The sequence below is a fragment of the Mesoplodon mirus genome (genome assembly GCF_964341445.2).
Source record: "Mesoplodon mirus genome assembly, chromosome: 14".
NCBI classification, from domain to species: Eukaryota; Metazoa; Chordata; class Mammalia; order Artiodactyla; family Ziphiidae; genus Mesoplodon; species Mesoplodon mirus.
This window is the reverse complement of record NC_138990.1, coordinates 3754041-3826129: the sequence shown is the minus strand read 5'-3', so window position 1 is coordinate 3826129 and position 72089 is coordinate 3754041.

Below are 72089 nucleotides of genomic sequence, written 5' to 3'. Positions count from 1 at the left end.
ACAATGAACAGAAAAAGGATAAACATGAAGATGTAAAGTAGAACATCAAAGTCATAAAATGTGGGGGAGGAGAGTAAGAAAATATAGATTTTTTTCAGAATGTGTTTGAGTGTATTGGCTACCTGTCTAAAGCAAGTAAATATAATAAATGTTTAATACACTTGAAAAACAGGGAAACCACAAATCAAAACCTTATGATATATTCATAAAACCCAAAAATAAGATAATTCAAACATAATAAAAAAGCAAACCATCAAACAACAGAAAGAAAATTAAAAAGAAAGGAACAGAAAAGAAATAAAAAATCAACTGGAAAACAAGTTTTAAAATGGTAGTAAATACATACCTATCAATAATTACCTTAAATGTCAATGGACTAAATGTTCTGGTCAAAGGACATAGAGTGGTAGATTGGATAATAAAGCAAGAAGGTATAGTATGCTGCCTACAAGATACCCACTTTAAGACGAAGGATAAACATAGATTGAAAGTAAGGGGATGTAAAAGATATATCATGCAAATGGAAATGACAAGAAAGCTTGGGTACCACTACTCATATCAGACGAAATAGAATTTGAAACAAAGGCCATAAAGAATCATGAAGAAAGACACTGTATAATGATAAAGGGATCAATAAAGGGAGAGAATATTACACTTGCTGACATATATGCACCCAATATAGGAACACTTAAATATATAAAACAAATACTACCAGACACAGAGGGAGAAATGGATGAAAATACAAAAATAGGAGACTTTAACACTCAACTGACATCAATGGACAGATTTTCCAGATAGAAAATCATTAAGGCAACAGAGACCCTAAAGGACACTATAGAACATGTAGACTTAATTGACTTCTTCAGGTCATTACCACCAAGAAAAGAAGAATAAACATTCTTTTCAAGTGCATGTAGAACATTCTCTAGGATAGACCACATACTAGGACACAAAACAAAACCCCCAAAATTCAAGACAATAGAAATTATTTCAAGTATCTTTTCTGACCAAACAGCATGAAAGTAAGAAACAATCACAGAAATAGAAATTAGAAAAAAAAAAAATACATGGAGTGTAGAAAATGAGTCATTGATGAAATCAAAGAGGAAATTTAAAAATACGTCAAGACAAATGACAATGAAAACTCAACCATACAAAATCTATGGGATGCAGCAGAAGCAGTACTAAGAGTGATGTTCATAGAGATACAGGACTTTCTCAAAAAAATAAGAAAACTCTCAAACAACTTAACCTACCACCTAAAAGAATTAGAAAACAAAGAACAAACAAACAAAAACCCCTAAAGTCAGCCAAAGAATGGAAATAATAAAGATCAGAGAGAAATAAATAAAATAAAGATAAAAAAATAAATCAAGAGCTTTTTTTTTAAAGGATAAAGAAAATAGACAATTCTGGACAGGCTTACAAACAAAAAAGGAGAGAGGACCCAAGTAAATAAAATAAGAAATGAAAGAGGAGAAAATAATACCGACACCATAGAAATACCAAAACAAACAAATGAAAAACAAACAAAAAAAATCATGAGGATATTATCAACAATTATATGTCAATGAATTGGAGAAACTATAATAAGTGGACAAGTTTATAGAAATATATCTCCCCAAAAAACTGAATCAAGAAATCGATAAATTGAAAAGACTGATGACTAGACATGAAATAGAATCTGTAGTTAAAAAAAAAAAAAAAAAAAAAAACTTCTTGTAAATAAAAATCTAAGACCAGATTGCTTCACTGGGGAATTCCACCAAATATACAAAGAGGAACTTATACCAATACTTCTCAAACTCTTTCAAAAGATTGAAGAGGAGGGAACACTAAAAGACATTCTATGAAGCCACCATCACCCTGATACCAAAACCAGACAAAGACACACAAAAAAATAAAAGAGTATAGGCCAATACATTTGATATGTATAGATACAAAGATCTTCAACAAAATATTAACAAATCAAATCCAGCAAAATATAAAAAGGATCATACACCATGATCAATTTGGATTCATTACAGGGTCACAAGGATGGTTCAACATATGCAAATCAATCAATATGATACACCACATCAACAGCAACAAAAAAGGTAAAAATCTCATGATCATCTCAATAAATGCAGAAAAAAAAACATTTGATAAATTTTGACATCCATTCATTATAAAAACTCTCACAAAAGTGGATACATAAACCAAAGTTGAGGGAACATATCTTGGCATAACAAAAGCCTTTTATGACAAACCCAGAGCCAACATAATACTCAATGTTGAAAAGCTGAAATCCTTCCCACTAAAATCTGGAACAAGATAAGGATGCCCACTCTCACCACTTATACTCAACCTAGTATTGGAAGTCTTAGCCACAGCAATCAGATAAGAAAAATAGATACAAGTTTTCTATGGAAGGAAATAGGTAAAATTGTCATTACATGCAGATGACAATACAATATATGGAAAATCCTAAAGACTCCACACAAAAACTACTAGAACTGATAAATGAATTCAGCAATGTAGCAGGATATAAGATTAACATACAGAAATCTGTTGCATTTCTTTACACTAATAATGAAATATCAGAAAGAGAAAATTTAAAAAAAAATAATAATCCCTTTTAAAATCCACATCATAAAAATAAAATAAAATACTTAGGAATAAGCCTAACCAAGGAGGTGAAAGAAGAAAACCTGATGTCTGTTTTCTTCTCCAGATTTGAGAAATTTTCAGCCATGATGTCATCAAATACAGTTTTGACACCCTTCTCTCTCTCTTTGTCTTCTGGGACCCCTAAAGTGTTAATGCTGGTATGATTGATGTTGTACCAGAGATCCCTTAAGCTGTTCTCATTTTTTAAAAAAATTCTTCTTTTTGCTATTCTGATTGGTTTATTTCCATTATTCTGTCTTCCCGATCATTTATGCATTATTTGGTATCACCTAGTATGCTATTAATTCCTTCTAATATGTTTTTCATTTTAGTTATTTTGTTCCTCAGTTCTTACTATTTATTTTTATATTTTCTAGCTCCTTGTTAAAATTATTATTGTGTTCTATTATTTTCCCTAATCCAGCTAGCATTCTTATTTCTAATGCTTTAAATTATTTATCTGGTAAATTATTTATTTCTGTTTTAATATTTGCTTTTTTCAGATGTTTTCTCTTGCTCTTTCAATTAAGACAAATTCCTCTGTCTTCTCATTTTTCTTAACTTTTTCTGTCTCTGAAATTAGGTAAAACAGACACCTGATGTGGTCTTGAAGGGGTCACCTTATGCAGGAATATTTCTATACAGTCAATGTGTGCACAGTTGCTTTTGGTGGGAGAGTTGGATTTGGAATGAACACAAGTTAACTCTTTCCTCAGGGTAGGCTGGCAGCTATCACTTTGATAAGAAGTGGGGCTGGAGGTTGAGGGCTTATGGCCAGAGCCAGTTGTGAGCTGAGGAACCCCTCATTCAGTGGCTGTCACTGCCCTATTGGGGGTGGAGTTGAGTCCCAGGTTGCTAAAGCAGAAGTCTTTAGGGTGAAGCTTGAGTTGGTTCCATTCCCTTTAAGTGTGTTCCCTTCTCCTTCCTAGCACTGTCACCCTCACCCTAGAAGGGACCAGAGCTGGAGCAAGAGGGGTGGGTGTGGGAACTCAGCATGGATCTGGTCTCAGGGTGTTGTGGTTCAGCCAGGGTCAAAGACTCAAACTGCTTCTGAGGTACTACCTGTGTAAGCACCAGTAATGGCAACCCTTGTCTTGCTCAGATGCTGCAGGTCTGACACTCCTTTGTCTCTTACATCTCAGCTCTCACCTCAGCCTCTGCCACCCTCTCTGTGGTGTGGAGCTGTGCCACAGGGCAGACTGTGTGGGTTCTTGGTGTGTGTTGGGGCACAAGCTGTTGTAGTCCAGTCACAGACAGATGTCAGGGCTGCTTCTTATGTGATGCCTGTTAAGTGCCAGTAATAGCTGTCCTCTCCCTGCTCAGATAGCACTTTAGGTCTGACCCATCTCTGTGTCTAACAGCCAAGTCCTCATCCCACTGTTGAGCTGTATCATGAAGCAAGTGGGGCTGGAGTATTCATTTGGGTCAAGCTGGGTGGTCACAGAAAATTGGCCAGCCACTTCCTTGGTTTTCAAACCATCCTCTCTGTTCTGCTTCAGGAGCAAGAATGTGTTGTAGGAGCCCAGGCTTCCCCAAGTATCAGTGGTTCTCTAACCAGCCAAGGATCCTCATCTTCCTGTGTCAGACCCCAGGGCTGAGGTACCAAATATGTGGCCTGAACCACTCAGTGCCCAGGAAGGATCTCCACCCATGTAATCTCCCTTTCTTCTGAGTCCCTTCCCACAAGCACAGGTCCCAACTTGATTGCTTCTGTTCCTTCCTACTGGATTCCATGTGTATCTTTCTTTCAGCCTTGGTTGTAGAAGAGTCTTTCTGCCAGTTTCCAGTTAGTTTTCAGTGAAAACTTTTCCACATGTAGATGTTCATTTTATGTGTTCTTGGAGGGAAGTGAGTTCCATATCCTCCTACTCTGCCTTCTTGATCTCCTCCCCAATGCCCAAGTCGTTTTGATATTTAATTCCATATCTAGGAAAAGATAATTCTTTTCTATTTATTATTTTAACTTCAGTTTTTAATTATTATTATTATTATCATTAATTTTATGATTATGAGTATTAACTTTTGACATCATGGAAGATGAGATTTTCACTTTTCGTCCTTTCCCATCCTGTTCCTCCCTCTAATTTTTTATATCTGCAATTATGTATTACTACAGATATATACTAATGCTTCACTTAATACAAAGGTTTCCATAATAATGACTATACATGATATATCAGAGTTAAACACCCTAAGAGTCTGTAATTACTTTTACCTTATCTGTACATTTTAATTTTATATGGGGCTCAAAATTACCTAAGCTTTTTTTTTTTAGTTTTTAGCATTTTTACTTACTTTTGTAGGTACTTATTAGTAATTTTATAAATTGTTGCAATCTGAAGTGGTTTTAGTTTATGAATAGCTTATGAACAACTGTCTGGGAATTCTCTTAATTTCTCTTTTGTTTGGCACTTTCTATTTTCTTCCTGATTTACTCCTTCATTTGACTGAACAACATTTTTAATTGTCTCCTAAGAAAAGGAGTAAGGTAAGTACATTTATTGAATCATTCAATGTCTGAAAATATATTTATTCTGCATTCTCCTTTGATAGTTTTGTTGTACCAAGAGTTATAGTTTGAATATTTTTACTTCTGAATTATAAAGATTTTTTCATTGTTTTGAGTATTCGTTATTCAATTAGGAATCTAAATGAATTGTAACTCCCCATTGTTTGTATGAAAATGGTTTCATCTGATTTATAATATTTCACAAGTGCCTTGAGTGAGTGCTAGATATTATTTGTGAACATTTTATTTGTGTCCTTTCTGGAAATTTTCCTTTAATTATTATTTTTAAATGATTTTCTCTGTTTTTTAGTCTTTACTAGTTCTGAATGTCCAGTTACATTTTGAGGACCTCTTGGACTGGTGATCTAATATTCTGTTTTTCAAGCCTATCCTCTGTTGTCTTTATCTTTCCATAATTTCTCAAAAAAAAAGTCTCCATTTTGTCTTCTAAAGCTTCTATTGAATTTTTCCCATCTGTTATCATACATATAAGTTCCAAGAGTTTCTTTTGTTCTCTAAAATTTTATTTTTAAGAATGGTTTTCTATTTTTGATTATTTGATACAAAATTATCTCTTTGAGGACAATAATAGTTTTTATTTCATTTTTGCTTTCTTCTCCCTGCACATTTTCTTGTATCTCCATTTTCTCAATATTTCTTTTTTGTTTGACGTTGTTCTTTATCTTTCATGTTAGATAGTTTTTATACCTGAATGATGAATTTTGCTGTTCATATTAGTTAACTATTTCCACAACATTGTTCAATAGCAAAGAACTACAAAACTTCAGTGACCTTTATAATTAAAGTACATTTGTCAAATATCTAAGGAGTTAATATAATCTGGACTGACTTCACCAGAATTATTCTGTTCAGCTGAGTTCATACACGAATCTGTGTGTTACCTGCCTTACTCATGAATCTGTGGGTCAGGCAGGGCTAGAACGTGGAGAGATATTGTGTTCTAGGGCTCTGGAGTGAATCAGCTCTCTCTATGTAGCCTTCATTTTCCAGCAGGCTAGCTTGAGCAATTCTCATGATGATAGTAGAGGTACAAGAGCAATGAATAAGCCCATTTTAAGTCTGCTTTTTTCTTATTAGTTAATATCTCAAATCAAGGCACAAAACTCAGTTCAGTGTTACTTGCTGAGCAGGAAACTACAAAGAGTGTTTGATACAGTGAGACATAAATATTGGGGTCATCCTCACAATTTTCTATAACATTTAGGGTTAGTTGATCAAGGAGCTGATTATACCATCTGAGTAAATAAATGGGCATATCATTTTTGATCTTCCCTTGATGATGATTTTGCCTGGCCATTTGTTGAAGATTGCATTATGTCAGCAGCTTTTGATCTCTCATCTAAAGCTGGTTTTCACATTTCCCAGATAAATATGTTTTAATCTCTTACTAAGAGGTTAAATGCCTAGGTTTTAGTATTTTCTGAGGTAAGATAGGGAGAGATTAGATTTTAAGGAGTATTGACAGAGAGTGCACATAAATTATCTTCCATATTTTCAGTAAAGTGCTGTAACCCTCAAATTTGTGTGGTGTACCCCAATGGGCAATACCACTCTGGATAATAAACTGCAATGTGCCTGGAAAGGCAGAGTGAATATTTTTCTGGAGACTATGAAGTGGGGAGAGACTTAAGGATCTAATTAATTCTGAACAGCTTACAATCAGCCCATATTACTTTAGGGCATCTTCCCACTTTAACCCTAATTTCAACATATGTGGCACTGCCATAATTTGAGATTATGAGAATTTTATGAAATAAATTGATTTGTTTCTTGGGTTTTCATCTCTTAGAATAGGATTTGCATTTCTCTCTTCTGTTGTGTATTACTACTTACCCATCTGAATTTTATCATCTGTTACTGTCTCTTTTTCCATTCTCATCAGCCTCATGTGTTTATGTTTTTTAAGAGATTGTTACTTTAATATAGTTTAGAGGGTTTTTGTGAGTGGTCAATATTAGATCACTGAATTAAAGCCACCATATTTACCCAGAATTCACCTAGTTTTTTGTTCATAAAAAAAATTAAGACTTTATTTTTAGAGCAGTTTTAGGTTTACAACAAAATTGAGAGGAAGGTACAGAGATTTCCCATACATATGCATAGTCTCATATATATCAACATCACTCAGTGGAATGGTACATCATTTTTACCAAGAATTAACCTATATTATATAACACATCCTAATCACCCAGAGTCCATGCTTACATTAGGGTTCATTCTTGGTGCTGTACATTTTGTGTGTTTGGACAAATGTACGATGACATGTATTCAACTTTATAATATCTTATAGAGTACTCTCACTGCTTTAAAAATCCTCTGTGCACTGCTTATTTATGTCTTCCACCCTATACCTAGCAAACATTTTGAATCTTGGAGAGAATCTTTTTATTCTCTCCATAGTTTTGCCTTTCACATTGGCTTATTTCACTTAGTAATGTGAATGTAAGATTACTCCATATCTTTTCATGGCTTGATGCTCATTTATTTTTAGTGCTGAAGAATATTTTATTGTCTGGGTGTACCACAGATTACTTATCCATTCACCTACTTACCAAAAGGCACCTTAGTTTCTTCCAAATTGTGTAAATTATGCATACAATTGCTAAATCTGTGTAGCAGGCATACATCTGTGTGCAAATTTTTGTGTGTACATAAGTTTTCAACTCTTCTGGGTACATATCAAGAAGTGCAGGTACTGGATGGTATGCTAAGAATATGTTTAGTTTTATGAGAAACTGCCAAATTATGTTACAAGATGGCTGTACCATTTTATATTTCCACTAGCAATAAATGAGAGTTCCTATTGTTCCACATCCTCAGCAGATTTGATGTTGTCATTGTGTGGATCAGATTGTTTTTCACCTTATGAGATTTTATTTTTCTTTCTAAAAATTTGTGTTTGCTTCTAATATATTTGAAGGTTTTACTCAATCCCCCCATTTGCCAATGTGCGATTATTCCTCAGATTCCCAGGTACTCTTCTTTTTCCTTTGTTCTACAATATTTTCTTTCCAGTGGCTCAATAGTACTATTTTCTTTGCTTCTCTACTTAATTTATTCATCTTTGAATAAAATGGTATTTGTCTAGAACAACTGTTTTCATTTTGTAAGGTCAGTATACATACAATAGTATTTTACTGACTTAAAGTAAAAATCCATGAAGCACAAAGGGACAGATACTCAGTCTCCTGGGTGTTAATATTCTGAAGTCCCTAAGTCAGGAGATAGATGGTGAAGTGGATTTTTGGCACTGCCTCATTAATAAAGGTCACTTGCAGTATTGAAACCTTGGAAAGTTTTATTCTTAATTTGACTTCATCTATGTTAAAATTATTATTAATTCTCCCCAGATTTTTAATTTTTCCTAGTTTTGGGGATTCCTGTGAGATGTTTGTTATGTTTCTGTATTCATGAATATTTTCCTGTGAGCTTCTGAAGGACAGCTTTGAAGGCTGCTAATTCCATAGAGTTTTGTTGTGCATTTTTACATTTTACAGACATATTACTATATGTCTGGCACAGGCTGAGAACTTTTTGACACATTTTCTATCTTATTTCTTCCCTAAGATAATCCTAAACCCAAAAACTCTCAACAAAACTCTTTGAAGACTGTGATCATTTTATGACATTATCAGCAGCCTTTCAAATGAATAGGAAAATGACAATATTTATTTTCTTTCTGTTCATAATAATAGACAAAGCAATGTGACTAAATTTTTATCTTACATTCTGCATTTTCTGTAATTATATTGGCAAAGTTCTGCTAATTTTTAAAAATCAAACACATATCTACTTTCAATAACAAGTATATGTAATTTTATATAACACTATTCAGTCTTCTTTTGCTTTATCTGAGTTTTAAACTGTTGCTTTATAAAATGATACATTTGTATATGACATATGGAATTTAAACTAAGGTTACATTTGAACTCATTTTTACTTAATCATGAGAACACACAATGTTCATAATTCTCTGAATTACATTTTTGAGGACTTATAAACTCTGATTATTTTACCTCAAAAATATTTGATTTATTGACTCACTTAAATCTTAGATGATTCGGGTTGTTTGACACAACATAAAATATCTGGTTGAAAATACATACTCACTGTAATCGCAATCTCATTTCCTAAATTCATTCTGCTTTAAATAGTAAAGAGATCTATGAAAACTCAGAATATAATAATATGTGAACATAGGTAAAATTTTCCATGATAGGCATAAAAAACATGAGTTATTCCAGAATTTTTGAATTTTAACATATTTTGAATGACATTGCAAAAGTATATTAATATTTTATCAAAAAAGTTATACAAAACTACACATACACATAATTTAGCTTTTTATAAAAGGGTTAGATACAACACATGGAATGGAATCATGCAGCTTATGTATAGACATGTTTTAGCAAAGGATCCCCTCTTATGAGAATGAGCAGATGTTTTAGCAAATTTTTAGAACCTGTGTGCTATAAAATAAATTTGTGATGTTCCTACCATATAATTAATGATAGCATATACAATCATATAATTTTATCACTCTACCTTTTTAAATATCAATGATCTGATATTTAAATGCTTATAACTCTTCCAGTAGCCCGTGAATTTTTATTTTCAGGTAAATTGTCTCCACCAAAAATATAAATGTGGTCAATCTTCCAGCTATTTGTTGATAGCTAGAGTTGTCAACGGTTCTGCAGATTAATTTTAGAGAACCTATATCCAAACTATTTAAAGTTATTTTAAATGGACTTTAACATATATGGTTGTTTAATCATTATTTCTTTCTTTGTGGAAAAACTACTCTCTTTACTAGGCTAAGGTGTTTTAAGTCAGTATTGGTGCTTAGAGGGAAGAAGGCATCAGCCTACCTGATAACTGTTGCCTAATCAAGGCAGAAATAATGGTCACAAGATGGTCACAACCATATAACCCTCATATCTTTCTGACATAAGTTCATATCTTTAATTTACCAAACAAATAATTAGCTCTGTAAGTATATATTGATTGATGGAATCTTCTTTATATAGATAGTATTAGGTTTAGTAAAGTACCAAATGGTTTTCCAATATTTAGTAGAAGCGTCAAGTGGAACGTACAATGTTAACATTTTACTATTTCCTCATTTATTTTAAATGTACAAAATATCACATATTTAATATAATTATAATTCTCAGTTTATAGGTTATCATGTGTGTTTGGAATACAGTCCTTTTTGTGTTCTATTTTTAGTTGTTAAATCATTAAAATTCAGTGAGATATATCACATTAAACACTGCATTTTTTTCTCTTTTGATATCTGTAGATTAATCTAATTTCCTTGAGATTTCTGCATATTCCCATTTGAGAAAAAATGACTCAGCCTATTTGATTTTGTTGTCTCTGTTTACAGAATCAAAGTCAACAATTTATTGGTCTAGAAGATAAATAGAACAGCAGGCTCACAATATCCAAACAGAGGTAAAATTGTCCATTAAGAAACCTCCAAAATTTTTTCAAGTGATTGTTCTCCAGGAGAAAAAAAAATAGTTACATTAGTTTTTCTTATCAAATTGTGATGAGAAGCAGTTTTAAATGGCAGACAAACATTTTAAAAGTTTAAATAGATCTTTATTTTCTTTCTTAGAGAATAAGTTTTGATTCAGGCTCTTACACATTTTAAAAGCATAAAATCGGTATGTTGGGCCCTGATTTTTAGGAATAAATAGTAGGGCAAGCAATGAGTTACATACAATTATAATTATCTGTACTTAATAAAGGGGATGAAAATTTTTAAATGTAATGCACCATCTTCAGTAAAAACCTTAACTTAATTTGTAGATAAAACATTTGTTTTCCTAATATTTGGGATATGACAGCAAAATAAGTTGAAAATAGAATGCCTGAAGTCAGAAATGAATCTGACTTCTTCAATTTTGCAGCTGGTAATTGGGCCCTGGGAGATTTAGTTCATAGATTATTCTAGTCACCTGTGGTACTTGTCGCTTCCATCTTCTCTTAGCAGTCTCACAGTCAGAGTTTTTGACAAAAGCCCTGAGGACAAACATCTAAAAAAAGAAAATAAAGCTGGCTTTGGGGGTCAAATTAAAATGATCTGGGATTTATTCAGTTAAGCTATTCTCTTGGGAATTGAATCATAATGTGAAATAAACTTCCATTTTGGTTTGAAGGAGAGAAGTTCAAATTGAACTGTGGTCACTCATCCTTATAACTACCATTTTGTTTCTCTCTAGAGAATATTTTAATACTTTCTCTCAATTTGCTGTGGAAGTTCTACCATGCCTTGTAACCTGACTGTGATCTTCATGACTTTATTGTGGTTTAAAATATGTTTACTGAAATCAGAGTGTTTCTGAGCATCATATATAAGGTTATAGAGCCCTGTGGCTAACAGCTGTATCTCTGACATGATTACTCCCTCACACTCCTGAGAATGGCTAAAATTTAAAAAGATTGAAACCCCCAAAGTTTGAGGAAGGTATAGAGCAATCAAAACTTTTATATTGTTATATATCAAATATTTCTTATATATCAAATTGTAAAATGGTGTAACCACTTTGTAGAACTGCTTGGCAGTTTTTTTGAAAATTAACATCTGCCTTCTGATTCAGCAATTCAACTCCAAGTTATTTATCTCAGAGAAAGGAAAACATAGGTCCACTAAAATTTCTGTACAAGAATATTCAGAGCATCTTTATTTATAAAAGTGCCCCTCTACTCCCCCCAACAGGGAAAAGCACTCATAAGTCTATCAATGCAAGAATGGATGAATAATCTGTGGTTTATTATACAATGGACTACTCATTGGAAATTTTATAAAGAATGGACAATTAAAAAGACAGTAATATGGATAAAACTTAAATACTTTATGTTGAGTGAAAGAAGTAAAGACAAAAATAAATACTCTCTTTCCTTTGATATGAAAAAACCAAGCTAAGTAAGAACAATGGTTACTTCCTTGAGAATTGGGTTTGACTGTAGAAAGAGGCAAGAGAGCACTTTCTGAGATGTCAAATGTTCTGTTATATGGTTGAGAGATTACATTAGTGTATATTAGTGTATACAACTGTCAAAACCTACAGAATTGAACATGTAAGTTTTGTCTATTTTAATGTATGTAAATTATACCTCAATTTTAAAAGATTAGGTTAAGAAAAGCTAGAACTCTAAAGTCCACCCTTCTGAATTAAAATACATGTGCCACATTCTACTAACTGTATACCTGTGGTAAGATTATTTAACTTATGTGTGCCTCTATAAAGGAAGTGTAAGGGTAATTTTACCTATCTTAGAGGGCTATTGGGAAGAAGTTTGGGCCAGAAATATGATAAACTCAACAAGTTTTTAGCTATTGTCATGTTTTCATGGCCTATAATTGGTGTTTATTTTCAACTATAACAATTTTAACAATCACAGTAACTGTAAAATTCTTATTAGCTATACTTCAGTGTATGCTTAGTTTTAATACATCATTTTGGTTTTTTGTAACAGTTTTTTTGTGTGTATGATAGACAGATATAGAGAATTTAGTATATTCAGAATTAAATATACATACCTATGGATAAAGAAACTACATTGAGTGAGCTTAAATTACTTGCCAATGGTCACAAAGCAAGATTTACTAAAGTTATTAACCTAACTCAGATCTGTGTGCCTTTTCAATCTAAGATCTTTCACAGACATCCTGGAGAGAAAAAAAAGGACATGGTGCATAAGACAGGATTCAAAGCTGAATGACTGAATACATGGTTGATAGTTTTATTTTAAACCTTTATACAATTTGTGTGTTCTGAGCATGTGTGTATGTGTGTGTGTGTGCACACATGCTACATAGCTTATTATTATTCTTTACCAAGAAGTTAAGATAATTTATTCTACCCACTCTGATTACACTAATTCTGCTGAACAGTTGTTTATTTTCCATCATCCAAGGTTTGAAAATGTCCTCACTCTGTGCTTAAATTTGCTCTCTTTACCTTGAGGTAATCTTGTTTTTTTAAACTTAACATAATCATAACTTGTTAGGAAGTATTTGATAAATATGTCTAATTTTTAAATTATTTTATCATTATTATTTGGTCATTGTATTAAAAGTTATGTCATATTATTTAAAAATTAATTGGGCACAACTTGTTTATAGTCTCTATCTCTGCTCTTGTTTCAATATTGTGTCATACATTGAGTATTAGGGTCTATGCATAAGTGTTGACCTTTCCTTGGAACCCATATCTCAGGTACTCTTTTGATAATAAGGTATAATTATGAATAATGGTGACTAAAATTCATAACACAAGATTATACTCCTTTTGCATAATTTAGAAATGAGCAGGATACTTAGATAAAATAAGAGTGAGAAAAATTCCCTTTGCAGAATGATTTCTGTGTATCTTTTGCAATTTTAAATTGCATACTTTAATTATTTTTAGCCCATCTGGATTATTCAACCCAATAAATACTCAGTAACCAAAACTAAAGAACAAGAAAGAGAGGAAAATCCAAAAGGCCTGTCACTGTTTATGGGGGGGCTTAGGGAATTAAGGAAAAATAACACAGTTTGGTAATTCTCCTAATCTTGTAAACTTAGACACAACATAAAAAAAAAAATCCTCTGGGTTTTCCTCAAGTTGGATAGAAATTTGCTGAAGAGTCTGGTTCAGTCTCAAAGCATAATTTGAATATTCAAGACTTGCACACAACATCCTCATCCCACCTGACACTTCTTTATAGGATTAATAAGTCGGGAATATATGAGGTTGTGCTGAGAAGTTTGTTGGAGTGCCATAATGTTGAGGGTTGCAGATATTGGTTGGGAAAAAAGGGAAAGAGGTGTTTATGTTATATTGCCTCATGCGTATCAAAGATTCAGCTAGAGAAATGAGAGAATATAACTTTAACTATACTACATTGCTTTAGGAAGATAATATGTAGCAAAAAATGTTAAAAAATAATTTTTCTCTTGCTAGAGTGTAAATGATCAATTTAAAAGTATCTCTCATCACTCAACATTCAAATCAAAAATCGTGTAACCCTGTAACCATAAACATATGAGTAAAACCTATGTTTCTCTTTATTAATGAAGAAAAATATCCATAGAGAAATATCAAAATTCCCAGGAGAGTGCTTAATCTACCCTTTCACTCTAAGTATCATCAAACATTACATATCACAAAAGAACTACAAAGAATAATCTCTATGGACCCTTCAAAACATCATGGTCCCTGATAATTTTTTAAAATTTAACTGTAATTTCCCAATAGCACTCAAGTACACTAATTTCTCTATTATTTCCGATTGAGAGTTTCTCCAAAATATCCCAAATCCAGTTAAGAATGTCAGTAAATGGGAAGGAGATCAAGATGGCAGAGTAGAAGGACAGTGAGCACACTTCCTCCCACAAGCACATGAAAAATGCATCTACATGTGGAGCAACTCTCAGTGAAAACAAATGAGACAGGCAGAAAGACTCTTCCACAACTAAACTGTAAAGAAAGGTCCACACAGAGTGAGGTAGGAAGGGAAGAGAAGTGATCAGGTCAGGACCCACATCAGTAGCAGGGGACACAGAAGAGGAGGGGGCTGTGGTGGGCTCAGAGTTCTTTCCTGAGGAGTTAGGGTTCAAGGCACATACTGGGCCCCCAGGCCTGGTGTATGACACCAAAAAGCTGAGTCCGCTTAGCTGGTTCAAAAACCAGTGGGATTTACAGGAAGGCTGTAAGAAACCAAGACTGTGCTTATGTCGTGTGCTTACATGCTGCTTATTCCCAGGAAAAAGGCAGAGGAAGTATATTAAAACTGCTCAGGCTCTAGCCAGTTTACAGCAACTGCTGGCTTGAACACCCCAACCTGCATCAGGCACCTGCTGTAGCTTACTTGATGCAGTGCTGCTCTTCACTGGGGCAAATGTTCTGTTGATGAGAAGCAGAAAAGGGCACACTTAGAGGGAACATAACCAGCTTGGACCTGGCCCTCTGGGCTTCTTCTCTAGCACCTTGCAAACCTATTCTTCCTCCAATAGTTTGGTGATGGTCACTGAGCATAAAAGAAGCCCCAGCTCACTACTGGCTCTGGTTCTAGTCCCTGCATCTCCAGCCCCACTTCCCACCAAAGAGATAGCTGCCAGCACACCTTGGGGGAAGATTGACCCAGGCTCACTTCAGATCCAGCTTTCTGGAGGGACAGTTAAATAGCACAGGGACACTCTCACACAAGGACATCACTTCAATATGGGGATAGATAACTGTTTCATCTAATTTCATGGAGACAGAGAAAGAAGAACAAAATGAGAAGACAAGAGAAATTTGCCTCAAATATTTGAATGAAAAAAATCTGAAAAACCAACTAAAGAAACAGATAAATAATTTACTAGATAAATATTTCAAAGCATTAGTAATAAGAGTGCTAACTGAACAAGGGAAAAGAGTTGAGGAATACAGTGAAAATTTTAACAAGGAACTAGAAAATATAAAAAGCAACCAACAGAGCTAAAGTAAACAACAACTGACATAGAAACACACTAGAAGGAATTAACAGCAGACTAGGTGATACAGAAGAATGCGTAAGTAATCTGCAAGATAGAATAATGGAAATCACCCAGTCAGAAGAGCAAAAAGAAAAATGAAATAAAAATGAAGACAGTTTTTTAAGAGAACTCTGTAACAACATCAAGTGTAATAACATTCACACACACACACACACACAAAATATATATATATATTTTTGCCTTTTGTACATAAAGTTGATTATACTATTTGTAATTTAAAATATTTTTTAATAAACATTCTAAATTTCAATGCAGTTTTAAACCAAACTGGAATGTATTTATAAATTTGAATAACTTATAATCTCCTGTATTAGAAATAATAATCAGCATTAAAGGACAAACTGGATGATATATGTTTAAGAAAATTATTTCTTATCTTGTATAGTAAGAGTTTGTATAGTTAGAAATATTTCATTGATCATATAGTAGAGGTCGAATATACATTTTAAGTCCCTGTCAAGATATGTATGAATTCACAGTATTCAATATTTTTTTTTGTAATACTGTCAGACAGTAAAGGATCCACATGCTTTAATTTTCAAAAAACTTCCATGTAGAAATTTCTCCCACACATATATTCTTCTTAGGAATTTGGAAATAGATAAATAGCAAGGTAGTTTGCTTATGACTACAAGGAACATTATTTTAGAAGAATGCTAAATCAAACTTTCTTATCAATTATCTAAAAATAGATAAATGTTTCATGATTATTAATGAAGAATAATATTGAGCAGAAGAAAAATATATCATGGGGGAAAGGAAATACTTTTTTAAATTAATTAGTTAAGTTTATTGAAGTATAGTTGATTTACAATGTTGTGTTAGTTTAAGGCATACAGCAAAGTGATTGTGTTTACATATATATATGTATATTCTTTTTATTGTATTCTCGTCCATTATAGGTTATTGCAAGATATTGAGTATACTTCCCTCTGTTATACAGTAGGTCCTTGTTGGTTATCTATTTTATATAGAGTAGTGTTATATCTTTATCTCAAATTCCTAATTTATCCCTCCCACATCCTCTACTTTGGTAACCATAAGTTTGTTTTCTATGGGTGTGAGTCTATTTATGTTTTGTAAATTAGTTCATTTGTATCACATTTTAGATTCCACATATAAGTGATATCATTTGATATTTGTCTTCGTCTGACTTACTTTACTTGGTATGATAATCCCTAGAGCCATCCGTGTTGTTACAAATGTTATTATTTCATTCTTTTTTTATGGCTGAGTAGTATTCCATTGTGTGTGTGTGTATCACATCTTCTTTATATATTCATCTGTCAATGGACATTTACATTACTTCCATTTCTTGACTATTGTAAATACTGCTACAATAAACATTGAGGTTCATGTATCTTTTGGAATTATTATTTTCTCTGAATATATGCCCAGGAGTGGGATTGCATGATCATATAGTAGACCTATTTTTAGATTTTTAAGGAACCTCCATACAGTTCTCCATAGTGGCGCTATCAATTTACATTCCCACCAACAGTGCAAGAAGGTTCTCTGCACCCTCTAGATAATTTATTGTTTGCAGATTTTTTGATGATGACCATTCTGACTGGTATGAGGTGATACTTCATTGAAGTTTTGATTTGCATTTCTCTAATAATTAGTGATGTTGAGCATTTTTTCATGCATCTGTTGGCCATCTGTATATCTTCAGAGAGATGTCTATTTAGGTCTTCTGCCCAGTTTTTGATTGGGTTTTTTTTTTTTTTTTGATATTGAGCTGCATGAGCTGTTTGTATAGTTTGGAGATTAATCATTGTTAGTTGCATAATTTGCAAATATTTTCTCCCATTCTGTGGATTTTTTTTGTTTTCTTTATGGTTTCATTTGCTGTGCAAAAACTTTTATGCTTAATTAGGTCCTATTTGTTTATTTATTTTTTTATTTCCATTACTTTAGGAGACACATCCAAAAAGATATTGCTGTGATTTATGTCAAAGAGTATCCTATGTTTTCTTCCATGTGTTTTATAGTATTACATCTTACTTTAAGGTCTTTATTGAATTTGAGTTTATTTTTGTGTATGGTGTTAGGCAATATTCTAATTTCATTCTTTTAAATGTAACTGTCCAGTTTCCTAGCACCACTTATTGAAGACTGTCTTTTCTCCATTGCATATTCTTGTCTCCTTTCTCATAGATTAATTGACCATATGTTCATGGTTTATGTCTGAGTTTTCTTTCCTGTTTCATTGATCTATATTTCTATTTTTGTGCCAGTACCATAATGTTTTGATTACTGTAGCTTTGAAGTATAATCTGAAGTCAGGGAGCCTGATTCCTCTAGCTCCGTTTTTGTTTCTCAGTATTGCTTGGATATTTGGGCTCTTTTGTGTTTCCACACAAATTGTAAATTTTTTTGTTTTAGTTCTGTGAAAAATGCCAGTGGTAAATTTGATAAGGATTGCATTGAACTGTAGATTGCCTTGGGTGGTATAATATTTTTGACAATATTGATTCTTCCAATCCAAGAACATGGTACATCTTTCCATCTGTTTGCCTTGTCTTTGATTTCCTTCATCAGCATCTTATAGATTTCAGAGTACAGGTCTTTTCCTCCTTACGTAGGTTTATTTGTAGGTGTTTTATTCTTTCTGATGTGATGATAAATGGGATTGTTTGCTTAATTTAGTTTTCTGATCTTTCATTGTTAGTATATAGGAATGCAAGAGATTTCTATGCATTAGTTTTGTATCCTGTAACTTTACCAAATTCATTGATGAGCTCTTGTAATTTTCTGGTAGCTTATTTAGGATTTTCTATGAATAGTATCAGGTCATCTGCAAACAGTGACAGCTTTATTTCTTCTTTTCCAATCTGGGTTCCTTTTATTTCTTTTTCTTCTCTGATTGTTGTGGCTAGGACTGCCAAAACTATGTTGAATAAAATTAGTGAGTGGACATCCTTGTCTTGTTCCTGATCTTAGAGGAGATGCTTTCAGTTTTTCACCATTGAGAATGCCATTTGCAATGGGCTTGTCGTATATGGCTTTTATTATGTTGAGGTATGTTTCCTCTATGCCCACTTTATGGAGAGTTTTTATCATAAATGGGTGTTGAATTTTGTCAAAAGCTTTTTCTGCATCTATTGATATGCTCATATGGTTTTTATTCTTCAATTTGTTAATATGGTGTATCACATTGATTGATTTACATATACTGAAGAATACTTGCATCCCTGGGATAAATCCCACTTGATCATGGTTTATGATGGTTTTAATGTATTGTTGGATTCTGTTTGCTAGTGTTTTGTTGAGGATTTTTACATCTATGTTCATCAGTGATATTGGCTTGTAATTTCATTTTTTGTGATATCTTTGTCTGATTTTGCTTTCAGGGTGATGGTGGCCTCATAGAATGTGTGTATCTTCCTCTGCAAATTTTTGGAAGAGTTTGAGAATCATAGGTGTTACCTCTTCTCTAAATGTTTGGTAGAATTCTGCTGTGAAGCCATCTGGTCCTGGACTTTTTGTTATTGGGCGTTTTTTAATCACAGATTCAATTTCAGTACTTGTTGTTGGTCTATTCATATATATATATATATATATATATATATATATATATATATATATACATCTGGTTCAACCTTGGAAGATTGTACCTTTCTATGAATTTTTCTATTTCATCTAGGTTGTCCATTCTATTGGCGTATAGTTGTCTGCAGTATTTAGTCTCTTATCGTCCTTTGTATTTCTCTGCTGTCAGTTGTAACTTCTCCTTTTTCATTTCTAATTTTATTGATTTGTGTCCTTTCCCTGTTTTTCTTGATGAGTCTTGCTAAGATTTATCAATTTTGTTTATCTTTTCAAAGAACCTGCTTATAGTTTCATTGATTTTTTTCTATTGTTTTCTTTGGCTCTATTTCATTTATTTCTGCTCTTGTCTTTATGATTTATTTCCTTTTACAAAGGTTAGGTTTTATTTGTTCCTCTTTTTCTAGTTGTTTTGGGTTTAAGGTTAAGTTATTTAACTGAGATTTTTTTCTTATTTCCTGAGGTAAGCTTGTATCACTATAAAATTCCCTCTTGGAACTGATTTGCTGTGTCCCATAAGTATTGGATTGTTGGATTGTCATGTTTTTGTTTTCATTTGTGTCTAGGTATTTTTTGCTTTTCTCTTTGATTTCTTCAGCAATACATTTGTTGCTTAGTAGCATCCTCTTTAGCCTCCATATGCTTGTGTTTTTTGCAGTTTTTTTCTTATAGTTGATTTCTATTCTCATAGTGTTGGGGTTGGAATAGATCTTGATATGAGTTCAATTTTCTTAAATTTACTGAGGTTTGACTTGTGGCCCAGCATGTGATCTAACCTGGAGAATGTTCCATGTGCACTTGAAAAAAATGTATATTCTGCTGCTTTTGGGTGGAACACTCTATAAATATCTGTTAAGTCCATCTGGTCTAATGTTTCATTTAAAGCCTCTGTTTCCTTATTCATTTTCTGTCTGGATGATCTGTCCATTGATGTAAGTGGGGTGTTAAAGTCCCACACTAACATTGTTGTACTGTCGATTTCTCCTTTTATATCTGTTAACATTTGTCTTATATGTTGAGGTGCTCCTGTGTTGGGTTCATATATATTTACAATTTTTTAATCGTTTTCTTGAATTGACCCCTTGATCATTTTGTAGTGTCCTTCTTTATCTCTTGTAACAGACTTTATAATAAAGTCTATTTTGTCTGATATGATTACTGATACTCCAACTATCTTTTGATTTCCATTTGTATGGAATAAATGTTTCCATCCCCTCACTTTCAGCCTGCATGTTTCTCTAGATCTGAAGTGTGTCTCTAGTAAACAGCATATATATGGGTCTTGTTTTTGTATCCATTCAGCCAGTTTCTGTCTTTTGGTTGAAGCACTTAATCCGTTTTTATTTAAGGTGTTTATTGATATGTATGTTTTTATTGTCATTTTGTTAATTTTTTTGGATTTGTTTTTATAGGTCATTTTTTGTTCACTTCCTCTTCCGTTCTTTTCTCTTGTGATTCATGACTATATTTAGTGTTGTGTTTGTATTTCTTTTTCTTTTTTTTGTGTGTATCTTTGTAGATTTTTGGTTTGTGGTTACTGTGATGTTTTGATATAGCAGTCTGTATAAATACATGATTGTTTTATGTTGATCTCCTAATTTCAAATGCATTTCAAATATCTGCATTTGTACTCTCCTCTTCTAATCATTACTGGTTCAATATCAAATTTGTGTGTGGATGATTTCCTCCCTTTACTGTATTTTTGCCTTCAACATTGAGCTTTCTCATTTCATAATGTTCTTGTTTCTAGTTGTCGTCTTTTCCCTTCCTCCCAGAGAAGTTACTTTAGCATTCTTGTAAAGCTGGTTTGGTGGTGCTGAATTCTTTTAGCTTTTGCTTGTCTGTAAAGCTTATGAATTCTCTGTTGTACCTGAATGAGAGCCTTACTGGTTACAGTAATCATTTTTGTTGGTTTATTCCTTTCATCACTTTAAATATATCATGACACTCCCTTCTGGCCTGCAGAGTTTATGCCGAAAAATCAGCTGTTAACCTTATGAGGATTCCCTTGTATGCTATTTGTTGCTTTTCCCTTTTTGCTTTTAGTATTTTCTCTTTGTCTCTAATTTTTGTTAGCTTGATTACTGTTCATCTCAGAATGTTCCTCCTTGGTTTTATACTGCTTGGTACTCTATTCCCTTTTTGGATTTCAGTGACTGCTTCCTTTCCCATGTTAGGGAAGTTTTCAGCTATTACGTCTTCAAATATTTTTTTTAGGTTATTTCTCTATCTTGTCTCATTCTGGGACCCCTAAAATGCAAATGTTGGTATATTTAATGCTGTCCCAGCAGTCTCTTAAACAGTCCTCATTTCTTTTCATTCTTTTATCTTTATTTTGTTCCACAGCAGTGATTTCCCCCATTTTATCTTCCACTCATTATCCGTTCTTCTGACTCATTTATTCTGGTATGGATTCTTTCTACTATATTTTTTTATTTTATTTACTGCATTCTTCAATTCTGTTTGGTTGTTCTCTATATTTTCTAATTTTTGTTAAAAATTTATTGTAACATCTTACCCTGTGCATCCATTCATTTTTAGAGGTCTTTGGTCATCTTTATGATCATTACTCTGAAGTGTTTGTCTGATAGATTGCTTATCTCCACTTCACTTAGTTTTTCTTCTCCAGTTCCTTCTTGTTCCTTCATTTGAAACATATTCCTCTGCCATTTCATTTTGTCTAAATTTCTGTGTTTCTTGTTTCTGATATTTTCCCCTTCGTGGGTGAGGCTAGTCTAGATGCTTGTGCAGGCTTTCCTGGTGGAAGGGGCTAGTGCCTACCCACTGCTGGTTGGAGCTGGGTCTTGGTCCTCTGGTGGACTGGGCTGTGTCAAGGGACACGTCTAGAGGTGACTGTGGGCTTAAGAAGTCTTTCAACAGTCTTTCTGCTGATGGGTGGAGTTGCGTTTCTGCCCCATTCATTGTTTGGTCTGAGATTTCAGAGCAATGGGCCCTACAGGCTCTTAGATAGGGCCAGGTCTTGGTGCCAAAATAGTGGCCTCTAGGAGAGTTCATGTCAATGACTATTATCTGGTACCTCTACTTCCAGTGTCCTTGTCCCCAGAGTGAGCCACAGCCAGCCAACACCACCTCCCCAGGGGACCATCCAAGACCAGCACATAAGTCTAGCCCAGGATCCTATGAAGTCACTGTCTTTGTCCGGTGCCTTGGTATACATGAGGCCTTGTGGATTCCTATAGTGCTACTCCTTTGTGCTGTGTCCCAGTGCACATGAGACCTTCTGTGTGCCCTCCAAGTGTGGAGTCTCTGTTTCCCCCAGTCTTGTGGAGCTCCTGCAATCAAGCCCAGCTGGCCTTCAAAGGGAAATGTTCCAGGGTCTCCTCCTCCTGATGCCAGGCCCTTAGTCTGGGGATCTTGGTGTACGGCTCAGAGCTCTCACTACTGTGGGAGAACTTCTGCAATATAATTATCCTCCAGTTTGTGGGTTGCCCACCTGAGTTGTATGGAATTTGATTGTATCATGAGTGCATCCCTCCTATTATCTTGTGGTTCCTTCTTTATGTCTTTGGATGTAGGATTTCTTTTTTTGGTAGACTCCACTCTTTTCTATTGATAAGTGTTCAGCAGCTAGTTGTGATTTTGGTGTGCTCGTGAGAGGAGGTCAAGAGAGATGAGGTGCTCAAGGTCCTCCTACTCTGCCATCTTACCTCTTCTTAAATCTCTTTGTTTATATTGTATAATTAGAATATTATCCAGGATTATATATACAATACATGACAATACCATGAAAAATAGGAAGAATGAGTTTAAAAAAAAAAAAGAAAGGAAACATTTGCACATTTACAATGAGAACACTGAACACAAATGGGAAGTTGGAATTTGACCAAAATGAGTAGGCAGAATAGTTGAGTGAACAGTTTAGGTCCAAGTCTGGTTAAATTAGTAACAAAAAACATAGATCATTTGTTGATATTGTTATGGGAAAAGTCATATGTGATGGGATATTAGCTAGAATTAGAGTAGCAAGCAGTGTATTTAACTCTTCCTTTGGGAAAGATTGGAATAAAATTAACTAACATACATGAAGATTGAGATAGGTGGGAGTTGTGAGAGACTAGTTTAGACCAAAATTTTATTTAAAAAAATATTTTAGTATCATTGATTTACCAAAATTTTATACTGGGTCTGTTTGCTTGATATTTCTTAGGTTCTGAAATCATGATGAATTTCCATTCTCTGTCAATGATGAACTTTGTGAATCCATATAGGCTCACTTGATCTATCACAGATGTACTTGATCTGTCACTGATAGCTCTGTTGTTTGGAACAAATCCCCAATCCAACAATAACAAAGAAAAGAATAGGGTAAACAAGTCAACAATTAGTTTTGATTCAAAAAGCATTCCTTGGTGAAATTGTATTAGGTTTGTCAGTTTTGAATGAGAAAAGTTACTATTGGTCAAATGTGTTTTTCATACCTAGATAATATTTCATTTTTTACAGGGTGATTGATAATTAGATGGTAAGTTGAATACTTTCATTTTTATTGTGGTTTTTAAAAAGATAAATTAATTACCCAATCAATGAAATGTGTTTTCGATTTTCTTATACTGTTAGCTCTTCAACAGGAGTTATAAGTAACAAAAGGTAAATGAAAAATATGGTCTTCATCTACAAGGAGGGGATATGAAGTTGAAAAGATAAAATTGGTACATTATAAATATGTATATCATATATAATATTTACTATATATATAGCATAACATATATGATATAAATCTGTGATTTCAACAAGAATTACAGTTGATTCAGTTATATTTCATGGAAAATGGAGTGTGATGTGTATTGCAGTAGGAATAGACGAATTCCTGAAGGTTTGTATCTGAAACATTTGGTAACTTTTGGTTAAACAAAGCACAAAGAGACCATTTCAACAAAATGAAAACACATGAAGGTAGGGGTAAGAATGATTTAGGGATATTTAGGAAGATGGTTAACTAGTAAGCTACGGGACCCTAATAAGTCAACCTGAAGGGTAATGAGAGTGAGCAGAATCAGTCTCATGTCACTAGACATCTTGCTTACATTGTCATTTATAGTATATAGGCATTGATCACTAAAGTGTACAGGAAGAATATTTTTGGAAGAATGTAAAATTGACTCATCTATATTAAATTATGAAGGTTCTTAAATAAATATAATTCCAGAGTCATTTTCTGAGGCAGTCTTTAAATGGGAAGATAAAATGATACAATAATAGTATTTAGTGACTGAAAAACTTTAAAAATGATATGACTCTGGTATGTGTCATATAGTTGTAATAAAGTATTTCATTGATTTTTTTAATTCAGCATCTAAAGTTGTGTGGCTGATAAGAATAATTGCCTATGTTTCAGCACACAGTTTTTTTTTTACACTTTTTTTTTTATGACTATGGTTACAAAACAATTTGTCTAGCTTGAAAAGATTAGTAGAAGAATGTAAGATGTAACCGAAAAACAGCTTGTCTGTTTATGGTCTATTCCTGGTAAACAGCAGGTTTTGGGGTACAGCAGTATACAAAAATGAAGCTGAACATTTTATTTTATAGATTGAAATACCTAATAGTGCATGTTAAGGGTGTAGTGAGTTCTGGAATGGTGACATATATCATATGGGGGAGTGGAAATTACACAATATTGAATGATAATGTTCCTGAAGAAATTCACCTATGTGACTGGATTAGGCATGAAAATTTCCCCATAAAACAACAGAGAAAGTAAGAAAAAGAGAGAGAGAGAGAGAGGGGATGGAGGTTAGCCTGGAAAGTTTCTATGGGCCAAGCTTGAGGGAGGAAAGTATATAAAGAAGTGCATAAAAATATAATGGAATAGGGGTCCATCACCTTTACCCACATAATATTGGCATATTGTGTTTCTAAATATAAAGATATCAGGGAAATATGACTGTATAGCCTTCTGACCAGGAGGAAATGGAAACAGTGTTTGGTAACATAAACCAGTCTTTATCCCCCTTCTTGCAATCCAAGACCAGGTAGGATATTGTCAGAAAATGAGTAACACAAATAAAGTATGACTCATGCTGGCTTGCTTTGGGTAAAATCTGAAAACTATGTGTATTAACAGTTACCACATTAAAAATATCCAGTCTTAATAATGATTCAATATGAAACACAAACCTTTAATATACAAATATAAGTTAATAACAAACAGCCATTTGGCATAAATTAACTATACATTTTCAGTGAATATAGTTATATGTCAAATCTTCAGAAGTGGTCCTTTGGTACACTTTGACATGGACCCTTTTTAAAATAGGGTATAAATTATTATTAACTTTAAAATCTGTGACAGGAATATGCTTTTTACAGAATGTTGCATATAAATATAAAATTAAAAGAATGATGTGCTCTCCTGTGAGGAAAACAAATTTAAATATACAATTGTGTAGTCTAGGTAAAGCAAGGGTCAATTGTTTACATTACAATGGTTTTATAGCAGGCATTTTTTCACTGTGACTCTTTCATCTAAGATTGATTAAATGTGATTTGTTTAAAACCCACTGTTTAAATAGTTTGAGCTCATGTACACCCTTATGAAAAAATATGGCATTCACTCAGTGGATTAATTCTTGAAGTGTTGTCCCATATTTACTATCATGTAAATAAAAACAAAGCAAAAATAGGTAGATTCAGTGGAAAAAGGAGAAACTATAGGCAAAATTGACCAGCAAAAATACATTTTAAAATTCAAAACAAAATATTAGCACACTAAATCCACTATGAATATATATATATGTATATATATATATATATATATATATATATATATATATATACACTTTACTTTTACACAAGCAAACTACCTTGAATATCTGGATTATTCCAAGAATGCAAGGTAGTTTGCCTGTATAAAATAAATCAATGTAGTACAGCACTTTAATAGATTACAAAACTACAGGAGGAAAAGCAATTCATCATTTCAGAAGATGCAGAGAATGTGTGTGATAAAATTCAACACTATTCTTGATAAAAAGCTCTTAACAAACAATAAATAGAAAATAACTTCCTTATCCTGATAAAGGATATCTGAAAAAAATCCCAAAGTAAACAGTACTGTGAGCAATACAGAAATGTGAAAACATTACCCTTATAATTAGAAACAAGATAACAATATCTATTATGACCCATTCCATTCATTATTGTAAGGGATGTACCTAAGAGCTTAGTAAGAAACAAAATAAAATGTAATATTTACAAGAATTGGAAAGAAATGAATTATAATGTTTAAGTTAATAAGCTAAAAAGTCAGATAAAAAGATCAGTGTCCAAAGACTAAATATCACTCGTATTTCTATGCCTAGGTAAAAAAGTGTTAGAAATGCAGTAAAAAGATAAAATTTCAATCAAACAAAAAATAAGGAAAAAAAATCACCAAATAAAAGGCTTGCATTCTAGTAGAGAAAAAATATATGACTATGTGGAAATTCATAAACATACATAACTAGAGAAATATAAATTCTTCATGATATAGAAAGTCAGTATTTTAGCTATGTAAAATGTGATCAAAATTATTCATAGATTTAATATTCCATCAGTAAATTCTGGCAGAGGTTTGAATGGAAATTTAACAAACTTACTCTAAAATTTATATGGAAGAAGATGGGGCCAATAAAAGTCAAGGCACTTGATGAAAATAAGTTGAGTGTGAATTCCAACCATAAATAAATTGGCCAGTGGTACTCAGCAGAAAAACTAGAGAAAACTCATACAAATGTGAAACTTTAAAGATGACAGGTAGTATGGGAAATCAAGGAGAAGATATATTACTGTTTGATATAATTATGGTAAGATTTTCATATATATCATATACATTCATATATAATGAACGTAAAAAAATAATTCATGCCACACACCATACACAATTACAAATTCAAGCAGATAAAATTTTAAATGTCAAACAAACTATTTGTTTATGAGAATATGTAGGAAATTATTACATATTATAAGAATATGTAGAAATTATTTCCTACTATATGTAGGAAGCAATTTATTAAATGACTCAAAATATGATAACCATGATGAAAAGATAAACATGTATTTGACTACAATATAATAAATACTTCAAGTTCATTCAAAGACATCATAAGGAAACAATAAATGCATCCCAATGGGAGTTGATATCTGCTATACAGATAATCATGAAAGTATTGTTTAAAATATGTAAACAGATACTTACATGCATACATGTATATAATCTACAAATAAAAAATAATACAGCCTAAGAGAAATACAGGCAAAATGCAAAAACAGGTTTTTAAGAAAATATAAACTACCAAATATGTGAAATGGTGATCATTGTCAGTGAAAATTTACCTGACAATCTTGGTAATCAGGTAAATGTAAATTAACCACAAAAATGTTATTTTACACCCATTAAGATGGCAAACATTTGAAAATTTAAATAATTGAATGATATAAAAGCAAAAATCTCTTATTGCTCACATTATAAATTGAAATAACTAACTACAGAAAATATCATATTCTTGAAAAATTAAAGGTTTGGACAAGCTAAACTCTAGCAATTTCTTTCCTAAGTTCTGTTTACTTTCTTTTGAATGCATTCTATGTGCACCAAGATACATATACAAGTATGTTCATAATATTTTTTTCTATAAAAATCAAACATTGTAAGTAACTCAAAGATCAACTGTTTGGAAGAGAGATAAATGGAGTATTTTTAAGTTGCATATGAAAAATTCATAGGTTTATAAAAAAATTAATAATTGATAAAATCAAAATGTAACCAAAAGAAAGTTTCAGAAAAAAATTGAACAAAAAGATACCATTTAAAAATACTAATGACAGGGGCTTCCCTGGTGGTGCAGTGGTTGAGTGTCCGCCTGCCAATGCAGGGGATGCGGGTTTGTGCCCCGGTTCGGGAGGATCCCACATGCTGCGGAGCAGCTGGGCCTGTTAGCCATGGCCGATGAGCCTGTGCGTCTGGAGCCTGTGCTCCACAACGGGAGAGGCCACAGCAGTGAGAGACCCGTGTACCGCAAAAAAAAAAAAAAAAAAAAAAAAAATACTAATGACAACTTAAAGTAAATTATATAGTTTTTTGATGCATACATGTGTTCAAGAAATTATAAAGAAAAGCTGGGAGATGATTTAAAATATCTCAGGATAACTCTGAAATGAAGAAGGAGAGGTGAATGATATAAGAACAAAAGCACATTAGAGGCTTTGATAATAATGGACATGCTATATTTACTTTCAAAAAGAATGTTCATAAATTTCAATTAGTCATTTTTGTTGTTTAAATTTTATCCTACTTACTTAGATTTATGACTATAGTACAATTTATGTGTTGTGAAATTTGTGGAGAGTTCCTTTGTGACTTACTACATAGTTAATTTTTGTCATTGTTATATGTGTATTTTTAAATTTTTTACATAATTTTTAGGGGTTAATTTTCACTTACAGTTATTACAAAATATTAGTTATATTCCCAGTGTTGTACAATACATCCTTGAATCCATCTTACACTCAGTAGCTTGTACCTCCCACTCCCCCACCCATATGTCCCTCCCCCGCCCCCACACTGGTAACGACTATTTTGTTCTCTAAATATGTGTGTGCTTCTGTTTTGTTATACTCACTAGTTTGCTGTGTTTTTTAGATTCCACAAATAAGTGATGCATACAGTCTTTCTCTGCCTGACTTATTTCATTTAGCATAATGCACGCTAAGTCTGTCCATGTTGCTGCAAATAGCAAAATTTCATTTTTTTATGACTGAATAGTATATATATATATATATATATATATATATATATATATATATATATATATATATATATATATATATACCAAACCTTCTTTATCCATTCATCTGTTGATAGACACTTAGTTTGCTTCCATAGCTTGGCCATTGTAAATAATGTTCTATGAACACTGGGTGCATACCTTTTCAAATTAGTGCTTTTGCTTTTTTCAGATATGTACCCACGAGTGAAATCACTGGGTCATATGGTATTTCTATTTTTAGTTTTCTGAGAAACCTCCATACTGTTTTCCACAGTGCCTGCACCAATTTACATTCCCACCAACACTGTTTGAGGGTTCCCTTTTCTCCATTTCTTCGCCATCATTGGTTATTTGTGTTCCTTTTGATGATAGCCATCCTGACAGGTGTGAGGTGATATCTCATTGTGATTTTTATTTGCATCCTGCTGATGATTAGTGATGTTGAGCATCTTTTCATGTGCTTCTTTTCTACTTGCATTTCCTCTTTGAAAAAAATGTCTATTCAGTTATTCTGCCCATTTTTTAATTGGGTCGTTTGTTTTTTAGATGTTGAGATGTATGAGCTGTTTACATATATTGGATTTTAACCCCATATTGGTCATATCATTTGCAAATATTTTCTCCTGTTCAGTAGGTTGCCTTTTCATTTTTTCAAAGGTTTCCTCTGTTATGCAGAAGCATTTAAGTTTCATTAGGTCCTATTTGTTCATTTTTGCTTTTATTTCCTTTACTTTAGGAGACAGACCCACAAAAATATTGCTGAGATTTATGTCAAAGAGTGTTCTGCCTGTGTTTTCCGCTAGGAGTTTTTTAGTATGTGGTCTTATGTTAAGACCTTTAATCCATTTTATTGTTGTGTATGGTGTTAGAGCATGTCCAGTTTCATTCCTTTACATGTAGCTGTCCAGTTTTCCCAGCATCATTTGTATATTTAAAAATATATATTCAGTGAGGAGTACAGACTGTTGGAAAAGGGTTGTAAACTCAGACTATTCTCTGTATATTTTTTGTCTAATTAATTTGAATACTTTAAAGGATTTGTTTTGTTTCTGTTGTTTTTGAATCCTTTAACTTCATTTTGATTTTCTCAATATCCAAACATTCATTTACATGAATGTAAATGAATGATTCACTTACATCAAATTTTTATATATGTATATGAAAGGACCAAGGCCCTGCTGCCACAACCATTCTTCCCAGAGGAAGCCCCATGTTGTAAGATCTTGGGAGTTCTATAGGGCCCAGCAGCATATAACAATATATGCTTTATTTTTTAGAGCAGTTTTAGGTTCATAGCAAAATTGAGCAGGCAGTACAGAATATTTTCTCCCCCACATTTGTTACAATCAGTGAACCCACATGGACAAATTATAATCACCCAGAGTCCATAGTTACTTTAGGATTCACTCTTGGTGTTGTATATTCTATGTCTGAACAAATGTACAATGACATTTATCCACTATTATAGTACCACACGCAAATGTTTCACTGCCCTAAAATTCCTATGTGCTTTACCTATTCTGTCTTCCCTTTCTCATAACACCTAGCAACTGCTGATCATTTTATTATCTCAATAGTTATGCCTTTTCCAGAATGTTATATAATTGGAATCATATACTATGTAGCCTTTGCAGATTTGTCATGTCTTTTCATGCCTTGATAGCTCATTTATTTTTAGTGATTAATTATATTCTATTACCTGGGAGTACTAAGCTTTATTTATCCATTCCCCTACTGAAGGACATTTTTGTTTTTTTCCATGTTTTGGCAATAACAAATAAAGCTTCTATAAACAAGTTTTCAGCTCCTTTGGGGAAATTCCAGTGAGTGGATGTGAAGGATTTTATGGTAAGAGTTTTGTAATTAACTGTCAAACTATCTTCCAAGTAGGTTTAACCATTTTGAATTCCCACCAGCAATGAATGAGATTTCCTATTGCTCCACTTCCTTGGCAACTTTTTTGATGTTGTCTGTGTTTTTGATTTGGGCATTCAAATAGTTTTGTAGTGGTATCTCATTTTTTTAATTTGCAGTTTCCTAATGACATGGTACTGAACATCTTTTCATATGTTTACTTAACATCTGTTTTCTTCTTTGGTGAGGTGTCTGCTCAGGTGTTTTGCTCATTTTGTAATTAGGTTGTGTGTTTTCTTATGTTGAGCTTTAAGAATTCTTTGTACATTTTGGATAATAGTCCTTTATCAGATATGTATTTTCACCTTGTCTTCTCATGCTCTTGACAGTGTCTTTTGCAAGAATAATTTTTTTTTTAATTTTAATGAGGTTCAGTTTATGAATTATTTATTTCATTGTTCATACCTTTTGTGCTGTATCTAAAATTCATCAACATATTCAAGGGCATCTAGACTTTCTCCTATGTTGCCATCTAGGGTTTTTATAGTTTTATGTTTTACATTTAGATCTATGATCCATTTTGAGTTAATTTTTGTGATGGGTGTAAAATTTGTCCTCTAGATTCATTTTCACACATGTGGATGCCTTGTTTTCTCAGTACCATCATTTTGATCCTTATATATGTAAAGCTAATTTTTAGGTTAAAACAGGTTCAAGACTATTACATTCTCTTGGTTCAAAGTAATAACTTTTCAGTATTAAATTATCCAAAGTTCCAAGATTTATTTGAAAGTAGTTCCAGAGAAGTAAACAAAGTCAAAAGATGGATTGGATAATCCATTAAAAGAGAAAAAAATATTTTCAGAGATGGAGAAAAATATACATATTTATAGATGAAAGCAGGGAAAAGGACAATTTTCCTGATATATAGTGGAAAACATATAATGAAAATATAATTAGAAAGTTTATGAATACAGAGAAATGACTGTCAGCAAAAGAAAAAAAATGCAGATTTTTTTTTAGATAACGTTGGCAAAACAGAATTGAAGAAGACAACTTCTTGAAGTTCATGTTTTATAGAAAAGTCATTTTGGATTTTAAACTCTACAAATGGCCAGAATGTACAAGTGTGAAAAAAAATGAAATTATGTTCAGTAATGTAAAAAGTGAGGAGTATTAGGGCTTCCCTGGCAGTCCTGTAGTTAAGAATCCGTGCTTCCGCTGCAGGGGGTGCTGGTTCTATTCCTGGTCATCAGGGAACTAAGATTCCACAAGCTGCGTGGTGTGGCCAAGAAGTTAAAAAAAGACTGATTCTCTATGTATAGTATGATGTCATCTGCAAACAGCGACAGTTTTACATCTTCTTTTCCAATTTTTATCCTTTTTATTTCTTTTTCTTCTCTGATTTCTGTGGGTAGGACTGCCAAAACTGTTGAATAATAGTGGTGAGAGTGGACATCCTTGTCTTGTTCCTAATCTTAGAGGAAATGCTTTCAGTTTTTCACCATTGAGAATGATGTTTCCTGGGGGTTTGTCATATACGGCCTTTTTTATGTAAAGGTGGGTTCCCTTTATGCCCACTTTCTGAAGGGTTTTTATCATAAACTGGTGTTGAATATTGTCAAAAGCTTTTTCTGCATCTATTTAGATGATCATACAGTTTTTCTTCTTCAATTTGTTAATATGGTGTATCACATTGATTGATTTGTGTATATTGAAGAATGCTTTCACCCCTGGGATATATCCCACTTTATCATGGTATATGATCCTTTTAATGTGTCATTGGATTCTGTTTGCCAGTATTTTGTTGAGAAGTTTTTCATTTATATTCATCAGTGATATTGGTCTCTAATTTTCTTTTTTGGAGTATCTTTGTCTGATTTTGGTATGAGGATGATGGTGGTCTCATAGAATGAGTTTGGGAGTGTTCCTCCACAAATTTTTGGAAGAGTTCGAGAAGGATGGGTATTAACTCTTCTCTAAATGTTTGATAGAATTCACCTGTGAAGTCATTTGGTCCTGGACATTTGCTTGTTGGAGGATTTTTAATCACACTTTCAATTTCTTTACTTGTGTTTGGTCTGTTCATATTTTCTATTTCTTCCTGATTCAGTCTTGGAAGATTATACGTTTCTAAGAATTTGTCCATTTCCTCCAGGTTGTCAATTTTATTGGCATAGATTTGCTTGTACTAGTCTCTTAGTATGCTTTATATTTCTGCAGTGTCTGTTGTAACTTCTTTTTCATTTCTAATTTTGTTAATTTGAGTCCTCTGCCTCTTTATCTTGATGAGTCTGGCTAATGGTTTATCAATTTTGTCCATCTGCTCAAAGAGCCAGCTTCTAATTTTATTGATCTTTGCTATTGTCTTCTTTTTTTCTAGTTCATTTATTTCTGCCCTGATCTTTATGATTTATTTCCTTCTACTAACTTTAGGCTTTGTTTTTTCTTCTTTCTCTAGTTCCTGCAGGTGTAAGTTTAGGTTGTTTATTTGAGATGTTTGTTATTTCTTGAGGTAGGATTGTATTGCTATAAGTTTCCCCCTTAGAACTGCTTTTGTTGCACCCCAAGGTTTTTGATTGTCGTGTTTTCATTCTCATTTGTCTGTAGGTACTTTTTGATTTCCTCTTTGATTTCCTGAGTGATCTCCTTGATTATTTAGTAATGTATTGTTTAGCCTCCACTTGTTTGCATTTTTTATGTTTTTTTCCCTGTAATTGATTTCTAATCTCAAAGTGTTATGCTCAGAAAAAGATGCTTGATATGATTTCAATTTTCTTAAATTTACCATGGCTTGATTTGTGACCCAAGATGTGATCTATCCTGGAGAGTGTTCCACACACACTTGAGAAGAAAGTGTAATCTGCTGTTTTTGGATGGAACATTCTATAAATATCAATTAAATCTATCTGGTCTATTGTGTCATTTAAAGCTTGTGTTTCCTTATTAATTTTCTGTTTGGCTGATCTGTCCATTGGTGTTAGTGAGGTGTTAAAGTCCTCCACAATTATTGTGTTACTGTTGATTTCCTCTTTTATAGCTGTTAGCAGTTGGTTTATGTATTGAGGTGTTCCTATGTTGGGTGCATATATGTTTACAATTGTTAGATCTTCTTCATGGATTGATCCCTTGATCATTATGAAGTGTCCTTCCTTGTCTCTTGTAACATTTTTTATTTTTAAGTCTATTTTATCTGATATGAGTATTGCTACTCCAGCTTTCTTTTGATTTCCATTTGCATGGAATATCTTTTTCCATCCCCTCACTTTCAGTCTGTATGTGTCCCTAGGTCTGAAGTGGGTCTCTTGTAGACAGCATATATATGGGTCTTGATTTTGTATCCATTCAGCAAACCCATGTCTTTTGGTTGGAACATTTAATCCATTTAATTTAAAGGTAATTTTCAATATGTATGTTCCTATTACCATTTTTTAATTGTTTTGTGTTTGTTTCTGTAGGTCCTTTTCTCCTCTTGTGTTTCCCACTTAGAGAAGTTCCTTTAGCATTTGTTGTAAAGCTGGTTTGGTGGTGTTGAATTCTCTTAGCTTTTGCTTGTCTGTAAAGCTTTTGATTTCTCCATCAAATCTGAATGAGATCTTTGTTAGGTAGAGTAATCTTGGTTGTAGGTTCTTCCCTTTCATCACTTTAAATATGTTATGCTACTCCCTTCTGGCTTGTAGAATTTCTGCTGAGAAATCAGCTGTTAACCTTATGGAATTCCCTTGTATGTTATTTGTCATTTTTCCCTTGATGCTTTCAATAATTTTTCTTTGTGTTTAATTTTTGCCAATTTGACCACTGTATGTCTTGGCACATTTCTACTTCAGTTTATCCTGTATGGGACTCTCTGTGCTTCCTGGACTTTGTTGGCTATTTCCTTTCCCATGTTAGGGAAGTTTTCGACTATAATCTCTTCAAGTATTTTCTCAGGTCCTTTCTCTCTCTCTTTTCCTTCTGGGACCCCTATAATACAAATGTTGTTGTGTTTAATATTTTCCCAGTGGTCTCATATGTTGTCTTCATCTCTTTTCATTCTTTTTTCTTTATTCTGTTCCACAGCAGAGAATTCCACCATGCTGTTTTCCAGGTCACTTATCTGTTCTTCCGCCTCAGTTATTCTATGGATCCTTCTAGTGTAGTTTTCATTTCAGTTATTGTATTATTCATCTCTGTTTGTTTGTTCTTCAATTCTTCTAGGTCTTTGTTAAGCATTTCTTTCATCTTCTCAATCTTTGTCTCCATTCATTTTCCGAGGTCCTGGATCATCTTCACTATCATTATTCTGAATTATTTTTTCTTGAAGGTTGCTTATATCCACATCATTTAGTTGTTTTCTTTGTTTTTATCCTGTTCCTTCACCTGGTATATAGTCCTCTGCATTTTCATCTTGTCTATCTTTCTGTGAATTTAGGGACACTTTTACATTAGAACTATAAAGAAATAAAGAAATAAAAATTATTGTACTTTTACTTTATGGGTATTCAAATGGCCTAAGTAATCTATGTGTTAAATTTTTGTGTTTAAAAAGCATAGTGAAAGCAATTTTCTGGCCACATTTTAAGAACCATTTCCACTCTAAAGGAAGTGAACTCAAGAACAGTTTTAAGAAGAATCTATGTTTTTCAGGCATCTAATTGTGGAATTTTGAAAGTTCCCATTAAAGTCTCTTCTTTTTAAATTTGACTATGAAGGGGGTTAAATGCTTTTTGATAATCAAAATCTGTGTATTTATTCATCCAAAATGTTTACGATACTACCAGGCACTATTATAGTTATTAAGGATTTAATTGTTAACAACAACAACAAAAAAACACAATTGTTACCTTTAGGAAACCTACAGCCTAGTAGGAATAACAAAACTAAGCAAACATTTATAATATGCATCTATATAAATAAAATGTATCAATTCTGAGAGGCAATTACAGAGTGTTGTAAAGATTTATGTTAGAACTAACTTTATTTAGTGGGAAAACAAGTTTCCCTGAGAAATTTGAGATTTTGTGGATGAGTAGAAGTTAATTTGCTGAAGTACATGTGAATATTAGATTTACCTTAGGGTAAATAATAATTGTTGAAAATGTCTTTATGAAGTTTTCCATTCACTTGTCCTTCCATACCCATGTGTCCTACATCTGCAGATTCAACTAACCACAGATCAAAAATATTCTGAAAAATTATTCCAGGACATTCCAAAAAGCAAAAGTCAAAGATACACCATGTCAGCAACTACTTGCATAGCATTTACATTGCATTAGGTATTATAAGTAATCTAGATGTGATTTAATCATATGGGAAGGTTGTGTAGATTATATGCAAATACTAAGCCATTTTATATAAGGGATTGAGCATTTCTAAATAACAAAACCCTGGGGACCTGGAACGAATCCATCACAGATACTGAGAAAGAAGAGTTTTAGATACTTTCAAGGAAATAATTTCTAGATAGAAGATAATGTTAAAGCTCAATAATAAAATAATAATTAGGCACAAGTTTATCAGTTTATTTGAACCAATTATTGCCGATGAGGCAATAGAATGGGAAGATGGAAAAGGAAAAATATATTTTGTTTGGGGTTTTTATATAAGTACTGTATCATTCCTAATTATTATAATATAAATAGGTAGAAAAATGTATAATCATTACTAATATTATAAAATAGAATATAGACTGTTACAAAACTACTGGAAAGAAAAAATAAATCTATCAAAAGCTGAAGAAAACTCAATAAACAGATTCAGTAAAGAAGAATTGTCTGAAATAAGAAGAAATATATCACCACTACAAAATAAACACTACATTTCTGAAGGAGGTTAATTGCCCTTTTAAAAAGTAGCAAATCTTAGTATATTATTTAGATTCAATTATATGCTATTTTCAAGAAAAAACATTATTGCCTGATGTAGTAGGCAACCTACAAAATGGCCACAAGTAATCTTTGCCTCTAAGTATTCTTTATTTTGATAATCTCCCCTCAAGTGTTGGCTGGATTTAGTGACTTACTTTTAACATATAGAATATGACAGAAGCAATGATGTATCACCTTTTCCTTTCAGATTTTATTTTGCTTTGAAAATAGATACATTAGTATCTGTGCATAATCTGTTCCAATTGCCATTCAAGTTATATTTGACAGTTTTCTGTCAAATCCACATTCCTGTTTTGTGGGCTAACAGATTTATATTTGTGTCCAGGCCTACTTAAGTGTATGACTGGTCTAAAATAATCTTTAGCACTCTTAGCTCATTTTATCAGACTCACTTGAATGGGTCATGTAATGCTGTTTTCCCATAGGTATGTAAATTAAAGGACATTCAGTGTAGTTTTGAGGAGACCTTTCTTTCCTGGAGAAAAGAAAACTTAAAAGATAAATAACTGGTCTTATCCTTTCCTCATGCTCTTAGATTTTAATGATCGATGGTTGGGGCCATGGCAGCCACATTATAAGCACCAAAGAAAGATAATGGCAGTCCTAATATCACAGAGCAGCCTTGCCAAATCCAGCAACAGCTCTTTTCCTGACTTCTAGTTATGTGAGAAAATCAAGCCAAATTTATTTTTTTATGTCCCTAGGAGTAAGATTCTGTAACTAGTTGCCCAAATATTTCTGATTTGTTACTCTTGAGAAATATACACACTTAGTTAATATTGATACATCAGGATCCTGTGTCTATGTTTTAAAAAGCCACCAAGATAATGGCACTGATGACTCATATGAGGAGGAAGTCCAGCATTTTACCTGTATCATCCATTTAGGTATCTGAATAACTTGCTTTAAATATAAAATGTATTCTGGCCACAAGGGATATAATGGTTGTGTTGGCTAGAATGGATATTTCTGGCTCATTCATCTTCAGAGGTTTAATCCTTTAAATTCTTTGTGTAGTCTAAATGTAGAAACTTGAATTTTAACTTGAGTTAGAGTTCTGAAAATAACTACAAACTATCTATTTTTAAATGTAACATTATTCAACAAGATCTGTCTATCATCTCTCTCTATAGGTAATCATACTTCATTCCAATATATATTTAGATTAATAGTATTATGTGGCATTTTATCTATATATTTATAGAAAGCTAGAGTAGGTCTGATAACTAATGAAGGAATGCATATGTCTGGTTCAAAAATTCTACTGCTTGCTTTTCTCTTTAGAGGTGTTAAATGGGCTGATTAATTTGAGTGGTTTCATATTCATTAATCTTAAGTGTGTGGCTTATAGCCATCAAATATTTATATTTATTTATAAACTGTCCCCAAATTAGAATAAAGTGAACACAGTAGTTTTGAAGAATTATTTGTCTGGGTATCAGGTTTAGAAGTTGATTGGCTAACAGGGTGTTTTATTTTCTAAGTAAAATTGAATTATATTCTGTGTCACCACTACCTGGTTTTACTAAAAATGTGTAAGGTAATGGCAGCATGGGTTAGTGTGAAGAAACCTAATCTGGAGTGAGAAAGGTCTGAGTTTACTTTACATTTTGGCATTGTTATATGTGTGATCTTGAAAAAAAATTTTCTGAACATCCATTTTCTCATATCATTGCACTTCCTCATATGGCTGGTTGGGTGGAGCCAGAGGACTAGTGCTGGCCAATAAGTGGTAATCAAGTATTATCTATCCCTTTGGGCTTGATGATTTAATTGCTGGAAACAGACCATCAGAAGTTGTCTTTCCATTTCTGATAGTGACAAGCAAAGCTATACATAGTAGCTATTTCAGAGAGTAGCTTTTTTCCAGAGAGAGGACAACACAGAAAACAACCCAAGCAACCCTCCATAGATATATAGACCAAACATAAAATAAGCCTTTATTTCTTAAGCCTCTGATATTTTGGCAATTTCATTGCACCACAACTTAGTATATATTTAGTGACAGTTATTGACAGGAATACAACAAATACATCAACAATTAATAAGCAAAACTACAACAGTTCTGGACATCTGAGGCTGCCTGATAAGTGATAGTCACAGTTGTCACAATGACTATTGGTAATAGTAATTGTCATTGACATTTGATATTTTTAAATTTATTCTTGTAACTGGTTTATGGAATAAGATGGCTAATTTTGATGACAAGTACAGTATTTTCCATCTTTAGTTTGAAAGATAAAGAGGATGGCAAAGATGTGATTGAGAAAAAGGATGGAAGAACTCTTTTTAGACTGTGAAGATTTAGAGGAGTGGTATTCTCTAAAACTAGATTTGATGTCTAGAACCCAGGATAACCAAAAAACTGACTGTATTTTAAGTAAGTTAGCCTCCATGGATCTAAGCTGTCATTCACAGGAAACCAGTTAATGTTTCTTGAAACAGTAGTAATAATAGATAATAAAAATAATCCTTAAATCAGGATAATAAGAGCAATGTTATTTTCATACCTTATACTTCAATGGTTTCTATGGCATAAATTGAAGAAAGTTGCCTCCTTCATATTCACTATGGTAAACATATATGGTAACTCATCACAGTACTCATAGTTAAAATTACATATAATAACAAAATATATAATGCATATATGAATTTTCTCTCTCTCTCTCCTTCCCTCTTTTTCTCCCTCTGACACACAGGAAAATACACAAACAGAAACAAATACTTTAAATTATTCTAAATTGAGAAAATATTTCCTCCACAACAGCAAGTCAATAAAGAACAGTATTTATCTGAAAATTGTTTTGCTTTCTCAATATTATTTTTAAAATTCAAAAAATTATTGAAAAACAAAGTAATATGTTATATTGCATCCCTTAATCTATGTCAAAAAAGTATAATTAACACTACAAATGTATAATAGCTGATTATTTATGTCTTGCAAATATAGAGAATATGATATGGTTCCTTACCCTCTTCAGTGAAAGAAAACCCTTGCTATATTGATTTTCCAAATGGAATAAAACAATGATTTGGGGTTTTGCAATGCTCATGTTTCTCTGATTTTGCTCTACTCTAAATTCTGTCATTTCTTCAAGAGAAAAATGTTTCCTACGAATTTTCACTTTGGCCATATTGAAAACTCTATCACTGGTGTTGTAAGAATTTTCATTCTGGGACAAAAATGGTAAAAACTGGGACTCTTGTTTAATAGGCTTACCTCATCCCTGAGAAGACTATTGTCCCCACTGCTTTACCCATTTCCTCATAAATTTATGTATTATAATGGAACAAAATACCAAGCTTTTATCTTAATTTCTCTAATTTGGATTAATTATTCATGTTTTTGAAATGTTTAAATAGTAATTTGGGAAGATAATTAGATATTTATTTTCCCATTAAATATTTCAATTATCTGAGTTTTTTCTTCGGCTCTGCACAGACATCAAAATATATAAAATTTCCTAATAAACTGAACATTTAAACTACAACCATGCTAGGAAATATTTTAAAAATATGATTCTATAGTCTTTGTAAGGAAGGAAAGGACCACATATTCAATTTCTCATTTAGTATACTCTTAAGTTAAGACTAAAGAAAAAAAATACTTTAATTTGATAGATATCTATAAAGACAGAATAGTTTTGAAATATTAATCTATGAGTTTCTATAAAGCTTAATCCTCTTAACATCTTCTATGTTAATAATAAGAAACATCATATTATTAGTAGTGATACTGTAAAATATAGGCATATTTAACTGCTTGAAAAATAAATAAAAAGTTAGTAAAGAACCAGGGCCTTGAAAAAATGGCTTACGGCTGGGCTAGAGTAGGAAATTATAAAATAAGCTGGGAGCATCTTTTAGTGCCAGAAATTAATGAGTGTTCAAAAGCACATGTGCACACACACACACCATATACAAACACATACACACACAAGATTATAGGAATAAATCAAAGAGACACAGAAGCCAACTGAAAGATCTACTACTGACTATATCTGGGACAATTCGTGCAACAAAATAATAAAATATTATTTCATTATTGCCACATTTTAAAATAAATATACATGATTCATTACTGATATAAATAAAAACAAGGAAAATCAGATATAGTGTTACAACAAAGAGGTGCATAGGAGCCTTAGACTACCTTAATAAAAAATAACACTGAAGTATAGGTGCATTTCTTTAGTTCTGTGATTACATTTTGCTACCGTTATTTAAACAATTCTGGATTCTGGGCTGCAGCCTCTGAGGGTAGGACCATGTAGATCGAATAATCAATCCAAACAAAGAGGAAGTCAGGAAATGAAGTATTCTGGGAATGATGCCAAAAGAAGAATGATACATCATTACCCTTTATGCTGGGAACATTATAAGCCATAGTTTTGATATCCTGTTATCCTTCAATTACATTATCATCCTAGATAATAAAAACGCATCACACAGTTTTTGTCCCAAAGAGAAGACTCTTTCATTTTATTCACCTTCTTTGAGTTAGTTTAGTAGGCTATTTAGTTCCATTAAAATGGCAGGTAGATTTATGGTCAAGTTTTCTGGTAAATGATTATTTTTCTTAATATGTGTTATACAGGGTATCTTTTCTCACATCACGATTTATTTATGGAAAGAACCAAAGTAATTCCCCTCTGTTTGTTACATCGACTTGTCCCTTGGCTCTGCACAGTCAATAAGTTATTAGTCCAGGAGTAGTGTACTATTTTCTTTTCATTGTATTTGGGTATGCATTTGTGTGAGTGTTTTGTGTGTGTGTGTGTGTGCGTGTATGTGTGTATGCTCAACATTATTATTAGCTAACTGTAAATTAGACAACATGCTATGTACCCTAATGAAAAGATCTCAGATTTCATGATGTTGTCCCTTTAGGAAATGTCAGGATTTATTAGAAACTCCTCACTGCATGCATAATTATTACACCTACTTGTTCCTACAGAACTGCCTCCTTTCTCATTTTAAGGAATTTCTAATCAGAAATGTTTATAGGCACTGAATAGCATTGATTAAAACTCCCACCTTCCATGTAAAAAATTTATTTTTTTTACAGCTTTTTTGAGGCATAATTGACAAATAAATTTGTAAGATATTTAAAGTGTACATTATGGTGATTCAATATATGTATACATTGTAAAAAGATTCTCACGATCTACTTAATTAACACATCCATCACCTCACATATTTATCTTTTTATTTTATGAGAACATTTCAATTCTACTCTCTTAGTAAATTTCAATTACATAATACAGTTACAACATAATCGTCATGTTGTACATTAGATCCTTAGAAATCCTCAGTAATGTTTTTTGTGTCATTCTTCCATTGCCTAATAAAAGTTTTCATCTAATGCATTGGGTGAAGACAGAATTCAGATATCTGTGTATTTTCTTCCAAAACTGTTTCAGAGCCAAACCTGAGATATCACACCAATGTATTTACAGAGAGAGAGAAGAGAGTCTACTTTCTCTACTCTTTCCCAATGGCCTACATACTATCAGAAATTGGATAATTATTTCATTTTAATTTGGTGAATTTTTAATGTGTTTCAAGACTTTTCTCTATCAGATAATATATCTAGATGAATATCTGATTTCTTGAATTTGGCTCAAAAAGTAAAAGTTGAGTGGATCAGTATTAAGTAATTTTAATACTATCTCATTTTCCTCTCTGCTCTTGCATCATAAAGCCAGTTGTCATAAAATCTTCAAATAACCACACAGAGGAAGGTGAAACTTGTCAAAACTGGTTTCAGGTTATATTTGATTAACTTGCTTCCCCACTATCAAATTGCTCCCAAACAGATTGGAGGTTTGAGAATAATTTCTACCTACTCCCACCATCAACTATTGCTAGTATTTGCTTCCAGGAACTGGAGATGTTAGTAAACCAAATAGCTGGGTTTTACTAGATAGGTAGTAAACCTTTTTTTTTTTTTTTTTTTTTTTTTTTTATAAAGGAAAGGCATTGCTTTAGTTACTCTCTGAGTATGCCAATGGATGTAGTAGGAATTAACTCCATTTTGGCCTCACCTGCATCTTTTTGTTGAACTGCTTTACTTTATCATGAAGCTACCTAGATCTCCTATTTTCAGCCATACAATTGAATGTTTGCATCTTTTATTTGACACAATACAATCATCTATTATTTGTATTAGCATCTTGGGCTCTGATTATACCACAAACATTTTCCTCATTTTTTTTTCACTATCTCATATTCTTATAGTGTATTGTGGTGTATTCTAATATGGCGATCTCCAACAATTTTGGAACCAGGGACTGGTTTCGTGGAAGACAATTTTTCCGAGGAAAGGGAGAGGTGGAAATGGTTCAGGCGGTCATGCGAGTGATGGGGAGTGATGGGGAGTGGCAGGTGAAGCTTTGCTTGCTCCCCCACCACTCACCTCCTGCTGTGTGGCCCGGTTCCTAACAGGCCATGGACCTCTACCAGTCTGCAGCCTGGAGGTTGGGGACCCCTGCTCTAATATGTAACAAATTTATAATAAGGAATATATACTGATTAACTTTTATGCATATCATGTCATTCTCCATTTTCAGACTCTAATCCACTGTAGTCAACCCAAATAACAAAAATAGAAGAAATAAATGGATAGTGGTATGTTATCCCCCAAAATGGATGAAGCTCGGAGATGTAAAGCTGAGCAAAAACAACAGACACAGAAGAATACATATGTATGCATGCCTGCATATAATGTATGAAAATAGGTAAAATGAACGTGTTATAATAAAAACTAGTTAATTTGTGCCTTGGAAGAAGAAACAAGTACTGTTATTTTCTATTTCTTGGTCTGAGTGGTGGTTACTTAGTGTCTTTATTTGTAAAATGTTTTGAGCTATAAATTTGTGTTTATTCAATTTTGTATGGTGCTGTGCTTTAATGAAAATAGCTTAAGTCAAGTATAAAATGTATGAAAATAGGGGACTGCAATAGATGGACTGATCTCCAGATCAGTGCCAGTAGGTAGGTTATGTCTTCACCATTTTATATTTGATTGTGAGATCAGCAGTGAGGCTGGAATAGAGATTCTCCCAACGTCTCTTTACAGTGTATTTCATTGTGACAAAGGTAGATTTATTTTTTCCTGAAGTCTAAGCATGCTTGTCCTTATAATATGTATATTGAATGAAGTTTTCATAAGCTTTGCTCAAGAACCTAGGTGACTCATCGGTTAAGATTGTTATTTTTTTCTAATTTTAGTGGTAAACTCAAAATAAAATCATAATTTGGCTAGATTATTTTAATAGAGTCTTAACTGAGTCTCTTCCCATCCCTCCTCACTATCAACTCCAATCTTTCCATCTCTTCTTAACTCAAGTGATTCTGAGAAAATGTAATTTCAATCTGATTCTTTTTCTTAAAGCCCTATAATAACACCTTAGTTCAATCATATTTTAAAAACTCTGTTATCTTTCTGACCTCATAACCTTCTTCTCTCTCCCTCAGATACTCCTCTCCAGCCACACCCGCTTTCTCACTATTTCCACACTGACAGTTCCTTCTGCTTCAGAACTTGTCCTCAGATATACTCTTGGTCAGTTTTCTCACAATTTTCACATACTTGTTCAGATTTGAACCCCTGACATTATTCCAAATTTCATGCCACATTTTCTTTCTTTTTTAAAATTAATTTTTATTGGAGTATAATTGATTTACAATGTAGCATTAGTTTCTGCTGTACAGCAAAGTTATTCAGTTATATATATACATACATCAACTCTATTTTAGATTCTATTCCCATATAGGTTATTACAAAGTATTGAGTAGAATTCTCTATGCTATACAGTAGGTTATTGTTAGTTATCTATTTTATATATAGTAGTGTGAATGTGTCAATCCCAATCTCCCAATTTATCCCTCCCCACTTCCCCATTGGAAACCATGAGTTTGTTTTCTACATAAGTGACTCTACTTCTGTTTTATAAATAGGTTAATTGCCACCTTCTCTTGATTTATTTTTCTCCTAAATGTTTATAACTGTATGGAATATTATATTTATTTAATTTCTATTTCACCCACTATAGGCAGAGATACCTGTCCCCACACCCTGTTTTGTTTCCCACTATTTCCAGAACTTAACAACATGCCTGCCAAGGTCAGGCTTCAATAAACATTTGTTGAAATAATGAATAAAATACATTATTTTCAATTAAAAACCCTTGGCTTCTTTTCAGATGTGTGGGCAAATGTAATGTTAGTGAAAAGATAATTCTTGTCCATATTGACATGAAATGAAAATCTGGGTTTTCATGTTCTTCTGTATAGAAATTATAAATTGATAGATATGAATAATTTACAATAAATTCACTATATCTTGAATACATTTCTCTGAATAAAATTAAAAATATTTATAGTGAAACCTACCAAAGAAGCTGTTATTTAGGTACTAATATAAAAATTATTTTTTCATACGTGTACAAAAATGAGATAGGAGGAAAAGCTTCAGGGATAATGCATTTAAGATATTTTTAAGTAGTTCAGAACATCAAACGGTGATACTTATTTATAATCTTGATTGTCGTTAAAGAACTACTCTATGTCCCAAAGACATAATCATAGGACTAAATCTTAGTCTTTCTTTCATTGAAGAATATTTTTTCTCTCCCTCTCCCATTACTGACCCTAAGCACCCCCCCCCAACAGTAAAGATGTTGTCTCATTAGGATAGGACCAGCAACAGTATTACTGGTGAAGCAAGAGAATGAAGTAATATTGTATTTCTTTAAAGAAGTCCAGTTGTGAAAATAAATGTTGGCTCATATATTCAAAGCTTGAATGAATCTGAAATGAGAAAATGGGTAAAACGAGGAAGAGTAAATGTAAAATCAGTATAAAAGGAAAGCATGATTGGGAATGGAGATGGATCATATATGGACTTAATTAATTGACTTCTATTTCTTAAATGTGGAAAGAGATGAGGTTATCATTTTTAGTCTCCTACCTGGGATCGAATGCACAGTGGTATTTCCTATGTGTTCTCTCTCACTAACTCCTCTGGTATAGAGGAGGTATAGACATACCTCTGAGGTATAGACATGTTTCAAAAACATTTACTCCTCCTCACCAGTTTCATTTCAATAACTGTTGCCTTTGGAAGACTTTTACTATCCAAGGAGTCAGTGGATAGTAAATAGCTACCTTAACATACTGTGATAGTGTTTATATTTCCTTGAAATGTTATTATTTTGCTATTTCTATAATACTATTTCTGTTAATCTTGAGAATAATTGTCAGTAAAATATGTGACATATTTCCTCATGTTGATTATACTGTAAATATACAAAGAACTTTATAAATGGGAGATTAAGATTGTCAAGGTATGTTTTATCTCTAATTAGACAGGATGTCTCAGCTATGTCTGGTGCCCCCATCCTTCACCTTTTTGATAGAACCTCTTCAGCAGAGGCAAAGCCCAGAAGGCACAATCAACAAAGCCGACTTCCATAGATATTAGCTAACAAGTATACAAACAGATAGAACCCAACTCCTGAAAGTTAGCAGAATACATTGCATCAGCTCCCAGGATAAACTGCCCTACATGCCATGATCTTCTCTTATAAAACACAAATGCTTCACCCACATGTTCTTGAACTTTCAAAGTCAATTCATTCCCTTCAGTCCTAGTCTGTGAAATTTTATATATTTTGTACATATTCCCAAATTATATCCCTTGACTTCCCTCAGTTGGGTAGTTTCAAGAATGTCTAAGTAGCTAAGACCTTTATCTAATTATCTTGTCTGGGCCTTCACTCAACTTTCTGCCTGAGAAAAGGTCTTACTGATTATTAAATTTAAATAGAGAATTTGTGATTCCTACTTATGTTTAAAAAATATGTTTATTACTCAATATATCCAACTACTTCATATCAGTGATTGTCTTCATAGTCAATATGACCCATAAATATATAGCCAGGAATGTGTATAGATAGCCTTTACTCAAAGTCCTATCTCTTTCCATATTGCCCCTGTTTTTTAGTTTTCTTCCATATGATATATCCTGACCCTGTGTTCTTTTTAACAGTCTGTCATTTGCCTTCAAATGTGAATTAATATAATATGTTTTAACTAGTTACTAGGCATTATATAACTGCTGATAACATTCGACTTTTCTACAAGCTTCTAAATGTAAAATCAAATATAGTGATAAAATAATAGTGACTTGAGATCAAACTTTAATTAGAGTTTTATAAAGAAGATATTTAAGTTTACAGTCACCTAAAAGTCATCTTTCCTATATTAATTCACTGAAGTATTACAGAAAAGCATTCTTAGCAACAGAAACAATCTCCCACATACCACTAATGAAGGATAATAAACAACTTTGTATATACAGAGAATTTCTATGAAAAAAGTCATTTCAAAATAAAGACATTAAATATGATGTAAAACCCTTTTATTATTTAATAAATATTTTTTAAAATTTTATTATTTAATCTCTCTCAAGTGTTGTAACAAAAGTTAATGTACTTTTATTGTTTTCCCATGACAATTATTTTTGTTCTCTGCAATTGTAAAATTCTATAGTAGCTTATCAACACCTACCTTCTTTAAGGAAAATGTACTTGTGTGATTCTTCAGCATAATTATTGTACTTCATAAAAACTGCGCTATTATGTTGGCTTAGTATAATATGTTTTTTACATAAAAATAACTTACAGTTATTCTCTCTTCTCGTGGTAATTATAACCCAAGTCCATTGCAGTAATAAACTTGGGCTGACTATTTAATGGACCACTTTATTTTATTCTAACTGCTCTTTTTCTATTACAACTATTTATTATGCCTTCATAAATGTGATGCACAGCAACAGTAAAGTGCAAAGACACTGACACATCTATTCTTTTCTAGAGGTGTCCTTTTTCTTAAGCAGAGGCCTGAAGTTGTTATTTATTTGAGGAATTGGAAAGTATTCCAAAGTCATATTCTCCCAGGGGTTTTTACCATGAAAAAGAGCTGTGTGAACACTTAATATTGAAAAGCACCAACATTCCCCATGAGACATGTCATGGTGGCCTATGGCAGCTTCACTCCTAACTTCACTGAAATGAAGGATAAATGAGCAATAAGATTGAACACAAAGAAAGCATTTGCGTAGGTGGAAATATTCCTCGTGGTGGTTACAGCTGAGGTTGCACAAACCTGGTAACTAGTCTGATAAATTTCCTTTGAAATACTGACCACAGGGAAGATGAAATCTATATATTATATTTTTATAATATGTATTATATAGGACCTCTTCTTTTCATTCCAAATGTATTATTTTGTTTTTTGCTTTTTTTGGTATTTTGTATGACTCTAGAAAATATGAAAATTTTTCTGCAGAGATAAACTCTTTCCTGAAACTGAGCTTGCCCAAAATATATTGATATTATGTGACCTATTATAAAAGGAATGAGATCATTTTTCTGCAAAGACCTCCAGTTGTAATTTAACTTAAAAAAACACAAAAATGCAATTAAACTATATTGTATTGTTTTCCCCAATTTATAAACCCATTGTGCAGCAACTTAGTGAAAGAAATTCTAGATCTAATGATATTGTTATCCAAGACATTTTACCTATTTTTATCCAGCTTAATTTGATTTAAACCCATTTTCATTTGTTCTTTCCTCTGAAACCGCTGATTAAATATTTCAAAATATTTACATTATCTTCTTTCTTTTGCCAAGATTGAATTCAGTTTTGTGTTTCTTATCTGAATGAGTTGTTGGATATGAGTGTTTGCTATGCTTTCCACATAGATCTGATGTGCTCCACATTCTTGTAATTCTAGGATATATGATATTAACCCACACAGAAAGACCAAAAAACAAAAACAACCAACAACCACACCCTCAAAACCAAAGAAACAAAAAGCAAATTTCATTTGTGCAAGTTAGTTCAGCTGGATGCATGCTCTACCCATTGACATTCATAACAAAAGTTATGTTGGCCTTGACTGCAATACCCTTAGTGATGAAGCACACTTTCCCTAAGGTGAGCCTTCCATTCTGGGACAACTTAAATTGTAAAAATAAGTAAATAAATAAATAGAGTGTTACTAATAATTCAATTCCTGTGTCTCTGAAAAACCACTATTTGTCCCTAGTTCTCCCTCTATGTGTTGATGTTGTGGAACTCACAAATCTATAACAGGTGCTATTGCTATTAAAAACAATTTTATTCCATAAATAATACACATATATGTCATTTTATTTGTAATATTTTTACACAAACTATGTGCATTGTAGACAACTGTAAAGTGGAGATCTCTTCATTTAAAAAATAAATTTATCAGAAAGCTCATATATCATGTAATCATAATAATATTTTGGAATCTATTTTTCAAAATGCAAATATGTACAAGGGTATGCATATTATACATGACAGATCATCCTATATAAGGTAGTTTGTACCTTATGTAAATATTTAATCATATAAGCCACCTACCTTTGCTTCTAGACCTCTAACTATACTCATGTTCCAACAGGCCTCAAAGAGTGAGGTACAAAGTGTGAGCCATGAAAAGCTCAGATAAACACCAAAAGAACTGCATGCTTTTTTCAAATTTATGTAAACATAAATCTGGGGGATATGTGTGAGATTAAACTTACACAGATATAAAATTTCTTAGCTAGAATTTAGTGATATGGACCCATTAAGCAGAAGTTTGGGATTAAATGTTTTAGATGAAGAAATATTCTTAATGAGTATCAGATTCTGGGTAGACAGTAGTTTCTTCACCACTTTACTATTCTGTCATCTTCTAAGTTACAGAATTTCTTATAAAAATAAGCTGTCATTCTTTGAAAGAAATGCATCTATTTTTATCTGGCTGTAAATAGTTCTCCTTGTCTTATTTTTCAATGCTTTTATTTAATGTACTGTGTGTGTGTGGTGGTGGTGGGAGGGAGGGTGTTATTCTGCTTGGGGTTTGTATGGCTTCTTGAACTTGTGTGTAGAGGTTTATCATCAATTTTGGTAAATTATTTTCCAGTAGCTCTTCAAATATTGCTTGTGAAACATTTTCTACAACTATGCTTAGAATTTCAATCACTTGTATACTAAAACTTCTCATTGTATTCCATTGTCGCTTTTCATTATTTTCTGTATTGTTCAACTTTTCCCCCTTTTATTCTTCACTGTTAATATTTTCTACTGATCTAGAAAATATTCTGATATTCTGTTATGTCTATTCTATAATATTCATCTGAGTTTTGAATTTTACTTATTATATTTTTTGTTTTAGAATTTGCATCTGACTTTTTTTTTCTTTATAGACTGAGATTCTCAGGCGAGATGCTCCAACTTTCATGTATTTCTTAAACATATTAAGCATGGCTATCTAAAGTCCGTATCTGATTACTACAAAATCTGAATCTATTTCAGGTATGCCTACATTGTCTTTTTTTTCTTGCTTTTAGATCATTAGATTCTATTACAAGATATGCCTTCCATTATAAAAAAAAAATAATTCCTGATACCTTGTATGGTAAATTACAGAGCCTCTGAAGCATACCACATATCTCCCAAGAGGAGTTAGTGTTTATATGAATGGCAGTGAGAGTAGGGTGATAAGGAATTGATCCCATGAACAAATGTGTTTGTTTGAAGTCCTTTAGGTGAGAGGGGAAGGGAGGAGTCATTTCTAGTTCTAGTTTGCCCCTTATTCCTAGGTTATGCTCATCAGGCATCACAGTAGGAATACTAGCATGTTGATCAAGCACACAGTTCCTTGTTAATCCATATATCCTATTGTTTTTCCTCCTCAGCTTTGTGAATCAGCTTTATGGCTGGCTGCTTTCCCCCTTAGAATTTGGCAATAAATCATAGTCTAAATTCACATTAAAAAGTCAGGCTTATGCTGTGGTTTCCTTCTCTCTGGTTCCATTTGCATCAGGAAGAAAACAGCCTGAGTGGGGGAAAGGTAACGGGAACATTTATCATCAATATATCTATTTACTATTGATCTGTCTTGCTACCTACATATCTATATATCATCTAGACCTCTGCAAGTAAGTGCACATATTAGTATTTTCACATACAGATTTAGTTATGCATAATATTGTGTGTTCCCGGATCTGTTATTAATTAATACAATAAAAATATCACACGGTTTCTACATTTCTTAAAGCAGAATGTAGAAGAAAGGCTATTGAAAAATTTGTTCCTAAGCCCATTGTTCCCTTAAAGATTGCTGTTTAGCACCTCATACACAATGGGAAATGTTCCCATTTTCATGTAAAGTTTAGAATTATAAAATCTTATTATCTTTCAACATGATATCAGTAGTGAACAATAATAAGAACTTTTCTTGAATAGTAGATAATACTATGAAATGTTGGCTTTTGTTATGTACTTTTGAGTATTCTGAAATGACAGCTTTAAAGTGAAATTGTGCTCTGACACATAGATTTCAAAAAAGTTATTATAAATTTGTTTCTTCTTATAAATGGGCTACATTGAGTGGTATAATCTTTTTTTTTTACTTCGTAATAGAACAAAAGTCAAAAGCTAAAGCAACAGCAACAACAAAAATACAGAGAATATTCCATTTTATTAATATATTTATTTATTTATTAAGTGACATCTGAGCAGCTGAGATAAAATGACATAATAAAACAACAAAAATCATACATTGCATGTTGAATACTCTACCATTATAAAATTAACACACAATGATTAATAAAGAAGAAGTAATTTAATAAATATTCCTGACATACTACTTACTATTTCTGAGATACTTTAGACCCCTACTTCACTTTCCAAGTTGGGAATCAACACACACACACATACACACACACACACACACATAGTATTTTAATAGCAAACTTTTTAATACTAAAATATGCGTTCAGTTTGGAAGTTAGTTATCATTTATTAAACCCTCACAATAGGATAACTAATTTCAGAAAGGTATACAATTTAGTCATGACACAAAAAATTACAATATAGGTACAATATTCATTTTAAAAAATACAATTACTGGGCCTCCCTGGTGGCGCAGTGGTTGAGAGTCCGCCTGCCGATGCAGAGGATACGGGTTCGTGCCCTGGTCTGGGAGGATCCCATATGCCGCGGAGCGGCTGGGCCCGTGAGCCATGGCCGCTGAGCCTGTGCGTCCGGAGCCTGTGCTCCGCAACGGGAGAGACCACAACAGTGAGAGGCCCGCGTACAGAAAAAAAAAAAAAAAAAAAAAAACAATTACTTCAGGCAAAATTACTCAAATGACTTTCTCAATGTCACACAGCTGGCAGATCTGAATTCATACTCTAGTCTATCTACCTTCAGAGTGCACGCACTTTCCATTATGTCATCATTTTCATGCTTAGATATAACATGAAGTATAATTGATAAATTGGGTTGGGAGAGCAATAGGTTATGGCCTTGAAGGCCAAGTAAGGAAGATTGTAGAATATAGGACAGAGTGATAGGTCGATACTGTGCTTAGAAAATTTGATTTCATCATCTGCTCATAGGATACACTGAAGCAGTTAGAGACAAAATAAGCAAGGCAATACACGCACTTAAGGCTCTATTTTAATTGGTTAAGAATAAACCAATGGGCCTTGGAAAGAATAATATTAGCCATTATTAGAAAAAGTAAAAAAAAAGAGAGGTAGGAAAGCTCTAGGGAAAAGGAATTAAGATAAACTGCATCCCCCTTCCAAAAAAAAAAAAAAAGATGAGAAATTTAGAATGTTAGGCTGTTTCACTGGGAAAATTAGAAAAGTGTGGATATTAACTATAACTAACTTGAAAATGTGTCTGATAAATGTTGGGAGAGGGGGCTCTGTCTTTAATCTTTCATATATGAAGAATACTGTTTTTTAAAAAGCAGCTATATGTGCAGGTGTTAGATTATGTTCCATGAAGCAGTAGAACAATATAGAATATATGTGAGATTTATTATCTGGCCACCCATGACTTAAAACATGTTTCCCTATTATTTAAACTACAGTCGTTAGGAGAAAACAAGTTCTTTGTCAGTTTACTAACCTATAAAACAGAAATATAAACATGTATCAGGTAATATCATGGTGAAAGTTATGCAACATGTATGCCTGGATAATGTAGGCATTCAATAAAGAATTATTGTGGATTATTAATGCATTATTGTTTCGGCAGTATACATCTTTTCTTTTGAAAATACATTTAAATATTTGGTTTTATAGACAGATTCAAAGGAATTATTTAGACATGACTTCTAGGTATTTATTAGATTTGGGGAAAGTGTCACACTTGGAGGGAATTTGGAAGCTCCTTGCCCTTTCCTCCTACCTTGTCCTACATCTCTTTCTCCAGACTGTTCCTGAGTTTTATCCTCTATAATGAGCCAGTAATCTAAGAAGTAAAATGTTTCTCTGAGTTCTGTGAGCCACTTTAGCAAATTAATCAAACTCAAGAAGGGGGTTGCTGGAACCTCAAATTTATAAGAGGTCAGTCAGAAGCACGGGTGACAACCTGGACTTTCAACTGGTGCCTTAAAGGGGGTGGCAGTAGGTGAGAGCAGTCTTGTAGGACCAAGCCCTTAACTTGTAGGATTTGAAGCTATGGCCAGGTGAATAGTGTCAGAATTGAGTTGAACTGTAGGACACTCAGCTGATGTGTGAGAACTGCTTGGTGGTATGGGGGGGAGTAAAATGCTTTGGAAACTGGTATTAGAATCATTGTAGGCTCCATTAAGGAGGGGTCATAATCTTGGGTGGGAGAGTCCCTTCAACAAAGGTCAGCTGATGGAAAGGGACTGAGTCCTGCACTATTAAAAGGCAATATTCCCCGCAGCTAGGGAGAATGAGTACCTTTGTCTTTAAGGGTACCTTTGTGTCTACTACAAGTGTATAAAAGCAATTAAAATGTGTGTAATGGGAAGGCATATTTTTAAATGTTTACTCATTTATTCTAGGATCCTACATATCATTTTGCCTTAGAACTCTCTACTGGTTGTATCAACAAATACTTTATAACACCCAAAATGTAATTATTTACATTTAAGTCTCAAACACTTGTTTATGATCATAACAGCAGTATTATTTTGAGCCATTCTTTAAGAGGAATATCTAAATTCTTTAGTGTGCCATGGACATAACAGGAGCAGAACTGCAGTGTTTCATGGAATGAAGATCTTCTCAGAGAAGGTGAGAAAATGGAGAAAGCAGAGGATTTCCATGTCAGAGGCCTAGAGTAAAGGCAAGAGACAGAAGTGCCTCTCTTTGTGCTTCTTTCTTCCATTTTTCTCATCTGCCGTGTGATTCCCAGAAGAGAAATAAATGTTATACAATTCCAATAAATCAGACAGCCAAGGACAAATAATTGCATTCTTCGATTGAAACGCATAGCTTGGGAGATTCCAAGCCTCTAAGCCAGCTCCAGTATATCCCGGGAAATATAGTATATCATTTGCTGTGAAATTTGGCCTAATTGATGGACTTACAGAACATTACTGGCTCAGCAAGTTCTATAGAGGTATGTAAACATTCCAACTATTCCAATGAACTACAATGAGGAAACACCAAAGGGCTGAGAGGGCTGGACATCAGGAAACAGTCTGCTGTAGAACAAACAAGTGGAGAGTGTGGATACTTATATTCTGATAAAAATTTCTATGTCCACAGACCATGTCAGTGAATACTGTTATAATGCCCAAAAGACTAGCTTGGACAGGTTGCATATTAGTGGTCATAAATGCAGTGACCAGATCAGCATACACCAGCCCAGACCAGAAAAATCACTCTGCAACCAGAATTCTGGTGTCTCCTCCCCTATTCCAAGTACTCAGAAAGTCACACAGGAGATAAGCAGGCAGTATAGGGAATCTGAGCACACACCTGGAGAAAACTGAGTCATCAAAAGCAGACTATTTAAACCAGCTCAAAAAAGAACTAAGAATATGAATTGATTGCAAACTTAAGTGACTGCTCAAACTGGAGGACATTGTGAGATCATTAATTGCCAACTTACTTTTCCCAGCTCCCCAGGTAGGAGAGGACAATGGACGTGATCATCCAGTTATAGGATATAAAGATGCTACATTTTGCATAGCGTGAGTATTTTGAGTGAATTTGTTATGCAAATGTTCAGATGAACTGACAAATTCAGGAACCTCTTTTAAAACCCTGCATTTCTTCATTTAATTGTTATAGTTAGTGCATAGAGACCACCAAAATTAAAAAAATAATAATAATAAGTCATCAACTGAGAGCCATACTAATCAAAATCCACAACTATCTGTCAGTTCTAAAGTAAGTAAGAGAAGGATATTCTAGAACTCAATAAACTAAGGCAAAATTGCAGAAAGGTAAAAATGAATATAAAAGAAAGTCATGCAATATTGCAAATATATTTGAAGAATTAATGTGTCAGAAAGATAAGCTGTTTGGAATCCTGAATAGAGGAACCTAAAATCAAAAATTGATCTTGTTCATACTTCATTGTCTAGCAGATATGAGAATTCCTGTCATAAAAAAGAGTAATCTACTTTAGATCAAAAGGTATATTTATGCATTTATTCAATACGTGAATGCTTACAATAATGGAGGCCCTGTGCTGTGCATGAGGCATTCAAAGATGAATAAGACATGGGCCCTGTCTCTAAACACTTCACAATCTTCTGGGAATGATAGACAAAAAAAGCAAAGCATCACATAAAGGGTATTAAATGCCATGATAGAGGGTATGGAGAGAGACAGGAAACATCTGGCTTGGAATGGTCATGGAAGACTTCTCTGAGGAGGTGGTACCTCATGCTAAAAGTAAGAGGTAGGCAAAATCATAAGGAAATAAACAAAGTTATTGGCAATAATATTTCCGGCATGAAGAATATCATGTTATATATCAAAGGACAGAAATGATTGACTGTGTATAACACATTTAAAGGACAGATATTTCACATGGGAAGAAAATGAGATATCCTATGATAAAGAGTAAGCTACTATTCTGAATTGTAGATAGAGACCAATTCATATTGGTGTATTCACATTAAAATATCACAATAAAACATGTGAATTTTACCTTTAAGGTAAGGGGAAATAATTTCTAAATTTAAAGCAAGAATACAATGTAACAGGAGAAGGAGCTGTTTGTTTGTTTCATTGTTTGCTTATTTTCCAGGGCAGGGACTGTGAGAAGGAGGTGAGTTCAGTTTCCATTTGATCCACCCTGAATTAGATATGCTTAGGAGTTATTCATATTTATCAAAATGTGTAATGAGTAACCAGCCATATATATCAAAGCTTGAGAGAACATCTCGTGGTAAAAGTGTTGATTCTGCCATTCTTCAGATGAATAGTGACATATGAAGCAATGTATGTGAGTTAGACTACCCTGAGGAAATCCTGATAATTAAAACTGAGGAGGGACAAGGAGGGTAAACCTAAAGAGAATTGAACTTTTAAATGGTGAATAAAGGGAAGCAGAAGCTATATGAGAAAAAGAATACAAGTATCTGGATATTAAAGAAAGATAAAATAGACTCCATCATTAGAGAAGTGCTTTGGAGACCAAGAGGAAGTATAATTCTAAAATCAAAATGTTTATTAATAACATTCTACAACTCAGAGAAAGTAAGTCAGAATTGAAAAGTGCCAAATGAATGCCTGGCCATCTTGAGATAGGTGAAGTCATTGAAAAAATAAGGAAAATATTATATAGCATAGTCTACTAAGTTTTTGAGAAGTTTAGCTACAAATTAGGGAATGCAGTTGAAGTTACATGGAAAAGACCAGACTGAATTGTATTATTTTTAATACAGAAAAAAATTGAGGGGGCAACGTTATTAATGAGTAAGAAGTTGTGATATTCAAGATAAAGAGGAATGTTGAACATGATTCATTAATAGATCATGGTATTACTGACTTGTGTACAATAGCAGACCCTTTTTTGGTGGTAAGGGCATAAATTTGGATGAAGATGTAGATATTGGTGGAAGATGGGCTGAGGAAGAAAATTTGAGGAAGTTCACATTTAATGACCCCCTCTTCTTGTGAAAGAGTGTGGTCCTCTGCTGAGAGTATATGGGGAATGCAGGTATGGGGCTTGAAGACAGTGAAAAATATGTGGAAGAGGTGTTTTAAAAATGAGGGAGTGAACACACAGAAAGCTTGCAGGTCACGGGGAGGACTAAGTTAATACTGTTGATTATTCCTTTTTATTGGATCCAATTCACATGTCTCTGAAATTCTCTCATAATCATGTTGGTAAATTAATTGCACAGGCAGATCTTACAGAGTGGATACAAGGTGGATCTCACAGGAGGTTAAAATGGAGGACAAGGGCTTACTGGATTTAAGAACTTGGAAAAGAGTTGAGGTTACAGAAAGAATTATGGGGTTTAAAATGAGTAGGAAAATAATAAATCCAGTGCAGAGATAAGCAATAGGAAAAATGGAGATATCAGGAGACAAGAGGTCTCCAGCAGTTGAAGAAGAGGAGCAGTATAGAAGGAAGCAGAGGACTGGGCAAATTCAAAGGATTCAGAGTGTGATGTAGTGTTCACATGCCAGCAGTGGACTTGGCCAGAATGTTGTTCATTAAAACAATCTCACTGGTCTATTTTAATATAATGAGGATGATACAACAGATTGAAAAAATCAAACCAAAGGACTCCCACATTTTCAGCCCTGTATCCAATTAACCTTCCTTTTCAGGATCACGTTCTGGTATAAGTGCTAGATGTTTAATATTGGACAATCCACAAATATTCTTTGTCTCACCTTTTTACTGATAGAATTTTGAATTCACACAATTTTGAAGAATTGTAGTAACTAACCCACACTTAAATAAACCTACCTAAAACTTTCAGCCTCACTAGAGTTCAGAAGATGAGTAAATGTGTGTTAGCATTTTTGCTATTAAATATGCAAAAATTATGGGGGGGAAATGGATTGGAAGTTTGGAATTAACAGATGCAAACTATTATATATAGAATGGATAAACCAGGGCCTACTGCACAGCACAGGGAACTATATTCAATACCTTGTGATAAACCATAACAGAAAAGAACATGAAAAAGTATATATATACATACATACATACATATGTATAACTGAACTATTTTATTGTACAGAACAAATTAACACAACATTGTAAATCAACTTTACTTCAATACAATAAATTTTAAAAAAATAAAATAAAATAAATATGCAAAAATTAAATGGAATTTTCTTAAATATTACATAGTATATGGTACATAAAAGTAGTAACATCAATAAAAAGCAGTAATTCATTCAAATCATCATATTACCAGATCTCAGAACCCTTTAGTTTGAACATATAACCAGGAAATCTGTTTCCATACATGGTTTTAAGGTAAGCAGAATAATTTAGGGATAAAGGAAACAGATGCTGGCAGTGTTTTGAAGTTAATTTGAGAAGGAGTTGGCTACTTAAAAAGTATTTGTGAGATAATAGCCTCTCCTTATTCATCTGAAGTTTCATATAATTAGTTGTTATTGTAGAAGTGAACAAAACATCTAAGAAGAAATTCATATGGGTATTCATGGAGAGACTTTTGTGTTACATTAATTGGAATCTAAGAGGGAACGCAAACCTAAGTATGTTTCATTGAAAGGAAAGAAAAATAACAGAATATATAGTCTCACCTAATGTTTTAGTTCCTCATAGCTACCAACATCCTAATGATACATTCAATTTTTAATCTTTATATGCCTTTTGTCTTAGTTAATGGATTATCTTTAGGTTTCAGGTGCTAATCTCAAAATTTCATAATCTTCTTCCTTTTTGTCAATGAAACCATCTTGCAAAAAGTTTAGAGTTTTTATTAAGGAGGCTTTAAAAAACACTGCCTTAAAATATATATAAATTTATAAATAATGAGGAGATTCATATTGATTTTAGCTATTAATCTTTTACAAATGCTCTGTGTAAAAATCTTTTGGATCAAACTAACTTGAAAAGTAAAGCATTCAGAAATAAAATTATAACAGTCAGTGATTGAAGCATATCTAAAAAGCTAGAATTTAGTTAATGGATAGTGTCTTAACAGCATCTCCCAAACACTTCCTTTAATTTTTTTTTTTTTAGGTTATAGATTTCTATTTATTTATTTTCAACACCTTTATTGAAGTATAATTGCTTTACAATGGTGTGTTAATTTCTGCTGTATAACAAAGTGAATCAGTTATACATACACATACAGACCCATATCTGCTCCCTCTTGCATCTCCCTCCCAACCTTTCTGTCCCACCCCTCTAGGTGGACACAAAGCACCGAGCTGATCATTTTTCTTCTTCTTCTTTTTTTTTTTTTTTTTTTGTGGTACGCGGGCCTCTCACTGTTGTGGCCTCTCCCGTTGCGGAGCACAGGCTCGGGACGCGCAGGCTCAGCGGCCATGGCTCATGGGCCTAGAAGCTCCGCGGCATGTGGGATCTTCCCTGACCGGGGGATGAACCCACCTCCCCTGCATCGGCAGGTGGACTCTCAACCACTGTGCCACCAGGGAAACCCCCGACCGAGCTGATCATTTTTAATATACTTTTTTTTTTTTTTTACCATTACAAAAGTAATTCCAGAATAGTAAATACAGTTTGGAGAGTCAAAATAGAAAACACACAAATTATCAGTCTTATCACCTAATAAAAATATAAATTTCTGTATTTATATTTGATAGGAAAAGCTCCCTTATTATTGTACAAACAATTGACTGAAGAAAGGATAATCTTTTCAACTAGTAGTGCTGGAACAATTGGACAGCCATGGGCAAAACTCAACCACACACACATACACACACACTCACAGAGACCCTCACCGTAAACCTCACCCCACATCTTATAAAAATTAACTAAAAATGGATTATAGGTTTAAACATAAAACTATAAAACTTTTAGAAGAAATCACAAAATAAAATAATTGGGACCTGGGGTATATGAAGACTTCTCAGACATGGCCAAAAAAAGAATAAACCATAAAAAATTAAATAGACAAATTAGACTTAATACAAATATTAATATAATGTAAACACCTGCTAAAGTAAGTGTTGCTTTGTGAAAAACTCTGAAAAGCTAAAGATATGAAAACCATGTATCTGACAAAGGAAAAAAATAAAAACCTCAAAATTCAACAGGGAAAATAACAGGCAAAAGATGTGAACAATCTTTTTCACTAACGATGATATACATATGGATGACAAATAAGCACATGAAAATGTGTTGAATTTCATTAAGCATTAGAGAACTGAAGGTTAAAACCCCAATGAAATATCATTACATACCTATTGGAATGGCTAAAATGCTGGCAAGAATTTGGAGAAACTAGTTCTTTCATATATTTCTGGTAGGAATGTAAAATGGTACAACCACTTTAAAAATTATTTGAAGGTATTTATAAAACTAATCTACACTTACAATATGATCCAGTAATTGTACTCTCAGACACTTATCCTAGAGAAATAAGAGCTCATTTCATATCAAAACTTACATGAATGCTCATAGCAGCTTTTTTGTAGTAGCCAAAAATTGGAAACAACACTGACCTTCAGTGGGTGAATGGCCAAATAAAATGTGATATACACATACCATGGCTTATTATTGAGCAATTAATTAAAAAAAGACAAAACCAAAACCACTATTGATAACGTGTAACAACTTGTTGAATCTCAAAGGCACTGCCTTTAAAAGTGAAAAAAGACAGTCTCAGGAGGTTATATGCTTTATGATACTGTTCACATAACAATCTTTAAATTAAAAGCTATAGAGAACTAGAAGAGATTAACAATTTAGTGGGTAGGGTGAGGAGGGAAAGTACAACCATAAAGAGCAGGAAAGAACATTTCTTCATGGTGAAGGAACAGTTATGTATCTTGAGTATGGAGATGATTACAAATATCTCTATATAGAATAAAATTACATCAGTCTACACACACACACACGCACACACAGGTACATATAAAACCAGATGAAAACTGAATAACATCTGTATCCTAGTTAATAGTAATACACAAATATCAATTTCCTGGTTTTGATATTATATCGCAGTTATATAAAATGTTACCATTAGGGAAAGTTTAGTAAGGTTGCACAACATTTGTACTATTTTGTAACATCCTCTAAATTACAATTATTTGAAAATACACAAATTAAAATATCAAATAAGTAGAATAAAGGGAATAATAAGCAATATAGGCAGAAATAAATTAACTTGCACACAGATACACTGAAGAAGATGACAATATGAAATTCTTTTTAATTTGAAAAAACAAGTAAAATAGCCAAATATCTGACAAGAAAGAAGGAAATAAGGAGATTATGGAAATAAGGAGACAAGTAAGCATAGGATATTTTATAAATTATAAGTAAAATGTTTTGATGAAAAGTATGCCCAATGTATATGAAAACTATTGAAAGGCTTAGTTTTTACAAATATAAATTAAAATATTATAAATATGTGAGATACATTTTGATTTTTAAAATAGATGAATCAGTCTTAAAATTTTACAGACATAAAATCATCTATGCCAGACAGCTAAGAAGTTAGTTACACAAACTTAGTGGAATGAAAATAAACTATCTTCCACTAATGTTACAGAGATTACTTTCAGAGGCAAGGTGTCCAGCTCTGTTATTACACTAGAGTATTCTTTAGACACCCAAATCTTTCAGGGCATATAAAACAGAGACATCTTAGTGCAATCTTGGTTATGAACAGAGAAGCACAAATCAAAAATAAAGTTAAAAAAATAAATATTTAGTTCAAAATTGAAATTCAGGAGGAAAACTTTTTTTCTCAGAACACTAGGAATTATTTGTATATTTAAATATCACAATATGCTACATTAATAAACTAGAAGAGAAAAATATCATACAAATGAAAATATCATACCACATGAAAAAATAATTCTATTAAATGCACTATTATAGTATATATTATATTTACTATCAGATTTTAATAATTTTAAAAATTTTCTTAGAAATCTATAGAAAGAAACATCCTTAACTAGAGTAAATAGACAAATATATAAAATAAATATATTTAACATTAGTAAAATATTAGTAAAAGATCATTTAAGTATAGGAAAATAATAAGGTTTCTTAACACGTGTCCTGTTTGTAGAGCTAAATATATACTGTAGCTATAAATAAATTGGAATATTCACAAGGCTTTCATGGAGAAAATTGTAAAATTTTAGAGAGAATTATTTGAAACATCCTACATACATTGAGAGATATTTCAAGTTTATGAATGGGAATACACAAACCCAAAATTTATAATCTGGAAATTTCCTGGACTTTTTCCTCAGTTATTTCTATAACTGTTTTACATACACACATCTCTCTCTCTCTCTCTGTCTCTGTCTCTGTCTCTCTCTCTCTCTCTCTCTCCATATACATATATATATATATATATATTCATATATATATATTCATATATATTCATATATATATTCATAAATATATTCATACATATATATGAAACTCTTTTCTATTTTTTTGATCCTCATCTTTCCAGCAGCCTGTTCTATTATCTTCAATGTCTCTACAGGAAAAGAGAGACATGTAGATTGGCAGGTTTTACTTTACTTGCATAAAAGGGGAGAGGATCCACCATGACTTGTTCAACACAAAAGTAAGGAGAGCTCTCATTTGGTGAGTTGATTCACATTCTGAAAGTCTCAGTCCTTCCCGAGCATATTACTGTACTGATTCTGTAAAGGGTTTCTTACGAGCCTTAACTTGTGGGCCAAAGTAAATTCTGTGCAAGCAGGATTGAAGGTGTGGAGTATTCTTTCCACAGACAACTCACCTCTTTGATCTTTGGCCCTCTTAAGGCTTCTGCTCTATAGAGTTGTCAACTACAAGGGTACCCTTGTGAAGACTAACTCCCAATACTGCTCCTCCCTTCTCTTGGTAGACTTTAAATTGTTTCACCTCTGAAGTAGTATATCTGTTACAATAATGACTCACATTTTCAGTGCAGAAATATATCTAAATATTTAGATTATTAATGTCTCCAATTCCAGCTATCTGGGTTTTTAAAATTATTACTAGTTTATTCCACTGTATGGAATTTTTGTTTTAAGAACTTAGATAGGGAGGAATATAAATACTCTTGCCTTGAATTCCATTTTTAGTTGAAAGTGTTTATATTTTTTAAGTTAAAACTTTTTAACTTAAAAATATCTTTTTTATTTAAAGATTTATGTAAATGACTATTTCTTCAGTGGAAAGATTGCCAGAATGGAAACAAAGTAACTTGTTCCCAATAATTATAATAATAGATTTTACAATAGTTTTGAAGCACTTCATATTTTCCAGGCATGATGCTAAGTTCACCTTATGAATATCTCATTCAATCACCACAACAATCATGTGAGATGCTGATAATTTTGCTATATTGTTTTTCTGAGAAAGAAACTAAGGCTAAAGAAGTTTAAGTAATTTACTCATGATCTCACAGCTAATATATAGTAAATGAGCTGAAGTTAATCTCACTGTAAAAGCTCCTCTTATTTGTGCATAAAACATTTATTTGGGGAGGGGAACTTTTTAGCCTAGCATGGATTTGGAAATATAGCTTTTTTCAGGCACTGCCAGAAATAGTCATACATGTCTTTAAATGGGAAACCAGGCAAACATAAATAAAAATTGAAATGGTTGCAGGTAGAGAAAGTGGAAATAGAGGTAAAAGGAAGATATGAGAGCCTTAATTGTGGAACAGTAAGAGAATCTTCGTGGAATTCCCTTTCCTAAGAAAGTTCCACAAAAGTTTACTACTAGTAAAATTGAAGACTATATATAGTCAACAATAATTAAAATAAAATAAAATAAAACCACAGACACTTACAAGTGTTCGCTAATCTCTTGAACCACGCTTAACTATGCTCTTTTCTACCTCTCTTCATTTCTGCAAACTGCCTAAAGAGGTGACAATCTTCGTAAAATTGGAATAGCCACAGGAGAATTGGTATATTCAGCACTAGTCTGAGCTGCTTTACATGTGCCAGTGATGCTCAATGTAATTTTGTGATTAAATCCAGATGCTTCTTTTCACTTGTAACATTATATTAAAGAAAACATAATGTAAAACCTTAATCATGTAATTTTACTTGATAAATCATAAGGGGTTCTTCTAAATAATCAAAGCTGCTAAGTAATCTAAAAACATAAAGAGAGTAAGTGAAATTCTCCCATGGGTTAGCAGTTCATTTAAAATGGATATGCTTCATCAACACCTGTAATTTGCAAGACAGGTAGATTAGGTAACACCATTCATGAGGTAAGGGAGAAAAAGTAAATGTAGCAGTGTCAGCATAAATGTTTTAAAGACGGATTCTAAAATTTCTAATATTCAAACTAACTTACAGCATGTTCTCTTTATTAATAGACTTCAGGGTATAATTTCAGTGATGCAAAAAGTTTTATTCAATGCCTAGCATGTGGTGTTTATTGAAAGAAGAGTTATATTTCAAGGTCATATATACAAAATACCTCTCTTTGTTCAAAATCTAATTGAAAAGTAAATATATAAATATATAAATTAAAATACAAAGCTCAAATTTTGTTATAGACACATAAACAAAATTATATTATACTTAAGCACAAAAGCTGGATAAACTAACCTATGTTTGACAGGATCTCAGATACTTCAAAAGAGTTTTCCGGGTTGTAAAAGAAGCATGGAATTTTGTGAATTCTATTCATTTGAGTTCAAGTCTACAATTAGTAAATGTTGCTATTTTCAGAGACCTGCAGGACAAAAGCATAACGATACCAGTCAATTGGGGCCATATACACTTTGTGAGAATCAGACAGAGAAATAAAATATTCTGAATAAAATGTGTTTTGAGATGTTAATATAGAGATATCTATATGAGGGGTAGCAGGAAAAGAGATGGGGCCTGGTTTTGGAAGTTCAGGGAGCAGTGTTTACAATGTCATAGTGGTGTGAATGAGCAACTAATTTCACTCCGACCCCAGAACAGTCAATATGGTGGGCACTATGGGTGAGTCTGGAGTGGTGACTTTACAAAGTTGGATTTATTCTGTGACAATTAAGATAGTGAATTTTAAGCAGAAGAGTGGTACCATTGACTTCATTTTTCAGCAGCTGATAAGGATGACATGGAGGAGAAAGCTCCTCCTGTAAGTCTTAAAGCTGGTAAAGACCTACACTCATTCTCAGAAAGAGGGTCTGGAGAGATAAGCCAGGATTTTTGAGATATTTTTGCAATACAGTTGATGAAGGCTGGTGAATAAATGGATGTGAAGTGAAGAATATTGGAGGAAAAAAGGGAAAATAATTTTGAGTTTATAGTTTTGGTTTCAGTGTTATAGCTGGAAAGCATCACTCAAAATGTAGTATTGCCAGGCAGTGCACTGAGAAGGTGAGGGCTGGCGATTTTACAAGATCCAGGATGTACACCATTTGTGGATTATTTTAAATGTTTGAGATACTTGTGAAATATACAAGTGTAAATATCTTGTAAGCAACTGAAAGTCTGCAAACAAATGACAGGTAGAAAAATTCCAGAGTCATTACAATTTAGATGTTGATAGAAGCTATAGGAATACCTGCAGTCAGTCAGGTAGAAATTATAGATCAGAAACAGGAGGTCCTCTCTATTTTTAAAAGACTTATGAATATATGCTTTAAAATATATGCTTTAAAATATATGCTTTAAAAGACTTATGAATATATGCTGGAGATCTGAATTCTCATAACCAATTTGAATTGAACAGCAAATATTTTCCTTCCTAGATTATAAAGCGTAAAAGTGGTTTTCTGTATTAAAACATGTAGATAATACTCCACATTCAGTTTACCAGAAGTGTTTCCCCCACGACCTAATTCTTCAGAGGTCAAGAGAAGAAAGCAGAAAAACTGTTTGCCATTTATTCTATTGCGGGGGGGGCGGGTGTTGCTTTAATGCAGAAGCTGATGATAGAGTTGCCATTGCTTGCCATTATCAGAAAAGTGAAAAATAGAAATAACTTGGAATGAAATAAAGGCCCAACTTAAAACTAAAGGGAAAACAGCGTCGTTTGTAGAGAAAATTTAAAAGGTCAACTCCCCGGATAGCGGTAACTTTGCTTTGACTCTCTCCTGGTTTCAGAAAAGAAGAGTAAACAGCAAAGGAGGAATCTTCTAAATGTATGTCATGTCATCTCATAGAGATGTATAAAAGGGAAAGAATGTTGATAACGTACAGAATGACATTTCAACTATATGCCTCTCTTGAGTCTAACTGTATCTGGCTTCTTATTCCATTCAATATTCCACACCTCACCCTGCCAACTCCCCAGTTGCCTGTGCTTCTAAATAACAGTGTGTACTTTTTGACATATAAACTTTGATTCAGATCCTACTTAATTTCTGTAATCTTTTCAGACTCCTACAGATAATGATCCTTTGGTTTGAATTTAGCCAAGTACCACTGATCATTCACTTGTTTTCTCTTGGAGTTTAAGTTAATCATTCTGGTTTAGTTCAAAAGGATAAATAGTTTTCCACATGGTGTTCGTGTAAGAAATCCATTCAGTTATGCCCTTATTATTATTTCCTCTGTAAATTCTGCTCTTCGTAATCCTCTCTCTAGCATAATTCTAAGGAAATGCCATTAAACCCAAGTTCCCCCAGCATCACTCCTTTCCACCATCAGCAGCATACAGGCACATGTAATCATCACTCCCTTTCATATGCTCAACACTGGCTCCTGCTGCCATTGCATCCCTCTCCACAGCCGGGGACTCATTTGGGACACTTGCTTAACATACATCCTTCCTGCTTGATACTTACTGTGACCTTAACTCTCAAAAATATAATTTACAAATTGTAGTTACGTACAAGATGTAAATAAAGTATCTTCAGCTACATGATTTCCATGTTTTATATCTAGACACCTAGTGCCACAAGAAATGTTGTTATCAAATCCCAGAAGTATGGGAATGGGAAAAGAGAGCACGTAAGAGAGAGAAATAATCATTTATGTGAGAGAGAAAAAGCAATGAAACAGACATAAAGTAATGCAAATTTTTCAGGCTTCATAGCAATTGTGCAGGGTTTAGGGGCTTGTAGTACAATGGACAGTAGACAGGACAGGTAGACAGGTACACTCATTCATGTATGCCCTTTGCCTGGGGAATCTGAGCAATTTTTCAAAGCCATTTTTGCATGGCTGATTTCAAGTGTGAGAAAGCAACTGACACTGGTAATCCTGATTTTAGTACATCAGACATTAAATCAGAAAAATAGGTTTCCATTCCCACTTTTAAATTACATTTTCCATGGGTCTAATTTTCACTCCCAATTCCCTTGCACATGAAATAACTTTGGTTTGTAGTGAGGTTCATTAATCAACTATGCTGAAACATAGTTAGAAATCTTTGCAAGTATTTAAGTATTAACAATTGTTTAAAATTTGAATTTGCTTACCATATTACCTCATTAGTTTAGTACATAACTCGGCATTTATCAGTTCCCTTTAAACATGAAGAATGACTTTACTTTCCAAGTTCATTGCCAATAACATATATATTAATTCTTCCTATCAAGCCCTCCAACTCTTGTACCCCTTCATTTTCATGAATTTAAATCTGTCCTCCATTCCCCATCAACTTGTTTGTATGTGTCGAAAGACCTATTCTTCTTTTATTTTCAGTTGATTGTTATTCAAATGATGTCCAGAGTATCATTTTTCTATTAACAATGATATTGATACTTCTCTTAGCTTGGACTACCTTAACAAAATACCCTAGACAGGGTGACTAAACAACAGAAATTTATTTTCCCACAGTTCTGGAAGCTGGAAATCCAAGATCAAGATGCTGGCCAATCTGATTCCTAGTGAGAGTTCTTTTCGTGTCTTGTGGATGGCCACGTTCTTACTGAATCCTTACCTGGAAGCAAGAAAAAGGGGAAGAGAACACCCTGCTCTCTTTTCGTATAAGGAGATTAACCCTCTCATGAAAGCCCAGCCCCCATGACCTCATCTAATCCTAATTAAGTCCTGAAGCTCATCTCCAAAGACCATCACATAAGGGGTTATGGCTTCAACATATAAATAAGTGGTGTAGGGGGAGAGACTTTCAGTCCATAGCAATGTTTGTGTTCAATTTTAAAGCAAATTACATACACCTGTATCAGGACTATTTTAACAATTTCCAGAATTCTCTGCCACACTTGTTTATAGCATGGCATGGCCAAAGTGAACAAATAAGTTTTACTTTTCTTTTAGCTATTTCTTTTATATATTCCAGTTATTCTATTCAATGCTACATGAGTGCTATTTATGAGGCATTCCTTATTTAAGAATTGTTTCTTGTCTCCATCCACGTGAATAACAATTTAATTTGCTTTCGTGTAAAGTTCTATAAATGTGCCCCCTCCCCAAATGTTTCTCCATTGTCTCTTGGCTTTTACTGTTGGAAATAAGTCTTAATTTGAATTATGTGTGGACTTTAACTTCTGTTTTTAAGCTTTTCAGTGCATTTAGGATTTTAATTTGTTCTTCCACCACCACCATTACCAACAATAAAAACAAACAAACAAAAAACCCACTACATCTCTTGGGAAGGAATGTCTTAAACAATTTGTCTGAAATGCTATAAATACTTGCAATGGGCGTACATGAGCTTATTTCAACTTAGAAAATATTATCTGATAATTAGTTATTAAGTTATTGCTCTCTATTTGTTCCATTCTATAGAAACACTGTGCTGTCAGTGGTAGTGATGAGTCCTTACCTCTCCACATGTATCTGCTTCTTTTTTGTTGGTGTAATCCCATTCTTTTACATTCTGTAGAGTCTTGTTTGCCCTCCACATTTAGATTTAATTTTTGAGAGCAATTTTTTAAAAATTTACCATCCCCAATATACTTTATAATTTTGCTATTGTGTTTTATTTTCTTGAAAATGCTTCCTTATCACATGAGTCTCACTTCTTATCTTGTTCTGGGGTATTTTTATCTCCTGACTTCTGCATCTCCCTCTCTATTGTTCTCTGCTCATCCCTTTCTCCTCTTGATTTATCGAAGTCATTTACATTCTATCAAGTGTGCTAAGTTTTTCCTGAGTATTTTATTTATGAATTTGCAGTAAATAATTTTATCATTATACAATGCCTCCCAGTCTTGAAAATAAAAGTCTATTACACCCCTCCCCATCTACCTTCACTGGCTGCTTAAATACAATAAAATATTTTAATATTATGTTGGGGCAAGACCAGGTATTTATTTTAGGGGGAGAGGTTGGTGGGGACACTAAACCTATTTGTAGAATCCAAGTTGATGTTCCTCTCCACTTACTAGTTTCTAGTGTATATTATCCCAGTGTAGACTTATTCTTCATTTCAGGCTTTTTTTTTTTTTCTTCATTGAATATTACTTTGATGTAGATACATTTAATGATCTACTACCTTGAACTAATTTTAATTGTTAAATTGGCCCAGCTCTTTCCTCTATCCATGTGATTTTATCTGAAATTTTCATCTTTCCCTCTTCACTCTAAAAATTCTGTTTATTCTTTATTCTTTCTCTGACAGCAAAGTATTTATTTTGTGCTAATCATATTTCCCAGGAGGTATTGTGGCATCCTGGTCTGTCTCCCCATTTGTTCTCTGTCAGTGTCCATTGATGCAGCTCTAGTGCAGTGAAATCAGAGTACCTATGCTCTAACACTTACTAACCATTTGCCTTAGACAAATTATTTCACCACTCACTTATCTTTGAGTCTTGCATTTCCTGCATACAGAATTAGTATTTTAATACTACTTACCCATAGGTTTGCTTTTAAGAGCAAATGCAACTATGCAAAATTGCTTACATGTAGTACTTGGCATATAAAATGAGTTCAGAATGAATTGAATTAGTATCATCCCTGTAAGTTGTTCACTTATAGTGAATATAGAAAAGTGGGTCAAGTACTTCACTGAAATGATCACAGGAACAGAAGCAATAATTTAATGGAACAGAACATCACTTTTCTGAATTTAAACACAGACAACAGAGTAAGAGAAACAAGTATCCTTTGTATTAAACAGTTGATCTTGTTTAAATGAATTAAAGCTCAAAAAAACAATGTTTATGTACTTTGTCCACATTGATCTATATATGCCTCATAGTTAATAGGAAATTTTCCTTGATTAAAATTGAGATTAGTATTTTACTTTTTGTACATGATTTTATAAGAATGATTTTAGAATTAGCAGGTAGGCTGAATGAGAGGCTCCTATTCTATTACCCCAAACTTGCCATATATGATAGATGATTCTCATTGTCTACTGCATTATTAGGACTGAATTTTATCTTTTTTATTTTAACTTTCATCTCTCTTTTTTTTTTTTTTTTTTTTTTTTTGCAGTATGCAGGCCTCTCACTGTTGTGGCCTCTCCCGTTGTGGAGCATAGGCTCCGGACGCGCAGGCTCAGCGGCCATGGCTCATGGGCCCAGCAGCTCCACGGCATGTGGGATCTTCCCGGACCGGGGCACGAACCCGTGTCCCCTGCATCAGCAGGCGGACTCTCAACCACTGCGCCACCAGGGAAGCCCAATTTTAACTTTCATCTGTTAATCCTTGAATTTACCTCACATAGTTATTTTAAGTAACCATTTCCCTATTGCTCTCTGTCTTTAGTCTTTTAGATTCACTTGTATAGAGGCTATGTCAAACATATTTCTCTATGTGTAAGGTATAGTAAAACAGATACACAAAATTGTACATGTGCGGACACACCACTCATATTTGGTTGGGAAAATAAAAGAATTGTTATTTAGATAGATGCCTGGTGTCATTCTGTAGTGAAGGGAAGAGCTTTTACTTGACTGACCTTTAATAAAAGAGAAGAAGAAATAATTTCCTACTTTTTTCATTTTATTTTTGTAAATTTTTATTTTATATTGGAGTATATTTGATTTATAATATTATGTTAGTTTCAGGTGTACAGCAAAGTGATTCAGTTATACATATACATATATCTATTCATTTTCAGATTATTTTCCCATATAGGTTATTACAGAATATTGAGTAGTGTTCCCTGTGCTGTAAGGCGGGTCCTTGTTGATTATCAGTTTTATATATAGTAGTGTGTATATATATTTTTAATTCCAAAATCCTAATTTATCCCTCCCTGGCCACCTTTCCCCTTTGGTAACCATAAATTTGTTTTCTATGTCTGTGACTCTGTTTCTGTTTCATAAATATCATCATTTTTATCATTTTTTTATATTCCACATATAAGTGATATCATATGATATTTGTCTTTCTCTTTTGGACTTACTATACTTAGTATGACAATCTCTAGGTCCATCAATGTTGTTACAAATTGCACTATTTCATTCTTTTATATGGCTGAGTAATATTCCACTGTATATATGTGCCACATGTTCTTTATCCATTCATGTGTTGATGGACATTTAAGTTGCTTCCATGTGTTAGCTATTGTAAATAGTGCTGCAATGAACATTGGGGTGCATGTATCTTTTCAAATTATGCTTTTCTCTTGATATTTACACAGGAGTGGGATTGCTGTATCATATTACCATAGCTCTATTTTTAGTTTTTTTAATAAAACCTACATACTGTTTTCCATAGTTGTTGTAACAATTGGCATTCCCAAAAACAGTGTAGTGTGGTTCCCTTTTCTCCACATCTTCTCCAGCATTTATTATTTGTAGACTTTTTGATGATGGCCATTCTGACAAGTGTGAGGTGATATCTCATTGTATTTAGTTTCAATGTGCATTTCTCTAATAGCTATGCTGAGCATCTCTTCATGTGTTTTTGGCCACCTGTGTGTCTTCTTTGGAGAAATGCCTATTTAGATCTTCTGCCTATTTTTTGATTGGGTTGTTTGTTTTTTGTTTTCTGTATATATATATATATATATATATATATATATATAGAGAGAGAGAGAGAGAGAGAGAGAGAGAGAGAGAGCTGTGTGAGCTGTTTGTATGTTTTGGATATTAATCCCTTTTGGTTATTTCATTTGCAAATATTTTCTCCCATTCTGAGGGCTGTGTTTTCATTTTGTTTAAGGTTTTATTTTTTCTGTGCAAAAGATTTTAAGTATAATAAGTCCCATTTGTTTATTTTTGTTTTAATTTACATTACTCTAGAAGATCAATCAAAAAAATATTTCTGTGATTTATGTCAAAGAGTGTTCTGCTTATTTTTCCTCTAGGAGTTTCATAGTATCTGATCTTACATTTAGGTCTTTAACCCATGTTGAGTTTATTTTTGTGAATGGTGTTAGAGAATATTTTAATTTCATTATTTCACATGTATCAATAGCAGTTCAGTTTTTCCATCACCACTTATTGAAGAGACTGTCTTTTCTCCATTGTATGTTTTTGCCTCCTTTGTTGT